Source organism: Lactuca virosa, chromosome 7, assembly GCF_052849685.1.
Source record: "Lactuca virosa cultivar CGN04683 chromosome 7, Lactuca_virosa_CGN04683_v6, whole genome shotgun sequence".
NCBI lineage: Eukaryota > Viridiplantae > Streptophyta > Magnoliopsida > Asterales > Asteraceae > Lactuca > Lactuca virosa.
Window position 1 is genome coordinate 150,937,112 of NC_136432.1, and position 63,653 is coordinate 151,000,764.

Here is a 63,653-nt window from a genome sequence, read left to right on the forward strand (position 1 = left end):
GTATTTCATTGTGGTAATGTTGGTAAGTTTTTAGACTTGTTGCCATATCACAACCATTCTTGGGCATGTGCAAATCACTCCTCGGACCAGCATAGTTGATCAGGCTATGCCACTCCCAGGACTGACCATACATCCCCGAGCTTACTTGTGATATACAACAATCGTAATACTTTTGTTCTTGTCATTATGACACTGATTTTAGTATGAATGCAGGCATGTATACTTAGTTAAATATTTTATTATTTAAAAGTATAAACTCTTGGTCAGAGTATTTTAATCCCAATGTATTTATAGTCTGTATATCTTTTATGGGTTGATATACTCAATTCACTATAAACAAAGCTCTGATACCAATCTGTCACACCCCAAAACCAGAACGGCGGAAACGTTCAGGGGTGGAGGACGTCATGTAAAGTATCATAACAGTGCAAAGTAGTAAACAAGCAACAACATCATCCATTGCATTAAAAGTAAAGTTTTAATACATGAGTGTTCTTTCATAGTAATAAGACACCAAAATATGTAATCAAAATAAAAGACGAGTCTTGTCTGTGCTCCGTCTTCTCAAAACCTGGTCATCGTACCTGTCTACTGGTGACCTGAGAATACAAGTTATTTTGAAAGTGCAGATTAGCATAAAGCTGGTGAATTCATAAGTATTATGGTGCCATTGGTTTGAAAAGCTGTTATGAAAGACTTGTAAATATTTGATGAAACATTTAGTATAAGTGTGAAAACCCTAGAAAATCCCATATTTCCTACTAGTATGAAAGGTAGTCTTCTACCAAGACCTGAATGCTTTGAAAGTTGCATTTCTGTATCAATGAAAGTTTTTCCCATGTGCGACTATTATTATAAATATATAGCCTACCTCATCATTTATGTGAATGTGTCTCAAAATAAAAGTAAAAGGGAAATTATATAATCATTTAAGTATTATCCTTTGGTACTAGGATAAACACGGCATAGTAATTGCCGAATAGTATTAACCGTAGACATCCGTCGATGTGCATTTTCCCTCTGTAGCTAACAGCTGGGTGTAGAATGGTTAGTCCCGTACATATATAATAGTATCTACACATATAATATGTAATAGTATCTCATCATATAGTATCTATGTAACAGAATCCATGTAAAAGTATCCATGTAATGATATCCATGTAATAGTATCTCTTCATATTGCATGTAATGTATTAGTATAGACTCATGAATGAACTGACTCTTGTGTAATTCCTTGTAATAGGAATAGTAGTTTGTATCCCCTAAACTATACCTATAATAGTTTACTGGAATGTAAATTGAATGTCCAAGTAGGTTTATACACCCTTGCTACACAAGAGTGTTGGAACTGAAGAAAGAATGAAAGCTCTCATATCAATACATATGTATATGAAACATAAGTGTATAGATATGGTTTTTAACAATAAGTTGAAAGAGGTTTTGTAAAACATTTAAGAGTTTTGAACAATAAATAATGATGACTTGATGTCAGTTTATAAAAAGATTCAAAAGTAAATCATTTGATAACAAAATATAAAAGAGTCGAAAACTATTGTATTTATCTCATTTTGAAGTATGTGAACTCAGTTGGTTGAAAACACAGTTATAAATCACATGTGATTGATTCTATAACTTCCTGTTTTCTACTTGTATTCCCTTCCCGGTCCATGATCTCTACTAGTTCTTCCACGAAGTTGAGGCTCTCGTTGATATCGATCTCGTCAAGTGGGATTACAAGAGTCTCGTCGGACAGACACTTTTTCAAGTTCGAGACGTGGAAAGTAGAATGTACGTTACTGAGTTCGCGCGGTAAGTTAAGTTTGTAAGCTACAGGGCCGATTCTTGCGAGAATCTCGAAAGGCCCTATGTACCTTGGATTTAGCCTTCCACGCTTTCCGAAGCGTATCAAGCCCTTCCAGGGTGAGACCTTAAATAGAACACGGTCTCCCACCTAGAATTCCAACGGTTTCCTTCGTTTATCAGCGTAGCTTTTCTGTCGGTCTCTAGAGGCTTTCAATCGTTCACGAATCTGAACGATCTTCTCTGTCGTTTCCCGAATGATCTCCGGACCTGTGAGAGTGCTTTCAGGAACTCGTCCTTTAGCTAACTGGGTATCACCCACCTCAGCCCAACACAGAGGGGATCTGCACTTCCGGCCATAGAGTGCCTCGAATGGAGCAGCCTTTATGCTCGTGTGATAACTGTTGTTGTAGGAAAATTCGACAAGGGGTAAATGAGTATCCCATGCTTTCCCAAAGTCGATCACACAGGCTCGCAACATATCTTCCAAGGTATGGATAGTCCTCTCACTTTGTCCGTCGGTCTGTGGATGGTAGGCTGTACTCATGTCCAGCCTAGTTCCTAGGGAACTTTGTAGCGACTGTCAGAACCTCGACGTGAATCTACTATCTCTGTCGGAGATAATGGATATGGGAACACCGTGCAGTCGTACAATCTCCCGAATGTAGGTCCTTGTAAGCTTCTCCATCTTGTCTGTTTCTTTAATAGGCAGGAAGTGTGCGGACTTGGTCAATCTGTCGACGATGACCCATATGGTATCAAGTCCACCCGTTGTCTTGGGCAACTTGGTTATGAAGTCCATAGTGATCCGCTCCCACTTCCATTTAGGAATTTCAGGCTGTTGCAGTAGATCGTGGGTGGTGTAGTTGACTTCGTGTGTCTTCAGCTGTCTCGAGGCATAGGCGATGACCTTACCTCGTTGCATCAGAACACAGTCGAGCCCTTGATTTGAAGCATCGCAATAGACAACGAAGTCTTCTATCCCTTCGGGGAGGGATAGTATTGGTGCGGTGCACAAGGCTCGTTTGAGCGTTTGGAACGCTCTCTCTTGCTTCTCTTCCCAGTCAAAGGCCACGCCCTTCTGGGTCAGTGTGGTAAGAGGTTTCGCAATGCGGGAGAAGTTCTGAATGAACCTGCGATAGTAGCCAACGAGACCTAGAAATTGACGAATTTCTGTAGGTGTCTTCGGTGCTGACCAGTTCTCAATGGCCTTGATTTTGGAAGGGTCCACGTGAATTCCCTCTTCACTGACTACGTGGCCCAAGAATTCGACTCTTCGAATCCAAAATTCACACTTAGAGAACTTCGCATAGAGCTTCTCCGATCGTAATGTTTCTAAGACTCTTCGCAGGTGTTGACTATGTTCTTCCTTACTTCGAGAGTAGATGAGTATGTCATCGATGAAGACAATGACGAACTGATCCAAGTAAGGACGACACACCCTATTCATTAAATCCATGAATACAGCGGGCGCGTTTGTTAATCCGAATGGCATCACTACGAATTCGTAGTGCCCATAACGAGTTCGGAAGGCTGTCTTGGGAACATCCTCCTCTAACACTCGTAGTTGGTGGTATCCGGATCGTAGATCTATCTTCGAGAAGTAGTTGGCTCCTTGAAGTTGATCAAATAAATCGTCAATGCGGGGTAAGGGATAACGATTTTTAATGGTAAGCTTGTTGAGTTCCCTGTAGTCGATGCACATACGAAACGATCCGTCTTTCTTCTTGACGAACAAGACCGGTGCCCCCCATGGTGAGAAGCTTGGCCTAATGAATCCCTTCTTGAGAAGTTCGTTAAGCTGACTGGAAAGTTCCTGCATCTCCGCCGGTGCCAGACGATATGGAGATTTGGCTACTGGAGTAGCCCCTAGCACTAAGTCGATTTTGAACTCGACTTGGCGTTGTGGTGGTAATCCTGGGAGTTCTTCTGGAAAGATGTCGAGAAAGTCGCGTACTTCTGGGATGTTCTGAATGTCTTTCACTTCTTGACTCGTATCAACGATGTGAGCGAGAAATGTATGACATTCCTTCGTAAGCATTTATGAGCCTGGATGCACGAAATGATGCGAAAACTCATACTAGGTTTGTCACCGTAGATAATTAGAGTTTCACTGTTAGGAAGGTTAAGACGAACTGCTTTTTCAAAGCACAAGATGTCGGCGAGATGAAGACTTAACCAATCCATGCCGATAATGACGTCGAAACTTTTAATTGGGACCGACATGAGGTCTATCTTGAAAGTATGGCCATCTAAAGTTAGAGTACAACCTACGTATGTGCAGTTAGTACTTTCCGTTTTCCCGTTTGCCATTTCTACAGTGAATGATTTATCTAGTGCACGTGGTTTTTGTTTAAGCAGGTGTGCAAATTCCTGGTTTACGAAGCTTTTCTCCTCTCCACTGTCGAAAAGTATGCAAGCATATGAGTTATCGAGGAGAAACGTACCAGTAACTATCGTAGGATCAGCTACGACTTCCTCGTGGCCTATGGCAAGAACTCTTCCTACTCCGCCAGCTATCCCTGCCTTAGGGCAGTTCCTCTTGTAGTGGCCCACTTCGCCACAACCGTAGCAAGCTTGGCCTACCCCGACGTTAGGAACTTGAGCGGTCGGCCTTGCTGGAGTCTTGCAGAAACGGGCAGTATGCCCCCTTCTATTGCAGTTAGTGCACTGCATTTTCCGGCAAGGTCCATTGTGATGGAAGGTGCATTTGTTGCACCTCGGAAGATTACCGGCATAAGGCTTCGCTGGTAAGGGATTAGCAGGGACAACAGGAATTACTGTGGCAGCATTGATGGTAACTAGTTGTTGTCTCTTTGAGGATTCTTGCGAAGCCCCGCTTTTCCTCTTGTTCCACCCCTTTTTCTTGTTGTTGTTGTTTCCCTTTTGTTGTTCAGGTGTAGAAATCGATGGGTTCTGGTGGTTTCCGTGATCTATAAGAGATTGTGCCAGCTCTTTGGCGCTGTCAAAAGTAACAGGCCTGGATACTAATACACTTGACTGGATCTGGGGCGACAGTCCCCAAATATATCTCTCTATTTTCTTGCTCTCAAGAGCAACCATATCAGGGCAAAGAATTGCCAGACTCTGTCAGCTGAACCTCCCTCAGTGAGGTTGTAGAAGCTTCTGTCTCCATTGTAGGGGATGGGTTGACCCTGTTCCTGACTCCATCTATTCAAGTTCGTGGCCCACAGAGGTGTGGGTCCTTGAAATGCTGGACGAGGGTTTGGGTCATGAGCAGCTGGGGGTAGATTGTTGACTTCTGGTTCTGAGTCGGAACTATCAGAAAAGCCTTCAGCTTCGTGATCATCCAAGGGAATTGGGTGATCATTCTCTGGCTCTTCTCCGAGCCATCCAGCATTGCCGTGGTTAGGGTAGTACGGGTCGCCATGGGGATGGAATCCAGCCATGATATCTACGTAAGAAAAGGGATATAAGAAGAAATTAATAGACGTACTAACTAAGATAATTATAAGATGATCTTTATCAGTTACTTCAATACATGTTTAGCGCATACCAGTTATATGTACTCAGGACAGGATAGACCTTCGAATAAGTGACCCTAACTCTAAGCCTACAACCAAACAAGGAGAAGAAGTAAAGCAAAAGATTCACAGATTCTAAGTCTATGACGTCCTAGATACATATAATCTTAGTGTATCCACTCAGCAACTATTGACCTACTGATAAAGACCTTTTAGTTCTCAAATAAGTAATTATAGTAACACCAAATACCCCTATGGTATTTCATTGTGGTAATGTTGGTAAGTTTTTAGACTTGTTGCCATATCACAACCATTCTTGGGCATGTGCTAATCACTCCTCGGACCAGCATAGTTGATCAGGCTATGCCACTCCCAGGACTGACCATACATCCCCGAGCTTACTTGTGATATTCAACAATCGTAATACTTTTGTTCTTGTCATTGTGACACTGATTTTAGTATGAATGCAGGCATGTATACTTAGTTAAATATTTTATTATTTAAAAGTATAAACTCTTGGTCAGAGTATTTTAATCCCAATGTATTTATAGTCTGTATATCTTTTATGGGTTGATATACTCAATTCATTATAAACAAAGCTCTGATACCAATCTGTCACACCCCAAAACCGGAACGACGGAAACGTTCAGGGGTGGAGGACGTCATGTAAAGCATCATAACAGTGCAAAGTAGTAAACAAGCAACAACATCATCCATTGTATTAAAAGTAAAGTTTTAATACATGAGTGTTCTTTCATAGTAATAAGACACCAAAATATGTAATCAAAATAAAATACGAGTCTTGTCTGTGCTCCGTCTTCTCAAAACCTGGTCATCGTACCTGTCTACTGGTGACCTGAGAATACAAGTTATTTTGAAAGTGCAGATCAGCATAAAGCTGGTGAATTCATAAGTATTATGGTGCCATTGGTTTGAAAAGCTGTTATGAAAGACTTGTAAATATTTGATGAAACATTTAGTATAAGTGTGAAAACCCTAGAAAATCCCATATTTCCTACTAGTATGAAAGGTAGTCTTCTACCAAGACCTGAATGCTTTGAAAGTTGCATTTCTGTATCAATGAAAGTTTTTCCCATGTGCGACTATTATTATAAATATATAGTCTACCTCATCATTTATGTGAATGTGTCACAAAATAAAAGTAAAAGGGAAATTATATAATCATTTAAGTATTATCCTTTGGTACTAGGATAAACACGGCATAGTAATTGCCGAATAGTATTAACCGTAGACATCCGTCGATGTGCATTTTCCCTCTGTAGCTAACAGCTGGGTGTAGAATGGTTAGTCCCGTACATATATAATAGTATCTACACATATAATATGTAATAGTATCTCATCATATAGTATCTATGTAACAGAATCCATGTAAAAGTATCCATGTAATGATATCCATGTAATAGTATCTCTTCATATTGCATGTAATGTATTAGTATAGACTCATGAATGAACTGACTCTTGTGTAATTCCTTGTAATATGAATAGTAGTTTGTATCCCCTAAACTATACCTATAATAGTTTACTGGAATGTAAATTGAATGTCCAAGTAGGTTTATACACCCTTGCTACACAAGAGTGTTGGAACTGAAGAAAGAATGAAAGCTCTCATATCAATACATATGTATATGAAACATAAGTGTATAGATATGGTTTTTAACAATAAGTTGAAAGAGGTTTTGTAAAACATTTAAGAGTTTTGAACAATAAATAATGATGACTTGATGTCAGTTTATAAAAAGATTCAAAAGTAAATCATTTGATAACAAAGTATAAAACAGTCGAAAACTATTGTATTTATTTCATTTTGAAGTATGTGAACTCAGTTGGTTGAAAACACAGTTATAAATCACATGTGATTGATTCTATAACTTCCTGTTTTCTACTTGTATTCCCCCCCCCCCCCCATGAAAGCATTTAAAATCATTTAAAAGATTGATTAAGGGGTATGAACTCACCTGTAGTGGGTGGTTGTGGATGAACTGAATGATGTAGGATCCTAAGTGTCAAGTGAAGACTTGTACACACACAATGATCCTAGTTAACATATAATCCCATATATGTATCCAATTAGTCATAAAACAACTAATTAACCAAGTTTAAGACATCCTAAGACATATAAAACACTTGATTTAAGTGCTATAAGTCATAAGGATTGCATCTAAGGATGGTAGGACCTTGCTATTGAGTTTGGGGTTCAAGGGTAAACTCCCTTGGAGTTTACGGTTTTGTGACCATAACTCCTTGAGTTTACGGTCGTAAACCCATGAGTTTACGACCGTAAACTCATGTTTCTTGACCATTTTGTGTTCTGAAGCCTTAAAGATCACAAGAAACATTCCTACTTCATGTTTAAGCCTTAGGAAGAGGTTAGGGCACCATTTCACTCCTTTTTAGGAGTTTACGGTCCTTGGACCATTTCCCTTTGGGTTTACGGCCGTAAACCCAAATGGTTTGTGGTCTTTTGATGTTTTCAAGTCCTAAACACATTAAGGAAGGGATCTAGGCTAGTTTCCAAGGCTTAGAAGGGACTATGGCACACTTTGGCACCCTTTTTAAGGTTTACGGTCCAAGGTGTTCTTGGACCGTAAACACCTTTTATCCTTGGTTTCCTTGGTGTTTTCTTGATGTATAGAAGTGTAACAAGCCTTATTATACTCTAAGATAGAAGTACTTACAAGATAGAGGCTTGAAAAGGTGCTAAAAGAACAAGAACAATAGTGTGTGTTCTTGGTGTTCTTGGTGAAACTTGAAGATCTAACCTTTTGGAATGATTTCACGGATGAAAGTGTGTTAAATCACTAGATTAAGTAATATATCAACTTATTAGGGCTAGAAACACTTACAAGTTGAAGATCTTGAAGAATTGTTGGATGATACTGGAAAGAGAATTGAGTTTGGATCTTGAATTTGTGAAAAATGGTAAATAATGACTAAGTGTCATATATATACCCCCAATTTAGGGTTTACGGCCGTAAACACCTTTGTTTAGGCCGTAAACTCCAAACTCTTGGAGCTTTGGGACTTTATTGTTGCACAATAAACCCTAGAGCGTCCTCTCTCCTGGTATCTCCTGAAGTACTAACCTTAAAATACTCAAACTTATTCCAAAAAGCTTGAAAATTAGCAGAAACAGTTTTGACTCCTATTGAAGTGACTGGTTGTACAGAATAGAAATTTCGGGTTGTCACATCATCCCCCCGTTAGAAGGAACTTCATCCCGAAATTAGAGTTTAAGCAAATAAGTAGTTACAAATAACTAAGTAAAAAGAAGAGGATATTTCAGTTTCATCTGATCCTCTCGCTCCCAAGTGAATTCAGGTCCTCGCTTGGCGTTCCAGCGAACCTTCACTATCGGGATACGGCTTTGTTTCGTTTGCTTGACCTCCCGGTCCATGATCTCTACTAGTTCTTCCACGAAGTTGAGGCTCTCGTTGATCTCGATCTCGTCGAGTGGGATTACAAGAGTCTCGTCGGACAGACACTTTTTCAAGTTCGAGACGTGGAAAGTATAATGTACGTTACTGAGTTCGCGCGGTAAGTTAAGTTTGTAAGCTACAAGGCCGATTCTTGCGAGAATCTCGAAAGGCCCTATGTACCTTGGATTTAGCTTTCCACGCTTTCCGAAGCGTATCAAGCCCTTCCAGGGTGAGACCTTAAATAGAACACTGTCTCCCACCTAGAATTCCAACGGTTTCCTTCGTTTATCAGCGTAGCTTTTCTGTCGGTCTCTAGAGGCTTTCAATCGTTCACGAATCTGAACGATCTTCTCTGTCGTTTCCCGAATGATCTCCGGACCTGTGAGAGTGCTTTCAGGAACTCGTCCTTTAGCTAACTGGGTATCACCCACCTCAGCCCAACACAGAGGGGATCTGCACTTCCGGCCATAGAGTGCCTCAAATGGAGCAGCCTTTATGCTCGTGTGATAACTGTTGTTGTAGGAAAATTCGACAAGGGGTAAATGAGTATCCCATGCTTTCCCAAAGTCGATCACACAGGCTCGCAACATATCTTCCAAGGTATGGATAGTCCTCTCACTTTGTCCGTCGGTCTGTGGATGGTAGGCTGTACTCATGTCCAGCCTAGTTCCTAGGGAACTTTGTAGCGACTGTCAGAACCTCGAAGTGAATCTACTATCTCTGTCGGAGATAATGGATATGGGAACACCGTGCAGTCGTACAATCTCCCGAATGTAGGTCCTTGTAAGCTTCTCCATCTTGTCTGTTTCTTTAATAGGCAGGAAGTGTGCGGACTTGGTCAATCTGTCGACGATGACCCATATGGTATCAAGTCCACCCGTTGTCTTGGGCAACTTGGTTATGAAGTCCATAGTGATCCGCTCCCACTTCCATTCAGGAATTTCAGGTTGTTGCAGTAGACCTGAGGGTTTCTGGTATTCGACCTTAACCTTTGCGCAAGTAAGGCATTTACTTACGAAGGTAGCAATCTCTGCTTTCATGTTAGGCCACCAGTATAGCTTTTTAAGATCCAGATACATCTTATCTGAACCTGGGTGGACGGAATAACGAGTGTTGTGTGCCTCGGTCATGACCAAGTCTCTGAAGCCACCGCGTTTCGGTGTCCTAATCTGCTCCATGAGGTATAAGGCTCTGCCACCCTTGACTTCCAAGTTCTTATCCATCCCTCTTAGGGATTCACTCGCCACATTTTCAGGTTTCAAAGCGTCGAGCTGAGCCTCCTTAATCTGCGTGGACAAGTGTGAATGGATAGTTAGAGTCAAAGATTTGACTCTACGACCAGAGTATTCTTTCCGACTTAGGGCATCAGCTACTACGTTGGCTTTACCCGGATGATAACGAATTTCGCATTCGTAATCACTGAGTAGCTCGACCCACCGTCGTTGTCTCATGTTGAGCTCCTTCTGGTCGAATATATGTTGTAGGCTTTTGTGGTCTGTAAAGATCGTGCTTTTTGTACCATACACGTAGTGTCTCCAGATCTTCAGAGCAAACACAACTGCTCCTAGTTCAAGATCGTGGGTGGTGTAGTTGACTTCGTGTGTCTTCAGCTGTCTCGAGGCATAGGCGATGACCTTACCTCGTTGCATCAGAACACAGTCGAGCCCTTGATTTGAAGCATCGCAATAGACAACGAAGTCTTCTATCCCTTCGGGGAGGGATAGTATTGGTGCGGTGCACAAGGCTCGTTTGAGCGTTTGGAGCGCTCTCTCTTGCTTCTCTTCCCAGTCAAAGGCCACGCCCTTCTGGGTCAGTGTGGTAAGAGGTTTCGCAATGCGGGAGAAGTTCTGAATGAACCTGCGATAGTAGCCAGCGAGACCTAGAAATTGACGAATTTCTGTAGGTGTCTTCGGTGCTGACCAGTTCTCATTGGCCTTGATTTTGGAAGGGTCCACGTGAATTCCCTCTTCACTGACTACGTGGCCCAAGAATTCGACTCTTCGAATCCAAAATTCGCACTTAGAGAACTTCGCATAGAGCTTCTCCGATCGTAATGTTTCTAAGACTCTTCGTAGGTGTTGACTATGTTCCTCCTTACTTCGAGAGTAGATGAGTATGTCATCGATGAAGACAATGACGAACTGATCCAAGTAAGGACGACACACCCTATTCATTAAATCCATGAATACAGCGGGCGCGTTTGTTAATCCGAATGGCATCACTACGAATTCGTAGTGCCCATAACGAGTTCGGAAGGCTGTCTTGGGAACATCCTCCTCTAACACTCGTAGTTGGTGGTATCCGGATCGTAGATCTATCTTCGAGAAGTAGTTGGCTCCTTGAAGTTGATCAAATAAATCGTCAATGCGGGGTAAGGGATAACGATTTTTAATGGTAAGCTTGTTGAGTTCCCTGTAGTCGATGCACATACGAAACGATCCGTCTTTCTTCTTGACGAACAAGACCGGTGCCCCCCATGGTGAGAAGCTTGGCCTAATGAATCCCTTCTTGAGAAGTTCGTTAAGCTGACTGGAAAGTTCCTGCATCTCCGCCGGTGCCAGACGATATGGAGATTTGGCTACTGGAGTAGCCCCTAGCACTAAGTCGATTCTGAACTCGACTTGGCGTTGTGGTGGTAATCCTGGGAGTTCTTCTGGAAAGATGTCGAGAAAGTCGCGTACTTCTGGGATGTTCTGAATGTCTTTCACTTCTTGACTCGTATCAACGATGTGAGCGAGAAATATATGACATTCCTTCGTAAGCATTTCTGAGCCTGGATGCACGAAATGATGCGAAAACTCATACTAGGTTTGTCACCGTAGATAATTAGAGTTTCGCTGTTAGGAAGGTTAAGACGAACTGCTTTTTCAAAGCACAAGATGTCGGCGAGATGAAGACTTAACCAATCCATGCCGATAATGACGTCGAAACTTTTAATTGGGACCGGCATGAGGTCTATCTTGAAAGTATGGCCATCTAAAGTTAGAGTACAACCTACGTATGTGCAGTTAGTACTTTCCGTTTTCCCGTTTGCCATTTCTACAGTGAATGATTTATCTAGTGCACGTGGTTTTTGTTTAAGCAGGTGTGCAAATTCCTGGTTTACGAAGCTTTTCTCCGCTCCACTGTCGAAAAGTATGCAAGCATATGAGTTATCGAGGAGAAACGTACTAGTAACTATCGTAGGATCAACAACGACTTCCTCGTGGCCTATGGCAAGAACTCTTCCTACTCCGCCAGCTATCCCTGCCTTAGGGCAGTTCCTCTTGTAGTGGCCCACTTCGCCACAACCGTAGCAAGCTTGGCCTACCCCGGCGTTAGGAACTTGAGCGGTCGGCTTTGCTGGAGTCTTGCAGAAACGGACAGTATGCCCCCTTCTATTGCAGTTAGTGCACTGCATTTCCCGGCAAGGTCCGTTGTGATGGAAGGTGCATTTGTTGCACCTCGGAAGATTACCGGCATAAGGCTTCGCTGGTAAGGGATTAGCAGGGACAACAGGAATTAATGTGGCAGCATTGATGGTAACTAGTTGTTGCCTCTTTGAGGATTCTTGCGAACCCCGCTTTTCCTCTTGTTCCACCCCTTTTTCTTGTTGTTGTTGTTTCCCTTTTGTTGTTCAGGTGTAGAAATCGATGGGTTCTGGTGGTTTCCGTGATCTATAAGAGATTGTGCCAGCTCTTTGGCACTGTCAAAAGTAACAGGCCTGGATGCTAATACACTTGACTGGATCTGGGGCGACAGTCCCCAAATATATCTCTCTATTTTCTTGCTCTCAAGAGCAACCATATCAGGGCAAAGAATTGCCAGATCACAGAATCTATTAGTATAAGTTGATACGTCAGAACCAACCATTTCAAGACCCCAGAGTTCCTGTTCGAGTTTTTGAATTTCCCCTCGTGGACAGTACTCTCTCATCAGCATGGCTTTCAAGTTTTCCCAACTTATCGAATTTGCCACTATTAGAGTCAGTGACTTAACGTGGCCATTCCACCAAGTTAAAGCCCTGTCAGAAAAGGTACAAGTAGCAAACTTGACCTTATTGTTCTCTGGGCAGGCGCAGATTTCAAAGACTGCTTCTGTCTTTTCGATCCACTGCCTTAAGATCATAACCCCTCCAGTTCCATTGAAATTTCTGGGTTTGGCATTCGTAAAATCCTTGTAGGTGCATTCCCGGGAGCGCCCATGGCTCTCGCCATGGTTGGAATGAGGTGCACCTGTTCCCGATCCACTAGGGACATGAGTATTGATGTGGGACTTGGCAGCCGCTACGGCCGCCGTGACAGCTGCTTGGAACATAGCAGCGTCGAACTGAGGAGGTGGTGGTGGTATCGGTGTTTCGTTATTATTGTTACGCCTCGGATTTCTGCGAGGAGGCATCTTTTAACTATAAGTTTAGAAAGATGAAGAAATTGATAAGAATTCAATAGGAAAGTTGATGAAAATGACTCATGGACTAACTCTTCATAGTCCAACAGCATGATTAAATGTAGCTCTAGAACTAACAGATGATAGCATTTGGATAATAATTTCCATGAGATTAGGTACCTGTCAATATTATTGAAATTATAGATGTAACAAGTTCGGGAAAAATGGCCTAGTAGGAGGCCTTACATCAACCAAGATGGGAAAATTTTGACAGGACTACGACCAAATCAAGACCTAACAGGTCTAAGATTTACAGAGATAGGAAATTAGACCAGAGTTTTACATAACTAGGTTATATCCAAAAGAGAAGTCGATAAGATTCTATCGGCGACGAGAACTACTAGAGTGAGTTCTTGATTCCGACAGAAGGCGTTCTATGTCCCTCACACGCCTGTCAGATCTTAATTGCTGAGCTCGAAGTTCCCTGACTTCAGCTTGGGTTCCAGCAAGTTCTCTCTGCAGAGCTGCATTGTGGACCAGAGTCCTTTCATGAGCAAACTCTAGTTGGCGAATGCGTACTGTGTTAACGCCAGAGTTGGCGTCAATCTCCATGACTCGGTCGATAGCAGCTCGACCCTATTCGGTGTTCCGGGAAATCCTACGAACCATGATGGGTAGGACCCTGTCAGCTGAACCTCCCTCAGTGAGGTTGTAGAAGCTTCTGTCTCCATTGTAGGGGATGGGTTGACCCTGTTCCTGACTCCATCTATTCAAGTTCGTGGCCCACAGAGGTGTGGGTCCTTGAAATGCTGGACGAGGGTTTGGGTCATGAGCAGCTTGGGGTAGATTGTTGACTTCTGGTTCTGAGTCAGAACTATCAGAAAAGCCTTCAGCTTCGTGATCATCCAAGGGAATTGGGTGATCATTCTCTAGCTCTTCTCCGAGCCATCCAGCATTGCCGTGGTTAGGGTAGTACGGGTCGCCATGGGGATGGAATCCAGCCATGATATCTACGTGAGAAAAGGGATATAAGAAGAAATTAATAGACGTACTAACTAAGATAATTATAAGATGATCTTTATCAGTTACTTCAATACATGTTTAGCGCATACCAGTTATATGTACTCAGGACAGGATAGACCTTCGAATAAGTGACCCTAACTCTAAGCCTACAACCAAACAAGGAGAAGAAGTAAAGCAAAAGATTCACAGATTCTAAGTCTATGACGTCCTATATACATATAATCTTAGTGTATCCACTCAGAAACTATTGACCTACTGATAAAGACCTTTTAATTCTCAAATAAGTAATTATAGTAACACCAAATACCCCTATGGTATTTCATTGTGGTAATGTTGGTAAGTTTTTAGACTTGTTGCCATATCACAACCATTCTTGGGCATGTGCAAATCACTCCTCGGACCAGCATAGTTGATCAGGCTATGCCACTCCCAGGACTGACCATACATCCCCGAGCTTACTTGTGATATACAACAATCGTAATACTTTTGTTCTTGTCATTGTGACACTGATTTTAGTATGAATGCAGGCATGTATACTTAGTTAAATATTTTATTATTTAAAAGTATAAACTCTTGGTCAGAGTATTTTAATCCCAATGTATTTATAGTCTGTATATCTTTTATGGGTTGATATACTCAATTCACTATAAACAAAGCTCTGATACCAATCTGTCACACCCCAAAACCAGAACGGCGGAAACGTTCAGGGGTGGAGGACGTCATGTAAAGTATCATAACAGTGCAAAGTAGTAAACAAGCAACAACATCATCCATTGCATTAAAAGTAAAGTTTTAATACATGAGTGTTCTTTCATAGTAATAAGACACCAAAATATGTAATCAAAATAAAAGACGAGTCTTGTCTGTGCTCCGTCTTCTCAAAACCTGGTCATCGTACCTGTCTACTGGTGACCTGAGAATACAAGTTATTTTGAAAGTGCAGATTAGCATAAAGCTGGTGAATTCATAAGTATTATGGTGCCATTGGTTTGAAAAGCTGTTATGAAAGACTTGTAAATATTTGATGAAACATTTAGTATAAGTGTGAAAACCCTAGAAAATCCCATATTTCCTACTAGTATGAAAGGTAGTCTTCTACCAAGACCTGAATGCTTTGAAAGTTGCATTTCTGTATCAATGAAAGTTTTTCCCATGTGCGACTATTATTATAAATATATAGCCTACCTCATCATTTATGTGAATGTGTCTCAAAATAAAAGTAAAAGGGAAATTATATAATCATTTAAGTATTATCCTTTGGTACTAGGATAAACACGGCATAGTAATTGCCGAATAGTATTAACCGTAGACATCCGTCGATGTGCATTTTCCCTCTGTAGCTAACAGCTGGGTGTAGAATGGTTAGTCCCGTACATATATAATAGTATCTACACATATAATATGTAATAGTATCTCATCATATAGTATCTATGTAACAGAATCCATGTAAAAGTATCCATGTAATGATATCCATGTAATAGTATCTCTTCATATTGCATGTAATGTATTAGTATAGACTCATGAATGAACTGACTCTTGTGTAATTCCTTGTAATATGAATAGTAGTTTGTATCCCCTAAACTATACCTATAATAGTTTACTGGAATGTAAATTGAATGTCCAAGTAGGTTTATACACCCTTGCTACACAAGAGTGTTGGAACTGAAGAAAGAATGAAAGCTCTCATATCAATACATATGTATATGAAACATAAGTGTATAGATATGGTTTTTAACAATAAGTTGAAAGAGGTTTTGTAAAACATTTAAGAGTTTTGAACAATAAATAATGATGACTTGATGTCAGTTTATAAAAAGATTCAAAAGTAAATCATTTGATAACAAAGTATAAAACAGTCGAAAACTATTGTATTTATCTCATTTTGAAGTATGTGAACTCAGTTGGTTGAAAACACAGTTATAAATCACATGTGATTGATTCTATAACTTCCTGTTTTCTACTTGTATCCCCCCCCCATGAAAGCATTTAAAATCATTTAAAAGATTGATTAAGGGGTATGAACTCACCTGTAGTGGGTGGTTGTGGATGAACTGAATGATGTAGGATCCTAAGTGTCAAGTGAAGACTTGTACACACACAATGATCCTAGTTAACATATAATCCCATATATGTATCCAATTAGTCATAAAACAACTAATTAACCAAGTTTAAGACATCCTAAGACATATAAAACACTTGATTTAAGTGCTATAAGTCATAAGGATTGCATCTAAGGGTGGTAGGACCTTGCTATTGAGTTTGGGGTTCAAGGGTAAACTTCCTTGGAGTTTACGGTTTTGTGACCATAACTCCTTGAGTTTACGGTCGTAAACCCATGAGTTTACGGCCGTAAACTCATGTTTCTTGACCATTTTGTGTTCTGAAGCCTTAAAGATCACAAGAAACATTCCTACTTCATGTTTAAGCCTTAGGAAGAGGTTAGGGCACCATTTCACTCCTTTTTAGGAGTTTACGGTCCTTGGACCATTTCCCTTTGGGTTTACGGCCGTAAACCCAAATGGTTTGTGGTCTTTTGATGTTTTCAAGTCCTAAACACATTAAGGAAGGGATCTAGGCTAGTTTCCAAGGCTTAGAAGGGACTAGGGCACACTTTGGCACCCTTTTTAGGGTTTACGGTCCAAGGTGTTCTTGGACCGTAAACACCTTTGATCCTTGGTTTCCTTGGTGTTTTCTTGATGTATAGAAGTGTAACAAGCCTTATTATACTCTAGGATAGAAGTACTTACAAGATAGAGGCTTGAAAAGGTGCTAAAAGTCCAAGAACACTAGTGTGTGTTCTTGGTGAAACTTGAAGATCTAACCTTTTGGAATGATTTCACGGATGAAAGTGTGTTAAATCACTAGATTAAGTAATATATCAACTTATTAGGGCTAGAAACACTTACAAGTTGAAGATCTTGAAGAATTGTTGGATGATACTTGAGAGAGAATTGAGTTTGGATCTTGAATTTGTGAAAAATGGTAAATAATGACTAAGTGTCATATATATACCCCCAATTTAGGGTTTACGGCCGTAAACACCTTTGTTTAGGCCGTAAACTCCAAACTCTTGGAGCTTTGGGACTTTATTGTTGCACAATAAACCCTAGAGCGTCCTCTCTCCTGGTATCTCCTGAAGTACTAACCTTAAAATACTCAAACTTATTCCAAAAAGCTTGAAAATTAGCAGAAACAGTTTTGACTCCTATTGAAGTGACTGGTTGTACAGAATAGAAATTTCGTGTTGTCACACTATGATGTTTTATGATACATGACTTATGATTTTACTTATGACTTTTGATGGTTTATGATTTTAATAATGATTTGAAAACAAAAATTTTGGGTCGCATTTTTGGGATGTTACAAATATTAGTGTAATGAAAAAAATAGATTATATATTTATTAAAAGCAAATTAGTATGAGTGTATTTGATAATTTATGTAAGTTACATAATGAAATATATTATAAAATATTCTTTTTGAGATAAAAAATAAATAAAAAATAAAATATGATTAGAAATGAAACATTATTTACTCTATTTTTTTTAGTTCATATTTGAAGGAAAAAATGGAGATAGTCTTATATAAAAAGCTATATTGAGAATAATTTTTTTTGTTGTGTGGATGTAGTAGGTCTAAACCTTTTTAGATAGGTCCTAAAATAATTACTATAAATTATATATATATATTTTTTCAGAATTTAGATGGTTTATGTAATCACCTTGATACCATCGCCCTTGATTTTTGATAAACGATAAAAAAAAAAAAAATGACCCTGGTTGATATCTTTAGTTGTGAAAGTAGATATAATAAAAAAAAATATTTAATGAAAAAGTAGGTTACAATTGTTTGCTCATAAACATAGTCTAAATAAGATATCATACTTGAGTTTCGATATACCAAAAGGCCTTTTGGCCTAGCGGTAAGAGTGATCATTTCAAATGAGAGGCCATGCGTTCAAGTCTCGTAGGAGACATAGATGATATTTAGGAATAAGTTTAGATAGTTTTCCGTTTCGATATCATTTTTCTTACACTCGAAGCATTATGATATACCTCTACTAATGGCGAGCCTACATTCATCTAGGGTGTCATGGACGCCCACGATTTTGGAAAATTTTCTATAAATTATGCTGTAAAATTTTAATGAAAATATAAATTTAAAATGGTGACAATACAAATAATAATAATAAAAATAAGTAGTTTTGGAATTTTTATACATTAATATTCAACGGTAGAAAAGTTTTAAAATAAGTATATTAGCAAAGTTGTATTTATCTGTTTCCAAAAATATATCATATTGATAGGTAATTTATTTAATTTTTAGTTATATTTTCTTTGAAATAGTCTTTATTGTTTATTTGTCTATAAATCAATATGTCATTATAGTGTTTATATTATTTATAAAATAAGATTGGTGACTAATTTATGATTGATTGTCTATTATAAATTGAGAAATATATGTTAAATAATATTAACAATGATAAACCTATATATTGTTTTCAAAATAATAACACTCATTCATGGACGTTATTTCGCAGATTGTTTATATTGTTTATAGAATAGATTAAAATGAATTTTGTGTATAGTATAATAGTCGTATTTTCATATGTTTAAATTTTAACCAATATCACATAATGCTCGTAGAATCAAAAATTAAAACTTCATTATGTACTTATGAATTAATAAAGCTCCTTTCAATTTTTTTCATATCAAAATTCTAATTATTTCTCTTCTTGGAAAGGAATATTTACAGAATCTCCTTTTAGATACCATACTACATTTTGCATATTTATTTTAATTGAAATAAATTTAAAATACTCATTTAATAATAAATAAATTTATATTAAATCTTTTTTATTTCTCGAAAAAATGGGCGACGTTTACAAGGGTGAAAGTAGGAGCATGTTAAGGCGATGCTCCATAAGACGACAATTTTGACATCAGAAACAAAGGCCACGTCACTCCGGCAAACTCCCAATAAGCCGGGGAAACGACAAAAGCGAGATCTTTCCTCCACCACCGCTGCCACCGCCACCGCCGCCGCATCGACCACCACCACCACCATTGCACCCTTATTAGTCTTCCTCGACGGTGGGTTTATGCATAAACAGCTGTAAAGACCAACAGACAGAAACCAAGAGTCTTGCCTAGTATGCTGCTTACCTTCCCTTAACATCTCCGTCAACCTTCGCCATTTAAATACTCCATAAAAAGCCACCTCTTTGCCTCTCTTTCTATAGCCAAAAAAAATAAATTCTCTCTCTCTCTCTCTCTCTCTCTCTCTCTCTCTCTCTCTCTTCTTTCTCTCTCTAGGGTTTTGGTCTTGACGCAAAGATCTACCAAACCCACATTCATATTCATGGCTTTCTCCTCTCTTCTCCGATCGACCAACCCACCACCTGTTCTTGAAGCATCCCGTCAATCACTCTCTGCCCCTTCATTTTCTAGCCGATCACAGGTCCCTGTTGTTTGTTTGAATTTTTTTTTTCGTGATGATTTATGCTCCAGTTTTCACTTTCTTCTTTTGCATCGTCTTTAATCCTTTATCTTTCTTCAGGTGTCATCGGTGAAGCTTCAGTCCAACTTATTTGGTGCTGCCGTTTCCGGAGAATCTTCGTCTTTACAGTTGAGTTTTGTTTCTGTTCTCTGCTTTTCATTTATTACGATGATCATATGATCAATTGTTCCCCTTTTTCTATTCAAAAATTGGTTCCATTGTTTATCTAATCACACAGGATATCTCACGCACGATGCATCAATCCAATCAAAGCCACAGCCACCGAGACGCCTCCAACTGTTCCAAGTAAGAACATGTATAAACGTTAATTGCATGCCTTCTATCTGTTCGATGTAATGTTTTTCTGACAAATTCCATGTAATTGAATTTTCTATAGAGTCCAGTACCAGTGGCAAGACCAAGGTCGGAATTAATGGTATGATTTCTGAATTTATTGCTGTTTGTTTATATCATCTGCCAATCTGTATGCTAATTTTACCCATATGGTAGTACAAATTTTAAACTGTTTTGTTAACTTGAAACTTGATCAAAAAAAATTGCAGGTTTTGGAAGAATTGGAAGGTTGGTATTGAGAATAGCAACGTTTAGAGATGACATTGAGGTTGTTGCAGTCAACGACCCTTTTATTGATGCCAAATACATGGTAAGGATGAGCTTCATTGTAACTATGAGTCATGATTAGTCTAACATTTTGGCCTTTTTAAGTCCATGATCATCCACAATGCATAGTTTAATGGAAGAGTTGAAAGAGGTCATTTGAGTCCTTGATAATTCATAAATATTGATTCTTAATTGCCATTTTCAGGCTTACATGTTGAAGTATGATTCTACTCATGGTCTTTTTCAAGGAACCATCAATGTTGTTGATGAATCCACTTTGGAAATCAATGGGAAGCAAATAAAAGTAACCAGCCAAAGGTATTTATTTATTTATTTATTCCTTTTGTTTCATGTGAAATGACCTTTTGATCCTTAAGTCCTTAAACATCAATTATATATGCTCAGAGACCCTGCAACGATTCCATGGGGTGATTTTGGAGCTGACTATGTTGTAGAATCTTCTGGTGTTTTTACAACACTTGATACTGCTTCAGCACACAAGAAGGTAAACCATCGGGTTTGGTTCACTCTTCTAAAAGGCGTTTATACCCCTGGTCTGATTTGATTTTTTTGGTGACAATGACTCAATATGCAGGGTGGTGCCAAGAAGGTGGTGATCTCAGCTCCATCAGCTGATGCCCCTATGTTTGTTGTAGGGGTAAATGAGTCCACATACAAGCCAAATATGGATATTGTATCTAATGCAAGCTGCACCACTAACTGCTTGGCTCCTTTGGCTAAGGTACTGGACTACTATTCTTTTGAGTTCTTCTCATTCGTCTTTTTTTTTTTTTTTGTCAATTTATAAATCAAATTTATTATTTATTATTAATCAACATTCTTTGCTAAAAGGCTACTCTTTTTTATTTTTATATATAGGTAGTTCATGAGGAGTTTGGTATTGTTGAAGGTTTGATGACAACTGTACATGCAACTACAGGTCTTGACATTTATTTAAACCCTCATTTTTATTCTCTTTATATATATATATATATATATATATATATATATATATATATATATATATATAATTTTCATTTAAATTTATTAAATTGTTGTTATATTATTTTGTTTTCAGCTACACAAAAAACCGTTGATGGACCTTCAATGAAGGATTGGCGTGGAGGACGTGGTGCTGCACAAAACATCATCCCCAGTTCCACTGGTGCTGCCAAGGTATATATATTATTTTTATATAAAAATGAAATGTAAATTTTTATATTCTTTTTTATAAATCTTTTTATATTTTATAAAAAAAAAAAAAAGGCTGTGGGGAAGGTGTTGCCAGAGCTAAATGGAAAGCTTACCGGAATGGCTTTTAGGGTTCCAACAGCAAATGTTTCTGTTGTGGATTTAACTTGTCGACTTGAGAAGAAAGCTTCTTATGAAGATGTGAAAGCTGCTATAAAGTATGGTGTTTTTTTTTTTTTTTTTGAGACGTGAAATGTCTTTTTTACCCTTGTAAGTTGATTGCTGTTATTTGTAAATGATGTTTGTTGGTGATTGGAAAATTGAAGGTATGCCTCTGAGGGTCCCATGCAAGGAATTCTTGGGTACACTGATGAAGACGTTGTGTCCAATGATTTCGTTGGTGATTCCAGGTCTTTATTTTTTTTTTTAAATATTTAATTTTCATATTTGAAATTGTTAGCAATCTCTCATTTTTACTTTAAAAAAAATATATTTTGTAGGTCAAGTATTTTTGATGCGAAAGCTGGGATAGGGCTAAGCACGTCATTTGTGAAGTTGGTGTCATGGTATGACAACGAATGGGGTTACAGGTAACATAAAACACATCCCGTCTCTTTTTCACTATTTGTTTGTTACATAACAGGATATGACATGATAGAACATGTTGTACTGTGTTTGACTTTGACTGATTAGGGTTCATCTGATTGTGTGCAGTAACCGGGTCTTGGACCTGATAGAGCATATGGCGTTGGTGGCAGCCGTTTCCACCTGAGTTTGTTTCAAGGGCAAATATGTCCTTTCCTTGCATTTTTTTTCCCGTGAAAAAGCTAGTGTAGAATTGAACGGATGACTTGATGTTTGAAATAAAGAAATTTATCTACTTCATACTTGCCATCATATGACATGATTCGTTTTGCATGGTGTGCTTTTTGATGTTATTTTACTTAATTTGCACAAAATAATGATTAGAACGATTTTAAGTTTAGTGTTTGGGTAAAAATGATTTGTCATTTTGATTGTCTGGTTGTTTGGGGGTCTAGGGCCAAATGCAAGAATAGAAGACTGAATATACAATGAAAGGAAAAATGCAATATTAACCCTCCTTTTAACCTTAAATTTAGGATTTTATAAAGGACTTATATATTTATATTCTTATTACTAAGAATAATGATTGTTGGAATTATAGATGGTTATCTTTTAAAAAGCATATTGTCAAATCGATAAAACCATATACTTTTGTTGTATATTTAAAAAAACTATTAAAAATAAGAAATATATTAAATTATGATTATGTGTTCTTTTGTTGTATACTTAAAAAAACTATTAAAAATAAGAAATATATTAAATTATGATTATGTGTTGATTATGAATTTGAAATTGTTTATTTGAAGTGTTTATTGATTTAGTGCGGTTTAATATCGGTAATAATATGCAAGAAAATATTGTTTTAAGAGTCTTGTTAAGATTGAGACCATGATTGTATGATCTTACAACTAAAAAACAATCTAATAAGATCAGTTTTGGAGTAAGATAGAACTTAAGAACTTAAGATCATATAATCTTACAGGTAAAAAAAAATCTAATAAAATTAGTTTTGGAGTATGATAGAACTTAAGATTGTATATAGATCCGATCTCATTAGTTCTTTTAATTTTGGTGTTTGGTGTCTAAAACACTAAAACCGTAAAATCTAAAGTGTATTTAACCTTAGAAAATGATCTCACATGAGGGGATGGAATATCTTAGTTGATAATTTTGCCATGAGACTTTGAGGTTGACATGTTCCTAATCATGGATGTGAAAGGAATTGGAGTGTTTTTGAGTTGACAACTTATAAGTTACAACACTTCCATTTCAATCATAATTTAAATATATTGTTACCCAATTTCTCAATTATTTCTTTATTATGTTGTTTAGGTAGAGGTTATAAGAGAAAATCGATTACAATTACAAAAATTAACGATTTTGTGTATATGATATACTATAACTTGAAGATAACTGGAACCTAAGGAAAAAAAAAAAGCTTGGTAATGATGTAACTAGACTTAAAATTGAATTTTGATGATGTTAATTCCGATAATGAATGACTTTACGACGATAAATTTTCTCATGAAATGTTGATTAACTTTTTTAATGGGTCTTCAAGTCGGTCTCAAGCACACGATACTGATTGAGATGATGACTTCTTTGAAAAAGCCACAAGAGAAGTCAAAGCTGAAATAAGTATCAAGGTTGACAAGGAGGGAGGCTCGGACGTAGTGATTGGGCAAAAGAGGGAAGAATGAGGATGAGTATTCTGATGGAGGTGGAGAGTTGAAGAGAGAGAAGGGAAAAAGACCTTGATATAGGGAAAAAATAGGAACACTGCCTCACCCACTTCGGTACCCACAATACCTATTCTTCAATCGGAACAATTATGTGCATCCTAAGGTATCAATCGCATGACTCATTATTCTATTACTTTATGATTTTACGGTTTTTGACAAAAATAGTTTTTTGTTTATGTGTCATGTTTTGTTTTCTTTGCAGATAATAGAAGAGATTTTGGAAAAAATGATTTGAATTTAGAATATGAAAATGATGTCCACGTACCAATTCCAATATTAAGTTAAATTAGGTAATTAAATCTCGACTTTATGTATTATCTTCTAAGCTTTTTACTAGTGTTTTAAACATTTTATCATTTTTCAACAACACAACAAATATGCCGTTTCATGTTTTAAACTCATAACTATTTTATTTTGGTTGGATCTTTACCATCCCAATCATATCATACTTCATTTTGACAAATTTGGTTATAACTCATATATTAGTATTTCAATTTTAAATAATTCAACATTATTTAGAAATGTTTTTTTTATTAAGGGGTTTTTACATGAAAGTCCTTGACTGTGTCAAAATTTATCGTTTTGAGTCTATGACGATTTCTTATGCATTAATGCCCAAAGTTTGCTAAGTTTTTTCTTTATTTTTCCCTTGTTACATGTAATAATGAGTTTCCAGGTTACCATGAAATCGAATTTTCATAAAAAAAAAAAAACATTTATATTTTTACCTTAAGTTTGTTTGTTTTTTTTTGTTATATATATATATATATATATATATATATATATATATATATATATATATATATATATATATATATATAGACACACATTTCATAGAAGTTTAAATATGTATTTATGTTTCTAGAAATATAAATATACTTCTAAAAACATAAAAATATGTATTTAGAAGCATAAATATATATTTTTACATTTTTAAGAAGTATAATTTTTTTAGAAGTATAAATATGTATTAATATTTCTTTAGAAATATAAATTGTATTTTTATGTTTTTAGAGGTATTGAGATATAAATATGTATTTTTGTCTTTTTAGAAGTATAAAATATAAATATGTATCTATACTTAAAAATACGTATTTATATTTTATAAAAGCATATTTATACGATATTTTATTAAACTTTGTTTCGTGTATAAAATATGTTTTTCTACATTAATACGTATAATATAAAAAAACATGCCTAGGATAAAAAAACATTAAAGATTTGTAAACTTAAGGTTCTTTTTTTTATAAATTTGGTTTGATAATAACTTGAAAAACCTGATATTATAAGTAAAAAAAAAAACTTTACACATTAACAAACAAAAATTGTAAAATAAACCTACAAAATTTTACACATATAAAAACTTTTATGTCAAAACCATTTTATTAATTTGTTAAATGACCAATGTTTTCCAAGTCACAAAAATCGTTTATCTGATTATAAAAATTTATAACAACAAAAACACATTCTAGAATTGTCGGACTTATTTTGTTAAAATTAATTGTATTACCAAATATTTTATAATAAACACTGCAAAATGCAAACACCCATTTTCTTGTTGGACATGGAGTGTTCGTCTTAAACAGTGAGGTCTTCCATCGCCAGCCGCCTGCCCTTTCCACCATTTAAATACTCCCAAAAGGGCTGCTCTTTCAACCCAAAAGCCACATTTTTTTTATTTCTCTCGCTAGGGTTTTTCTCCTTTTAAGCATACCCCTTTGAAGAACACAACAGAGAGATCTTCTTCTACCAACCCACATTCATGGCTTTCTCATCTCTTCTCAGATCTACAACCCCATCTCCAGTTCTTCAAGCCTCCAATCATCAATCGCTTTCCACCCCTACAAGATCGCAGGTTGCATTTCTTTCCTAAACTTTCTTCTCACCACCTTTCAAATTCTTGTCTCGTGGGATTTTTCCTTTTTCCCTTCTTCTTCTTTATCATCATTTCTCCTTCTGCAGGTATCATCTTTAAAATTTCAATCCACTGTTTTTGGTGCTGCCGTTTCTGGGAACTCTTCGTCGTCTTCACAGTTGAGTTTTGTTTTCGTTTTAAGGTTTTTTCGTCATCTGTTTCCCTTTCTTTTTCCATGAAATTAATCCCTTTCCACATTAATCACGCAGGAAACCACATGCATGCCGTATCCAGCCAATCAAAGCCACTGCCACTCAGGCACCTCCTGCTGTTTCGAGTAAGAAGTTGTATAAGCGTTCATAGCATGCCTTCTATCTGTTCGATGTTATGTTGAAGCTATTTTTAAAAAATTTCCTTTAACAAATTCTACCTGCTTTGATTTTCCATAGAGACCAGTACCGGAGGGAAGACCAGGGTTGGAATCAATGGTATGCTTTCTTAAAATTCTTAAGTTTTTCACGCTATGTTTCCAGATTTACTTTTGTACAGATACTTCATCAGATAAGATAATGAAAATAATGGTCTTAATGTTTCTGCGTATGTTTATCCATGGGTAGAATTTAAAGAACATCAATCTTGCAGGTTTTGGACGAATTGGAAGGTTAGTTTTGAGAATAGCAACATTTAGAGATGATATTGAGGTTGTCGCAGTCAACGACCCTTTTATTGATTCCAAGTACATGGTAAGGGTTTAAGCATATGATGATTTTGTAAAAATTACATCAGTTTATTTAAAAGACAATTGTGTGAGATGATTTATGATTCCCCTTTTCAGGCTTACATGTTGAAGTATGATTCTACTCATGGCTTATTCAAAGGAACCATCAAGGTTATTGATGAGTCCACTTTAGAAATCAATGGGAAGCAAATCAAAGTAACCAGCCAAAGGTATATATATTTATTTATCCTTTTTGTTACTTGTCAAGTTATCTTTTTTTTTTAAAAAAAAAATCCTAATAATCAATTTGTGTTCAGAGATCCAGCCACAATTCCATGGGGTGATTTTGGAGCTGACTATGTTGTAGAATCTTCAGGGGTTTTCACAACACTTGATAAGGCTTCAGCACATAAGAAGGTAAACCATTAAATGTTCTTGGTTTTAAGGTACAAAAGACGTTTATACCCCTGGTCTGATTTTGTTGGTGTGAATGACTCAATATGCAGGGTGGTGCCAAGAAGGTGGTGATTTCAGCTCCATCAGCTGATGCCCCTATGTTTGTTGTAGGGGTAAATGAGACAACATACAAACCAAACATGGATATTGTATCCAATGCCAGCTGTACTACTAACTGCTTAGCCCCTTTAGCCAAGGTACTTGTCTTTTCCTGTATGTACGGATAAAATGGCTGAATGGTTAAGTGCTTAATTGAAAAAGAAATAGCTCTTAATGTTTTTTATATAATGCCAATCCCTTTATATATATAGGTGGTTCATGAGGAGTTTGGTATCATTGAAGGTTTGATGACAACTGTACATGCAACTACAGGTCTTTACATTTATTTAAACCTTCATTTTCATTCTCTTTATATATATAATTTTCATTTAAATTTATTAAATTGTTGTTATATTATTTGTTTTCAGCTACACAAAAAACCGTTGATGGACCTTCAATGAAGGATTGGCGTGGAGGACGTGGTGCTGCACAAAACATCATCCCCAGTTCCACTGGTGCTGCCAAGGTATATATATTATTTTTATATAAAAATGAAATGTAAATTTTTATATTCTTTTTTATAAATCTTTTTATATTTTATAAAAAAAAAAAAAGGCTGTGGGGAAGGTGTTGCCAGAGCTAAATGGAAAGCTTACCGGAATGGCTTTTAGGGTTCCAACAGCAAATGTTTCTGTTGTGGATTTAACTTGTCGACTTGAGAAGAAAGCTTCTTATGAAGATGTGAAAGCTGCTATAAAGTATGGTGTTTTTTTTTTTTTTTTTGAGACGTGAAATGTCTTTTTTACCCTTGTAAGTTGATTGCTGTTATTTGTAAATGATGTTTGTTGGTGATTGGAAAATTGAAGGTATGCCTCTGAGGGTCCCATGCAAGGAATTCTTGGGTACACTGATGAAGACGTTGTGTCCAATGATTTCGTTGGTGATTCCAGGTCTTTATTTTTTTTTTTAAATATTTAATTTTCATATTTGAAATTGTTAGCAATCTTTCTCATTTTTACTTTAAAAAAAATATATTTTGTAGGTCAAGTATTTTTGATGCGAAAGCTGGGATAGGGCTAAGCACGTCATTTGTGAAGTTGGTGTCATGGTATGACAATGAGTGGGGTTACAGGTACATAAAAAAAATACATCCCTGTCTCTTTCTCATTATTTGTTTGTTACACAACACATGAAACAAGACATGATAACATGTTGTACTTTGTGTTTGACTTAACAGTGATTGATTGATGTGAGTGAGTTATGTGTTGTGTTTGTGTGCAGCAACCGGGTGTTGGACCTGATAGAGCATATGGCGTTGGTGGCAGCAGTTTCCAAGTAGTTAAATTAAGGAAGGAGTTTTCTTGATTTTTTGTATTAGACAGTAGACACACCATCTCTTATAGAGTGTTCTTGTTTTGTTTTGGGCAGTTTCAGTTTAGTTAATTTGGGATGAAATGGATTCAAAGTTTTGAGGAAATAAAAGATATATAATAATAGTATATGGTTGGCTTTTGCCACCTGGTGTTATTATTTTGGCATTGTTTGTAATTTTTTGGTTTTGGCAAAACAAGATTTGGCTAGTAGATGTGGTCGTTTGGCTAGTTATTAGTATTAGGAAATAAAATATACTATAAATTACATGCTTGGATAATCCCTAATCCAAACAGCCGTAAGAACGAACCCTCTGGCCTCATGTGGCTTGCATTCATTTAGCCATAGATTTGGTATTTTGGTCCCTCTCCCTCATCTCCCACAATGGTATACTTACTTACAGGAAGGATCCTTGGGACTTGGGTAGTGCATCAAGTTTTGAAAATGCTTACCAAAAGGAAAACATCAAGATTTATACAACACTGTAATAACACATCCTATGTGCCCACATGATCGAGTGTTGGTGCCACGACTTGATTCTTGTTAGGGAAGACGGAGTCACAAGCGGTTTGGCCGGTGGGATGTGGCGAGAGAGAGAAAAGTTGTGGGTTGAGTGAGTTTGGAGAGAATGACTCTCTCCATCCTTATGACAACAAGTTAATGAACTGAACCATTTTTAGAGCATTACGGGTGTTTGGTTCACCTCCTGGCTAGATCTAGGCTCATTACGCATTAGTGAGGCACTAGATGTCTTTTTCAACATGCTAATTAAACCTAATCTGGTGATTTGGAGGAGTATTCTTGATGCTTTTTCCAAGAAAAGTGTGGGAACTAAAGTAGGTGGAGAAATTGCAAGAAAAATTATTGGGTGTGAAGAAAGGGGTTAGTTTAGTGATGTTTATATGATTTTATCAAGAGTTTATGCACTGACTTGTAAGTGGGATGAGGTTGGTTCGGTGTGGAAGATATTGGTTGATAAGGGTGTAGCCATAGAGTCTGGTTGCAACACTGTTGAAGTAGAGGCAGTGGCGGAGAGCCAGAGACAAGTCATTTAAGTGGGGTGTATGGACCCCACTTGAAAGTGTGTCCACTTTATTTTAGTATATACAAAAAAACTCCATTTTTTACTAAGACCCCTTTCCTGGGCACCCACTTATACATAAAATATCTCTCATTGACATTTTTTTTGCTAAAAAAACCCAAAAATACTTTACATTTTCATAATTTTCCACTTATACATTTTTTATGTGTAATGGACCCCGATTAATTTTCGTTTTGGATCCGTCACTGGGTCACTGGGTAGATGGTGTGAGTCATGAGTTCTTTGCTGGTGACATGTCATTTTTAGATTCTATATGTTTTAGTGATTAATATTTTTATTGCAGACAAGATCCTTAACATGTCACCTACAAATAACTCTTTATTCATTAGTTGTCATTGATCTCAACTTTGTTCAATAAAATTTTGATCCTAGTAGCTTCTTGCTACTTCTGCATCCATTTAACAACTAGATTTATTGGTGTCATGTCGATCCCTTAAATTGATGATGCTTTCATTTAAAACATGTTTTGACATAATGTTACTGTTTTCATATGGGCAACGTTTTAATTTGTGAATTCTTTTAGTTGCTAAAGAATGGAGCTTGATTGTTCTTGATGCTTAATGGTTATTAATTAGCGTGATGTTATACTTAATGCCTATAATGGATGATCTCGTTCACAAAATACCATTATGACCAATTAAGTGTATATCATAATAGTATTTTATGAACAAGTGTTTAAACAAATTTAATAGTCATATATATACAAAAAATGTAAGTGAGTACATGTATATGCACACGAGATGTAAAGTTTATTAAAGAAAACAATGTCAGTTGATTCATTGCTTTGGAGGAACATGTATATGTAAGAAAATAAATTGATGTTATTTATGTAAAGTGTATGTTCAAAATATTATTGCAAGCAATTTTAGCCAAAATATACAAGTATGTCTTTTCTTTTTTATCATTTTACATATATAATCAAGGTTGTAAAAATCGTTCGGCGGTCGACCAGCGATAAGCGATTAATCGAACTAGGCGGGGATAAATCGGGGATCCTTAGTTGTTAATAAAATTATTTAAAAAATTAATATTCCCTAAAAAACTAAGTATTTGAAAATTTTAAATTTTGAAAACTTTAGTTTAATATTTTAAAATTTGAAAGCTTAAAATTTTGAAAATTTAATATTTTGGTGTAATATTTGAAAATTAAATTTTTTTGAATTTTTAAAAAATTCCCGCATATGACCGCCGAGACCGCCAAACCCGACTTTGACCAATTTCCGCCAAACACCCTAATCGTAATCGGTTTAAGGCCGCCAATCGATTAATCGGCCGCCAAGGCCGATTTCTGCAACACTGTATATAATTAGTTTTAGGCGAACATTCTAAAAAATGTTTATCAACTTAAAGTTTTTTTGGCAGCACATAAGTTTCCAAACATTTTTATTAAAATTCTGTTTTTCTACCTAATAAACTATGTTTTTTGTTCTGAAACTGAAATCTAAACACCCCCATAATGTTCTAGTTGTGGCTTAATCTAGTATTTTATTCTCATTATATCAAAATACTCACGACCTTGTTGAGTCAACCTACAATGGCTACACACAGTCGAGATTCCCAAAAAAAAAAAAGTGATTTCATCAGGTGAAATATTGTCGGATTCCATCTTTGAGAAACTTGAAATCACATTCATAGCATTATAAATAGAAACATCATCATCTCTCACACATGGGAGAAAAGACTGAAATGCCCTCATGTTCATAGTATAAGAGTATTGTTAACGGTTGTGGGGAGAGGATAAACAGTGAAACATATAAAGTGCAAGAAAGAGAAAATAAGAAACTGCAAGAAACAATCCAAAATCCAAATAAATTAAGGTGATTTATATGCTGTTAACATATAATTTAATATAACACAAGGTTCAATCATGAATGTCAATAAACCACCCTATTTTCTTTCTGTTTTATACATACGCCAATATGTTTTCCTTTCTTAATTCATAACATCATAAATCATAAATAAATGACAAAAACATGAGACTTACTTCACAATCACAGGACTCGACCCTTTTCAATTATCCCATTCTCTATCAAATACTCTACAAATTCATCAATTAGATATGGCCAAGCACCTTCAGCATCATAATTCGCCAGTGTGGGGTCCACACTCTGCACAAAAAACAAATTAATACATAAAATTGATTCTTTTTTTTTTTAATCACTACATAAAATAAGTTAAATGGCTATAGAATATAGATAGATCTTACTCTTGCAAATTCCAGTAGTTGAGACCATGTGTCACGAGAAATAGCTTTATTATGGCGTGCCTGAAAAGTAAAAAAACAAAAATGCATTTATTTTTATAATAATTTAATATTTTAATTTATATCAAGAGATAAATAATCTTTTTTTTTATTACCTGTAAAAATTGGCACCAATGATCAACCAATGGCCACTCCTTTTCTTCAAACAACAATTGCCACATTCCTATTGCTGTATCCAATGCCAGAGACTTTTGACCCTGAAATAATCAAATAAAAATAGTCAACTCAACTATACAATACATTTATATGTGCATACACATACAATAATTAAATACACATACATATAATATATCTATGTAAATGTGTGTGTTTATGGATATTCATATACCTTCTCCTTTGCCCATCCGAATGCAAAAATATAAATCTCCTTGAATTTGTCTGATTTAACAATACATAAAATATTAGATCAAGAAAATAAGCATAATATGCAACATTTCCAGTAATCTTAGGGGCTGTTTTTTTTCTTCTCATTAAGTGTTGTATAGGTAGTGATGTACTGATGTCTGTCTGAAAAGAGTGTTTTTATACATGAGTTATGTTTCTGTTATAGACTGAATAAACCGTTTGCATGAGAACAAATGACCATTTTACCCTTTCATTCCAAAAAAAAAAAACAAATTTCATGAATTTTATGATACATACGATCATCTTTGAGCTCGGAACGCATAAATGGTATCCGTTCACGGAACTTCTCAAGTGAATCTATCCTGTAATGAGAATGTGTATAAATTAATATTCATTTAAATTAATAATATATGAATTTCAATGTAGAAAAAGACAGTGTAAATCAAAGTGTATAAGTACCCAAGGGATTGCAATCCACCAACAAATTCTTGCTTTGTGAATTCACACATGGTAGCAGCCTTCATGTGCCACGAAACAACCAACTGAAGTAGCATCACAAAAATGACTTTGTTTAATAATATTTTAATAAACTTTTCTTTAAAGGTCTTTCTTTACAAAATGAAAAAATATCTTTATATATATGCATAGTGATGATGCATTAATGCGCCTTTATTTATTTATCGGGTCCACACTTATAGTAAGTTGGTGCTTGTAAATTAATAAACTTATGCTTTAAATATAAATTTTCACATACCATAACAATATCTTGAGGATCCACCTGTCAGAAAGATAACAAGCTATCAGTTTAATATTGTAAAGAATCCATCATCAATTAAACAATTTCAACCTATTTAAGCAAACATGAGTTACCTGAAGATCATTGCAGAGGGTGCTAATACCATCAGCCATAATCATATCAGCATAAGGATCTATAAAGCAACATAAGAGAACAAATTTTAAAAAAAAAATAATGAAGTATATTATAAAGAAAAGAAAAACGACAATTAAAACGGTTAACAGTTAACTTGCCTTTGTATCTATTGTACATTTCCTCTAAGTGTTTTGTATCTGTGAACGATTTGGGGTGAGGCTGACTGTAGAATACATCAAATGCTCCATCAAGATGCCAATCACTGGCCTTCAAGGATTGAAGAGCAACTTTTTCACTGCATTTAGAAACATGGAAAGGAAACAAGCAATATATAATAATCAATATAAAAAGTTTCCATATAACATGTTAAAAAATGCTGACTTTGTAGAACTGATGACAATATGAATATAAAAAGTTAACCAATTAACACAAGTGTGTCACCTTGCCCCAGTAATTGTCATGAACTGTTGAACCTTGTCGCGATGTCCTCTGCCCAATTTGTTCTTTTGGTAATAATGAAAACACAGTTAACAACAAGATCGATAAACAAGGTAACTTTTGATATAAATATATAGTTGAACATGCAAAATTGCAAATAACTAGTTTGGATGTCCACCTATAGAAAAGGGGCGTTTGTTGTGTGGAACTAAGTATATGTATTAAGAGCTAGGTATTGGATTATGAAAGATCAAAACTGTAAAAGGATGGAGACTCGGACTGATTTTAAGTGCTTTTACACATTGATTATGATGCTACTAGAGATTAGGAATATATGTAAGATGATTTCAAGTGAATAAGATATCAATCGCTTTAACTTTAGAATCAGTAGCAAAGGATTGATGACCACATTAATGTCCAGTAAAAGGGGTATTAATAAAGATTTAAAACCAATAATAAGATATTCAATACCAATGGTATATTAGATTCAAAATCACTCTGATTACGGGAAGGAATACGAAGAACTAACTGAGCTAAACCCATATCCAGAAACTTCAATTACGATCAAAGTGTCGGTGATCTACGACCCCGAGGAACTAATTTACGACATCGAAATAATCAGAAGAATTTTTTATTGAGAAATGAAGAGAAAAGAGGCAACCAACAACAGAAGTGCAGCGTTGTAAGCTATGCATGAAAGATGATGTTTTTGAACAATGACTAACCATCTTGAGATTGCTGGCGAAACCCTAACCCAATAGCTATCCCGATGATCTGTAGAAGTAATGACACCAAAATTAGGGTTTCGTATGCTAGGGTTTATGACTCTCTCTCCGCCACGAAACGCAATAATCTATCTCGCTGATAGAAGCCCCACTGTGTGAGTCTATCTTCCCCGATTCTCAATTATGAGTGTTTTCTCGTCTACCAGAAGCATCCACGGCTTTAATTCATCCCAAGCACGCACAGTAGCAACATCGTAGGTGTGTTTCGTTTTTTACTTTTTTTTTTTTTTTTTATTTACATAAATAGATAACTTTAGGGTTAATGATGCTCGAGGAGTGTAGGGTTATTAATTTAAGTTAATTACAAAACATATTAGGATTAATAGGGGGGTTTGCTAGTCATAATTTTTATAAGAAAAATTATATATATATATATATATATATATATATATATATATATATATATATATTTTATTTTTTCATACATATTCTCTTACCACTCTTTTAGATGAATATAATATAAGAATTATTTCTTTAATTTCTCTCTTATACCCAAATATTACTGAACAAGATTATTTTTGTAATTTCGTTATTTAACAAAAACTAATTTTGATCGTTATATAATTTCTGTAATTTTATCGAACACCGGAAACATTAAATAAAACATATTTTTATGTATAGATAATTTATGTAATTTTTTCAAACATAAATATCATTAGATAATGGAGTATCGACGGAATAACTTTTAAACTTTTCAAAAAAAATATGGTTTTATACTAAATCACTTTTTGGTGTGTTTTTTCTTTATTTTTGTCTCATCAACTGCTATCATAACTTTTCAGGTTATCATAAAATAAAATTCAACAAATCTTTTATTTTTTATCCTAACTATGTTTTTTTAATGTTATATTTATTAATGCAGAAAAAACGTATGTATACATGAAATAATATTTAATTAAACATTGTATTTAGAAGCATAAATATATTTTTTAGAAGTATATATGTGAATTTTGTATTTAGAAGAATTTACACATTTTTTTAATGTTTTCTTGAAGTATACAAATATTTTTAGAAATATTAATATGTTTTTAGAAGTATAAATACATATTTTTTTATGTTTTTAGAAATATAGATATATATTTTTCGAATGATAAATATGTAATTTTTTTAAAAATATAAATACATATTTTTATGTTTTTAGAAGTATAGATATTTTTTTCATAATCATAAATGACTGTTTGTATATTTTTTTAGAAGTGTAATTAGATTTTTAGAAGTATAAATCCGTGTTTTTATGTTTTTAGAGTATACATACATATTTGTTCTATTTTTAAGAAGTATAATTTTTTTATACAAACATGCTTTTGATTGATATACCTCTAAATACATAAAATACATATTTATACTTCTAAAAACATATTAATATTTTTAAAAATATATATATTTATACTTATTAACAAAACATAAAAATATATATATTTATATTTCTAATAATGTAACGCCCGGGTTTCGGGGCTAAGCATTAATAGATGACGTAATAGTCTAGGTCAACTATTGTAACTCTTTTTGAAGTAATAAAAATGAATTATTTGAGTATTATGTGAATTAAGTGAATTTATGTGCTTTATACTTAATTATAAATGTATAATTAATAAAGAATAAAAATAAGTGTCAAAAATTAAAGTGTGAGATAAACCCGATATCTTTACATAAAGTGGTGGTGGTCGAAACAAGGATTCCGGGGATATAAAGAACGCCCAAATCTGACTTCGTATGAGGAAGTTATGATTTTTCTAAGATTTGACATAGCAGTGCACGGCCTGAAACTCGAATTTTAGTTCGAGTGGTTTTTGGCTTACGCGACCTAAATGAGAGTTGAAGATCTCATTAATAGGAACTCAACGACAAAAAGACAGACGAAAACGGAGTCCGTATGTAAAAGTTATGAATTTTACGCAGACATTTAACAGTGTAATCACCTCCTACTGTTAAATTTAAGATCAGTCGAGAATTAGCCGACGGAGTAAAAAGGAAAGTTGTAGATTTTATTTCTACCAACGCGTGGATATAAATAACGTCAAAAACGGAGCTTGTATGCGAAAGTTATGGACGAAGCTTAGTCTATACTTTTCGAGCGCGACGAATTCGATACAGTTTTGTAAATCCGAGATAGAATGAGAATTAGCCAACGGGGTCTAAATGAAAGTTGTAGTACTCGTAAATAACAACGCGTGGATATAAATAACGTCGGAAACGGATCTCGTATGCGAAAGATATGGACGAAGCTTAGTCGCTACTCTTCGTGCGCGATAAATACGATACAGTTTTTGTAAATCTGAGATAGAAGGAGAATTAGCCGACGGGGTCTAAATGAAAGTTGTAGTACTCGTAAATACCAACGCGTGGATATAAAGAACGTAGAAAACGGAGCTCATACGCGGAAGATACGGACGAAACTTAGGGGCTACTTTACTATAAAATCCCTATAAATAAAGGGTGAACTCTTCATATTTTCTTCACACCATAAGCCTTTCTTTCTCTCTCTAACTTCTCTCTAGCCTCCCTAAACCCCTCCCAAGTATAGGGAACCTCCCTAGCACGAGAAGGAAGCCCTGGAGCGCCCGACGGCTCCGAGAAGAAAAGCTTTCGGCTCGGAAACGCTGCTCCAGCGAAGCCCGGTTTTTAATACAAACCCGCTGTTTTGTCGAGGAAAATTGTTTTAAGAGTAACGAAGCGTTGTCCGAGTGCAGAGTCACCACCTTTTCAGGTGACTGCATAGTCACTTTCATCTTACACATAGATATGAAGTATTTAATATAAATTACGTGCTATGTGTGCATATTGTCTGAATACTTGTTGTCTATGCTGATGAAAGATTTTTATACATGTTTTAAATGATTTAAACTGTATATGTATTTTATATCTACAAAATGTTGGGGTAAAACATGGGTAGATGTAATAGACGATGTGTGATAAAATGATGAGAGACCTCGATGTTGTTGTTGTTGATTCTGTCATCTAGCGGAGTATGGATGACAACCACGGACTCTTCTAGACAGTCCAGTGGAACGCTAGCAGGCTCGCAACTTGTAGGTGTTTGTGAACAATGTGTTCACCGGTGTACTCCATCCCCCTCGTGGTTGCCTTTAGGACATTTATTGCTGAGGAACAAGGAACAACAAAGATATACAATCAACGAGATTTGATTCAAAGATATACAATCAACGAGACATAAAAATTTGATTCAAAGATATACAATCAACGAGACTTTCCATATCAATCGATGATTTGATTCAAAGATATACAATCAACGAGACATAACAATTTCAATACTTGATATACATCAATAACACTTCTGTAACAACCCAAAAATACGACCCAAAAATTTTTGTTTTAATATTACTAAAAATCACATCATCCAATGTCATATATAATAAGAACCATGGAATGAGTACTCAAAAGTCATAGTAACTGTATCAATCATAACAAGATATCTGAATAAAACCCCCAGGATAAAACTGAAGCTGTGGTGGGTGCGATGCCATCAACCCGAGCTCTTCCCTTTGCTAGCGGAAGTACCTGAAAACCAAAACTGAAACTGTAAGCACGAAGCTTAGTGAGCTCCCCCAAACTACCACATACCACACAACATCATATAAACACATATTAGGCCTTGCCCACTGCATCAGACCGAAGTCCGGAAACTGCATCGGACAGGAGTCCGGAACTAACTAGGGCCTTGCCCTCTGCATCAGACCGAAGTCCGGAAACTGCATCGGACCGAAGTCCGGAACTAACTAGGGCCTTGCCCTCTGCATCGGATCGAAGTCCGGAACTAACCAGGGCCTTGCCCTCTGCATCGGACCGAAGTCCGGAGTCTGACTGAACATAGCATAGCATAATCATAACTACTAACATAAACACATATACTGCATACTGCATCAGACCCAAGCCCGGAACACATAACACAAAGACAGGCTTGAATCACAAAGACATCAAGCATACTGAACTACTGCCTCGGACCGAAGTCCGGAACTACTGCTAACTAGACGGGTCGGCATTGTGGCCGTAGACCCGTTCCTACTAGAAGGAAACTCACCTCGTAACGCTGGCTGCCGAGATGCTAAATCTGAAACTGCCTGACTGCTGCTCCGGAACTCCCCGGCTACAAATCTCATAAACACTAAATCAAATACTGATAACTAATCTCAGGGTAAAATGACTATTTACCCCTGGTCAAGTCAACTTCATGGTCAAAGTCAACTTCCAGTTGACCGGACGCGCCGAGTTGGGCCGTCAACTCGCCGAGTCCCTATCATCCATTCTAGTCCTCTACCGCTTCTACTCGTCGAGTTTGGCAAAGACTCGACGAGTTCTTCTTCGATGCTATCATCAAGTCTAACTTCATCCGACTCGTCGAGTTGTATGAACAACTCGTCGAGTTCTCCTTAAACATATGAACACGTCCAGTCTGCGACTCGCCGAGTCGTATGAACATCTCGTCGAGTCTGAAGAACAACTCGTCGAGTTGAAGAACAACTCGTCGAGTCCCAAGCATGCTATTACTATACAGTCGACTCTAATCGACTTCAGTGCTTCCAGATCATAAACCTGAGCTTCTAGGACTGGTTTTACACGTAAAGTTTCCAACTTTACGTGCATGCACAAGAGTATGAGGCTAAAATGCCCAAAATCAACAAATACTAAGCACTTAGGGTTTGGAACAAGGCCAAGATTGCATAAAGGTGGCTATAATAAGCTCCTGGAGTTCAATAACGTCCAAATCTAAGGTTTCCAACCAAAGGAGAGTCCATATCTCAAGTTTTAAATCATAAAAGGCTCCAAAGAAGACATAACAAGCATAAAAGAGGGATTAATGGAGGAATACACAAGGTAATAACTTCATTACCTGAATGAGAAACAGATGGAAGCTAACTCCTGGATCTCCTTTCTCTTCTATGGACCTTCTTTCCTTCCTTCTCTTCCAAAGCTTCCAAACTAGCACAAACACACGCAAACTCAACAATGGGGGCTAGGGTTTACAGGGGAAATGATCTAAAGGTTATGGAGGCTGGGGTGGGAGGCTATAATGACGTTTAAATAGGGTACAAACCCTAGAAATTAGGGCTTCATTCAGACAAGCAGACTCGCCGAGTCCCAACATATGGACTCGCCGAGTAGCCAACTTAAATCGCGAGCTCATCCCGCTTCTACTCGACGAGTCGGGCTACAGACTCGTCAAGTACCCCTTAAGAAATGGAGATACTTTAATTAAATTTACATACCAGAAATGGAGCGTTACAACTCTCCCCCGCTTATCTTAGACTTCGTCCTCGAAGTCTGCTGCCGCTGAATCCGAAAATAACTGAGGATAATGCTCCCTCATCTCCCCCTCGATCTCCCACGTCCAATCTGAACCCTTTCGGTGCTGCCACCGCACCTTCACTAACTGAACCACCTTGTTCCTCAAGGTCTTCGTCTTCCGATCCAAGATCGCAACTGGTCTCTCGATATAATTCAGGCTGCTATCAACCTGAATATCCTCCAAGGGTACAACTGCTGACTCGTCCACCAAACACTTCCTCAACTGAGAAACATGGAAAGTGTTGTGGATCTGGCTAAGCTCTGCTGGAAGGTCCAACCGATAAGCAACCCGTCCCACCCGGGCCAAAACCCTAAAAGGACCAATAAACCTGGGGCCCAGCTTGCCCCTCTTCCGGAACCTGATAACACCCTTCCAGGGTGATACCTTCAGGAGGACCATATCGCCCACCTGAAACTCCAAGTCTGAACGCCTCCTGTCGGCGTAACTCTTCTGCCGACTCTGCGCAATCTGCAATCTGCCACGGACCTACTGGATCAACTCTGTGGTCTTGAGCACCACCTCGGTACTCTCGATGACTCGATGACCGACATCGCCCCAACAAATCGGGGTCCTACACTTTCTCCCGTAGAGCATCTCGAAAGGAGGGCGGTCAATACTAGCGTGGTAACTGTTGTTATACGAAAATTCCGCTAATGGAAGATACGTATCCCAACTGCCACCAAAATCTAGAACACATGCCCGTAGCATGTCCTCGAGAGTCTGAATCGTCCTCTCGCTCTGCCCGTCCGTCTGGGGGTGGAAAGCGGTGCTAAAATGAAGACGAGTCCCCATCTCGTCATGAAACTGCTTCCAAAACCTGGAAGTAAAATGGACGTCTCGGTCTGATACTACTGATACAGGCACCCCATGTCGTGCCACTACCTCGCGCACATAAATATCGGCTAGCTTCTCGGCCGATATGCTCTCCTGAATCGGTATGAAATGTGCGCTCTTGGTCAGCCGATCCACTATGACCCAAATCGAGTCAACTCCACATGCGGTCCTGGGAAGCTTAGTGATGAAATCCATAGTGATATCCTCCTATTTCCACACCGGTATGTCTAACGGCTGCATCTTGCCGTGGGGTCTCTGATGTTCTGCCTTGACCTTCCTGCAGGTCAGGCATCTCTCTACGTACCAGGCTACGTCCCGCTTCATGCAGGGCCAACAATAATCGGGTCGAAGATCTCTATACATCTTCGTCGCCCCTGGATGGATGGAGAACCGGGACTTGTGGGCCTCATCTATCAACACCTTCCGTACTCCTCCCCAATATGGCACCCAGACTCTCCCATGAAGGGTCAACAATCCTCGATTGTCATAATCGAAAGAAGCTACTCGGCCCACAATCCTCTCACACTTTTGCCTCTCCTCCTTCAGGCCCTCGACCTGAGCCTCTCTAATCTGCTCCAATAACGGAGTAATCACTGTCATCCTCAGACATACATCCCTGATCGGGGCTGCTACCGCCTTGCGGCTCAAGGCGTCGGCCACTACGTTGACCTTACCCGGATGATAAAGGATCTCACAATCATAGTCCTTTACCACATCTAACCATCGACGCTGCCTCATGTTTAGATTCGGTTGGTCCATGAGGTACCTCAGACTCTTGTGATCCGTGTAAATGGTACAACGGACCCCATAGAGGTAATGTCTCCAAATCTTGAGGGCAAACACCACTGCCCCAGCTCTAAATCGTATGTCGGATAGTTAGCCTCGTGAGGCTTCAACTGTCTAGAGGCATAAGCTATCACATGCCCTCGCTGCATCAACACTGCTCCCATCCCTGTGATCGAAGCATCACAATAGACTACAAAGTTATCCACTCCCTCTAGCAGGGTAAGAATCGGCGCCTCACACAGACGCTGTCTGAGGGTCTCAAATGCTGCCTGCTGCTCAGGCCCCCAGCAAAACACCACCCACTTCCTAGTCAGTCGGGTGAGTGGAACTGCTATCTTGGAGAAGTCCTGGATGAATCTCCTGTAGTACCCTGCCAAACCTAGGAAGCTCCGAATCTCAGATGGAGACCTCGGGACCTCCCACTGCATCACGACCTCTATCTTGGTCGGATCCACCAATATCCCCTTCTGGTTGACGAGGTGTCCAAGGAACTGCACCTCGCGCAACCAGAACTCGCACTTGGAGAACTTTGCGAAAAGTCTCTCCCTCCTCAAAGTCTCTAGCACCTCCCTCAGGTGCTCCTCATGCTGCTCCTGAGTCTTGGAATAAACCAAGATGTCGTCGATGAACACTATCACAGACCGATCCAACATCGGCCTGCATACGTGGTTCATGAGATCCATGAACGCGGTTGGAGCGTTGGTGAGCCCAAACGGCATCACCACAAACTCATAATGACCATAGCGGGTCCTAAAAGCGGTCTTCTGCACATCTTCACCTCTGACCCGCATCTGATGATACCGGAGCGCAAATCAATCTTGGAGAACCAAGATGCTCCCTGAAGCTGATCAAACAAGTCATCTATCATCGGGAGTGGGTAACGGTTCTTCACCGTTACCTTGTTCAGCTCCCGGTAATCTATACACATATGGTGCGACCCATCCTTCTTCCTTACGAACAGGATCGGGGCTCCCCATGGTGAACTACTCGGTCTGATGAAACCCTTGTCTAGCAGCTCCTGCAGCTGTGTAGACAACTCCTGCATCTCCGGAGGAGCCAGCCGATACGGTGCCTTGGCTATCGGAGCCGCACCCGGAACCAGGTCAATCCGAAACTCAACCTGTCTCTCGGGAGGTATCCCAGGCAGATCCTCTGGAAATACTTCCGGGTACTCACGTACCACCGGTACATCGTCAACAGTCGCCTTGCCCTTCTCCCGGGCATCTAAAACATAGGCGACGTACCCTGCGCAACCCCGCTGGAAGTAGCGCCTCGCTCTCGCTGCTGAACAAAGAATCGGTCCGCGCTGCGGCTTTTCACCCTGAATCACTAACTCTCCCCCACTAGGAGTGCGAACCCTCACTAACTGCAACTCGCAATCAATCACTGCCCCATTGGGGCTCAGCCAATCCATACCCACTATAACCTTGTTCCCTTGCAGGGGAATAGGGACCAGGTCTACCGAAAACTGCTCATCGAACAACCGAAGCGAACACCCCTTATGTACTCTCGCGACCCTGACGGTCCTATCATCAGTTATCTCAACCTCAAGTGGACAATCCAGTTCCCCGGGAGCTCTGCTAAACCTCTTGCTAAGCGCAAGTGAAACAAATGATCGGGTAGCCCCCAAATCAAACAATACTGTAGCTGATATGTCGTTCACTAAGAACGACCCTATATAAAAACATATAACCATAAGAAACAATCAAAATTAATAAAGAGATGAAGGGAAGATACATACCCGTCACCACATCAGGAGTCGCTCGCGCCTCCTCTGCTGTCATCTGAAAAGCTCTACTCTTCGCCACTGGCGCCTCACTTCGGCCCTGCCGGCCGTCTGTAATCCTCAATGTTGCAGGGGCAGGTGCCACCACCTTCCCTGCTGCTACTAAACTCGGACACTGGGACTTTTTATGTCCCCTCTGATTGCAATGGAAGCAAATTAGATCAGATGTTGAGGTAACGGTGGGAGTAGCTGTACAATATCTGCTCATATGCCCGGTCCGGCCACACTTGTAGCAACCGGGACTCCCTGCCTTGCACGCCCCATCGTGCAATCTCCCACACTTGCCACACCGACTGTGGCCCTGCTGTCCTCTAGATCTGTGATCTGATACCTTGGGCTTTTTGCCCAAACTCCCTGTTCCAGATGCCGCCTCTGGCTTCCTCTTCTTCTCCATCTCTAAATCAATCTCTCTCTCACGAGCCCTGGCAATCATGTCATCCAGCGTTTTACAGTTGGACTGGCTCACAAACTGGCGGATATCACTCCGCAACATCTCATGATAACAGGCATTCTTCATTTCCTCGTCAGCTTCATACTGAGGAACGAGAAGAGGCCTCTCCCTGAACTTGGCGGTAATCTCCGCCATTGTCTCTGTAGTCTGGGTGAGATCCTGAAACTCCCTGGATAACTGCTGTACCTCGATAACCGGGGCAAACTCGGCTCTGAACCTGGTAGAAAAATCAGCCCAAGTCATCGCATCAAGTGTTGTGTCATCCCCGATGACATGCCCGATCTCCTCCCACCAATCTCGTGCCCTGTCCTTTAGAAGACATGATGCTAGTCTGACCTTGTCCCCCTCGGGACATTTGCTGGTGCGGAAAGCATTGGCGACATCCGCCAACCACCTGGTACTCGCTATGGGGTCCCGCGCCCCATGATAGTCAGGAGCTCCACATGCTCTGAACTCCCTGAAAGTGAGCGTGCGCGACCCCATCATGGTCGCCACCTCAGCACGAAAGGTGCTCAACCTCTCATCCATCAGCTCCAAAATACCCTCCTTGATCGAACCAAAGATCACATGAGTCTGCTCGAGTATGATGCGAGTAATCTCTGAAGAGAGAAAATCCCTGGTCTGATCATCCAAATGCTCGGCTCCCGAGCCTGGTCCTGATCCCTCACCGACACCTGAACTGCCGACTGCTGGTCTAGGGCGTAAAACCACCATTCTGAAACACATAACGACAATGTCAGAAATACTAATATATCTCGAGGGATCACTATTACTACAAGTTTCCTGGTTTCCCTTGGCCTTCCTTGATTCAAGTACAGATCCTCTGCTTTCAGTAGTATGGGCCCCTACTACCTTCCACATCTATCCGTACTTTCCTCAAGAATTGCCTCAACTCCACCAAGTCACTACTACTGCTACTGATCTCTGCTACTCTCATCCTAGGCTTGCCCTAGGGAAATCCCTGACTCAATCAAATCCAGTCCTCAGCTGCTGAAGGCCTCCTTATAATGCCAATTAATCATCACCTGAATACCATCACATATGACGAGGCTCAGATAATCCTTCGAGTAAAAGACTCGTCCCTACAACGGTTGTACTCAAACAAGAGCTGCGCAATAAGGCCAAATCCAACACTCTGAGATTATTCAACTCTGATCCCATGTGATGTGACGTATTCACCTAATGGCTAACTCCCATCACTCAGAGTCCCACAGAGCACAAAGCAAGCAGCATTCGAATCCGAGAACTACTCAAAAATTTCCATCATCATAACTAGAAACTGTACTAGCATACAATGCTAAGCTCACACTATAAGGCATAACCTAAACAGGCTATCCTACTGCTGTCTACTCAATACTAGCATGCAATTCTTATAAAGCTGAAACACATATAACAGGCACATAAGGCATCCTCCTAGATCCTTAGTCTTATTCTAGCATGTTGTTCTAATGAAACTGAAACTGATAATCATAACATAAGCTTGTATGGGTAATTTGGGAGTACTTACTTGAGCTCGGCTGATCGCAGGCACCACACCCCTTTTTAAGAAGACTCTTTTTCTTTCTAAGTTCTTTTCAAAATTTCTTTTCGAAAACGTTTCTCTTTTAAAAATCTTTCACCATTTCCTTAGTTTGAGTTCAGACACACTCGAAAGTATGCCTGAATCCCTCAAACCAAGGCTCTGATACCATCTTGTAACAACCCAAAAATACGAACCAAAAATTTTTGTTTTAATATTACTAAAAATCACATCATCCAATGTCATATATAATAAGAACCATGGAATGAGTACTCAAAAGTCATAGTAACTGTGTCAAAACAAAATTGTATCAATCATAACAAGATATCTGAATAAAACCCCCAAGATAAAACTGAAGCTGTGGTGGGTGCGATGCCATCAACCCGAGCTCTTCCCTTTGCTAGCGGAAGTACCTGAAAACCAAAACTGAAACTGTAAGCACGAAGCTTAGTGAGCTCCCCAAACTACCACATACCACACAACATCATATAAACACATATTGGGCCTTGCCCACTGCATCGGACCGAAGTCCGGAAACTGCATCGGACCGGAGTCCGAAACTAACTAGGGCCTTGCCCTCTGCATCGGACCGAAGTCCGGAAACTGCATCGAACCGTAGTCCGGAACTAACTAGGGCCTTGCCCTCTGCATTGGACCGAAGTCCGGAAACTGCATCGGACCGAAGTCCGGAACTAACCAGGGCCTTGCCCTCTGCATCAGACCGAAGTCCGGAGTCTGACTGAACATAGCATAGCATAATCATAACTACTAGCATAAACACATATACTGCATACTGCATCAGTCCCAAGCCCAGAACACATAACACAAAGACAGACTTCAATCACAAAGACATCAAGCATACTGAACTACTGCCTCGGACCGAAGTCCGGAACTACTGCTAACTAGACGGGTCGGCATTATGGCCGTAGACCCGTTCCTACTAGAAGGAAACTCACCTCATAACGCTGTCTGCCGAGATGCTAAATCTGAAACTGCCTGACTGCTGCTTCGGAACTCCCCGACTACAAATCCCATAAACACTAAATCAAATACTGATAACTAATCTCAGGGTAAAATGACTATTTACCCCTGGTCAAGTCAACTTCCTGGTCAAAGTCAACTTCCAGTTGACCGGACTCGCCGAGTTGGGCCATCAACTCGCCGAGTCCCTATCATCCATTCTAGTCCTCTACCCGCTTCTACTCGTCGAGTTTGGAAAAGACTCGACGAGTTCTTCTTCGATGCTATCATCGAGTCTAACTTCATCCGACTCGCCGAGTTGTATGAACAACTCGTCGAGTTCTCCTTCAACATATGAACACGTCCAGTCTGCGACTCGCCGAGTCGTATGAACAACTCGTCGAGTCTGAAAAACAACTCGCCGAGTTGAAGAACAACTCGTCGAGTCCCAAGCATGCTATTACTATACAGTCGACTCTAATCGACTTCAGTGCTTCCAGATCATAGACCTGAGCTTCTAGGACTGGTTTTACACGTAAAGTTTCCAACTTTACGTGCATGCACACGAGTATGAGGCTAAAATGCCCAAAATCAACAAATACTAAGCACTTAGGGTTTGGAACAAGGCCAAGATTGCATAAAGGTGGCTATAATGAGCTCCTGGAGTTCAATAACGTCCAGATCTAAGGTTTCCATCCAAAGGAAAGTCCATATCTCAAGTTTTAAATCATAAAAGGCTCCAAAGAAGACATAACAAGCATAAAAGAGGGTTTAATGGAGGAATACACAAGGTAATAACTTCATTACCTGAATGAGAAACAGATGGAAGCTAACTCTTGGATCTCCTTTCTCTTCTATGGACCTTCTTTCCTTCCTTCTATTCCAAAGCTTCCAAACTAGCACAAACACACTCAAACTCAACAATGGGGGCTAGGGTTTACAGGGGAAATGCTCTAAAGGTTCCGGAGGCTGGGGTGGGAGGCTATAATGACGTTTAAATAGGGTACAAACCCTAGAAATTAGGGCTTCATTCAGACAAGCAGACTCGCCGAGTCCCAACATATGGACTCGCCGAGTAGCCAACTTAAATCGCGAGCTCATCCCGCTTCTACTCGACGAGTCGGGCTACAGACTCGTCGAGTACCCCTTAAGAAATGGAGATACTTTAATTAAATTTACATACCAGAAATGGAGCGTTACAACTTCAGCCTAAATGACACAGAAAATATACAATTTCTGATTATCATTTTGCTAGAATATACAGGCTTTCAGCCCTACATAGCCCTATGTCAATACCAGAAGTTATACGAGTCATGCTCTACATGGCCAAAGGCACAAAGCCAATACCAGAAGTGATACGAGACATGCTCTACATGGCAAAAGGCATAAATCCGATACCAGAATAATACGAGACATGCTCTACATGGCCAGAGGCTCAAAGCCAATACCAGAAGTGATACGAGACATGCTCTACATGATCAACCGTATAAAACCAAAATAACTCAGGAAAGCATATAGCACATATAACACATAACATACAATTGTTCCTATATATTAAACTCGCCGTGAATTAATTGGGGGTTAAAATAGTAATTTGTGCAGCACTTCGTTACTATAATTAGCTTTCTTCGATGAAAACCAGGAGCTTTCTTGAAAACCGGGCCCTGCGAGGGTTGAGCTTCAAACCGAAAAGATAAATTTATCGGGCTCTTCGGGCACTTCGGAACGTATTTTAAGTGTTTGGTATGATCCCGGGGCTTCGGGGGATTAAAAGTTGCTTGAAATCGGGTTTAGAGGTGAAAAGTATAAGAATTTCTAACCAAAACCGGGAGATCTCGCACCTCCCTTTATATAGGGGAGGCTTCAGACCGAGGGGGAGGAGAAGCGAGCACGTGGCTCGCATGCGAGGGGGACACGAGGCGGGTTCGGAAGGCGCCAGCGCAAAGCCACGCGTCGCATCAGGAGAGGACCGCGTCTCGGATGCGAGGAGAGGGTGACGCGCGTTAGACACCGGGCATCTCGCGTGTGAGGTGACGTGGTCGGATAAGGTCCATGCGATTTTTCTCGGTTTTCGAGATTTTCTCGAATTTTGTGTCCTAAACTTCTAAAATCCATAACTTTCACATACGGACTCCGTTTTTTGACGTTCTTTATATGCACGCATAGGTAAAATTATGCTCTACAACTTTCGTTTAGACTCCGTTGGCTAATTTTGAGTTTATTTTTAATACTATTATTTTTAACAGACCGGGACAGGAAAATCCGTTAAAAATTCATAACTTCTTCATCTGACGTCCATTTTCGTCAGCCTTTTTACCGTTGTACTACTATTGACGAGACATTCGATTCTCGTTTAGGTTGTGTCGGCTAAAAATCACTCGATCTTTATTTCGAGTTTTTAGCTGTCTACTGCTATTCCGAAACTTTAGAAAAATCATAACTTCCTCATACGAAGTCAGATTTGGAAGTTCTTTTTATGGAAATTCTCGGTTTAACGAATACTACGACTTTCGTTTAGATCACCATGGCTAAAAAATAGTTTATCAAAAACTCACTTTTTACGTCATTCGGCGACGTGCCGATTTTGTCACGGATCTTCGATTGGTCATAACTTCTTCGTTATAACTCGGATTTCGATGAGGTTTTAGCCTAAATGTTTCTAACGAAATTATCTACAACTTTCAATAATAAAATTTCACTTATATCAAATTTTATATTTTCGTTAAATTTCAATATCTGACTTTTGATTGGAATCTCATAAGACTTCCAATATTTCCGAGCGATTCTAAACATAGTTTTACTTCATTTCTAGTAAAAACTATCTGTTAGAACTCAACGCTCAAATTACATAATATTTCTTTATATTATTCATTTTTAAAATTACATAACACAATAACTGAACGTGTATGTTACAAATACCTCCTCCTTTGAGGATTTTGTCCCTGAAATCACAACGATTTAAACAATTGGGGATATTTCGTTCTTATCTCATTCTTATTTTCCCAATTATAATTTAGGCCTCGATGGTGTTTCCACTTGACGTGTACCGACTCCAATACATATGCACAAAGCATATCTTCTACTGTTCGGATTGTTCTCTCCGTCTGACCATCTGTCTGGGGAGGATAAGCTGTGCTACGAGCAACACGAGATTCTAATTCATGTTGCATACTCGCCCAAAAATGAGGAGTGAAGCGAGTATCACGATCGGAAATAATCTTCAGTGGTACACATCATTTACAGTTTTCTTCTCCTCTTTTGAGATATCAATTGTATAGGTCAGATAGATAGAACACCCTTCGATATAATTTTACGAGTTTTTAAGAAATAGATTATTTTTAATATTTTAAGTTTTCGTTTACTATAGACATAAATACGATCCTTCCCTTCGATAGGGATGCAAACCATCTTTTTGTAATACCAGAATTCTATGTGGTTCTTAAACAACCAATCAATGCCAAGAATAATATCAGAGTTGGTCAAGAAGATGGGAATCAGGTTAGCAAGAAAACTATAACCTTCAGTTTCCATGACAAAATCTCTATGGACTTTACCAGCAAGTAATGATACACTTCCTATGGTATCTACGTGAAATGGTTGCACGAGTGCATAGCAAGCAATTTGAAAAGAATGCGCAAATTCATGAGACACAAAAGAATTTGAGGCATCAGAATCAAATAAGATGTGGGCAGGTCTAACATTTGACAAGAAATGTACCCGTCACAACATTCGGGTCCTCGCGTGCCTCTTCTGCGGTAATCTGGAATGCACGGCCTTTAGCTATTGGCACCTCCTCCTTTGGAGTATTCCTTGGTTGTTGAACGGAAGCTTGACTTCCCGTCATTTGACTAGTAAGAGTAGGACAGAAACACTTCCTGTGGTCGGTAACACCACAAGCAAAGCATGTAACACTCTTCATTGGACAAACGGGCTTTAGGTAACCCATTTCTCCACATCTATAACATGTCACCGCTTTTTCTGTTCTGCATTGGCCTTGGTGATTCTTTCCATATTTTATACACGATGGCGACTGAAGAGAAAAAAAATTGTGATCTACCGCGACCACGAAAAGCACTTTGAGAATGCAATTGTTGGCTAGGTTCAGATTGAACGGATTGAGTTGGTGGAATAGAGGAAACAGGAACAGTTCGATCGGTACGTGGGTGCTTTGGAACAGAAAGAGTGGCACCACGTATTTCTAAGTCATGCTCACGTTTCCGAGCATACTCAACAGCTTTGTCAAAGGACAGAACATCTCGATTGGCTACGAAATCGTGGATTTCATGTCGTAGTCCCTACATGAATAACTGAATTTTCTCGTCTTCAGTTGGAATATACTTTGTAGCAAACCGTGCTTTTTGATTGAATTGAGTTTCATACTCATTCACGGTCATTCCTTCTTGTTTAAGCTCAATAAATTCTTTCTCCAATCTCCTCCTCATGTCTAGAGGACAATACTTCCCTAGCAAACGAGTTTTGAACATTTCCCAAGATATATTCTCTTGGTCATACTCATTGAGAGCTTCATATGTTGCTTCCCACCAGACCAAGGCTTCTCCGACGAGCATAGCAGAAGCATAATTAGCCTTGTCTTCATTATTCACATGAGAGATACGAAATAATTTCTCTGTGTTCTGAATCCAAGTTAGAACAACTATGGGATTAAGGACACCAGAAAACTCTGTAGCACCACTACTCTTGAAATCTTTGAACGAGGGACGCTTCACCTCCCCTTTTGAAGATTCTCCAACGGCTTTCTCTTTGCCTTTATCATTATCCTTCTTGTGTTCTTCGAGAGTCTGCCGAATAATACCAGTAAGTTTACCCAACGGCTTTCTCTTTCCTCTCGAGGGGATTCTGGAGTATTTACTTCACCAGGTTTAGGATCTCCACCCACTTCTGGTGTATGGCTACCTTCCTGTTCAGCCATTCCTCTGAAAATTTGGAGCAACATAGTATTTAGAATATTAGGATTTATTATTACCTAATAATTTACTTAAATCTTTCCTATGGTTTGTATCCATATACTCCTAATGAATCCGTTCATATATTGAACTTTCAACGGTTTAAGTCTAAATACCAATCCGTGGAATTTAGTTCACTTAAACCACCACTCTGATACCATGATTGAAAGACCCCAAACTTTCATACTAAAAACATTATTACTCCAAAACATGTTACATGCATATTCATAAATAATATCTTACATTGATAGTGTGATTACAGAAGACTGGATACAAACCAACTAAGTTTTAGTATATTACATAACTACCCATGATATTAAAGTTTTATACAAACGTAAACCCAAGCACAAAAGTAATAGTATAAACTATTCTAAATCTTCCAACAGTATAAGACTATACTGGATTCTCATTACCTGCAATTGTTAAACACTGAGAGGGGTAAGCGGTGACGCTTAGTGAATTCAATAATAGATACAATATAACGTTATGCCATATATATACTTCAATATGGCAGAAGCAAAGGGAACAAGGAACAACAAAGGCATATGTGAATCATGCGACAAACTTTCCATATCAATCGATGAATTGATTCAAAGATATACAATCAACGAGACATAACAATTTCAATACTTGATATACATCAATAACACTTCAGCCTAAATGGCACAGAAAATATACAATTTCTGATTATCATTTTGCTAGAATATACAGGCTTTCAGCCCTATATCAATACCAGAATTTATACGAGTCATGCTCTACATGGCCAAAGGCACAAAGCCAATACCAGAAGTGATACGAGACATGCTCTACATGGCCAAAGGCATAAATCCGATACCAGAATAATACGAGACATGGTCTACATGGCCAGAGGCTCAAAGCCAATACCATAAGTGATACGAGACATGCTCTACATGATCAACCATATAAAACAAAAATAACTCAGGAAAGCATATAGTACATATAACACATAACATACAATTGTTCCTATATATTGAACTCATCGTGAATTAATCGGGGGTTAAAATAGTAATTTGTGCAGCACTTCGTTACTATAATTAGCTTTCTTGAAAACCGGGCCCTGCGAGGGTTGAGCTTCAAACCGAAAAGATAAATTTCTCGGGCTCTCCGGGCACTTCGGAACGTATTTTAGGTGTTTGGTATGATCCCGGGGCTTCAGGGATTAAAAGTTGCTTGAAATCGGGTTTAGAGGTGAAAAGTATAAGAATTTCTAACCAAAACCGGGAGATCTCGCACCTCCCTTTATATAAGGGAGGCTTCGGACCGAGGGGGAGGAGAAGCAAGCACGTGGCTCGCATGCGAGGGGGACACGAGGCGGTCTCGGAAGACGCCAGCGCAAAGCCACGCGTCGAATCAGGAGAGTACCGCGTCTCGGATGCGAGGAGAGGGTGACGTGCGTCGGACATCGAGCATCTTCGCGTGCGAGGTGACGTGGTCGGATAAGGTCCATGCGATTTTTCTCGGTTTTCGGGATTTTCTCGAATTTTGTGTCCCAAACTTCTAAAATCCATAACTTTTACATACGGGCTCCGTTTTTGACGTTCTTTATATGCACGCGTAGGTAAAATTATGCTCTACAACTTTCGTTTAGACTCTGTCGGCTAATTTTGAGTTTATTTTTAATATTATTATTTTTAACAGACCGGGACAGGAAAATCCGTTAAAAATTCATAACTTCTTCATCCGACGTCCATTTTCGTCAGTCTTTCTACCGTTGTACTACTATTGGCGAGACCTTCGATTCTCGTTTAGATTGCGTCGGCTAAAAATCACTTGATCTTTATTTCGAGTTTTTAGCTGTCTACTGCTATTCCGAAACTTTAGAAAAATCATAACTTCCTCATACGAAGTCAGATTTGGAAGTTCTTTTTATGGAAATTCTCGGTTTAACGAATACTACGACTTTTGTTTAGATCACCAAGGCTAAAAAGTAGTTTATCAAAAGTTCACTTTTTACGTCATTCGGCGTCGTGCCGGTTTTGTCGCGGATCTTTGATTGGTCATAACTTCTTCGTTATAACTCGGATTTCGATGAGGTTTTCGCCTAAATGTTTCTAACGAAATTATCTACAACTTTCAATAATAAAATTTCACTTATTTCAAATTTTATATTTTCGTTAAATTTCAATATCTGACTTTTGATTGGAATCTCATAAGACTTCCAATATTTCCGAGCGATTCTAAACATAGTCTTACTTCATTTCTAGTAAAAACTATCTGTTAGAACTCAACGCTCAAATTACATAATATTTCTTTATATTATTCACTTTTAAATTTACATAATACGATAACTAAACGTGTATGTTACACTTTTCAAAAAGGTTTTATATAATAAAAGAGGGTGTGATGAATGCAATCAACGGAGCTCAAGTAAGTGATTCTCAAAATACTCATACATGAATGTTATGCTTTAGTATGTCATTATTGGAGTTACATGTATGTTAGTGGATAGACTAAGGATCCCTTCAGGAATTACATGATAGAACTGCCTAACATTATGATGCCTTGTAGCTTAAGAAATTGTTTATTATGTGCTACTAGAATTCTAGGATGATAACGTTAACTAGTGTTACACCCGTCCGGTGGACGGTTAACCGGGGTAATAAAAAATATTGATTTTTACTTTCTTCTATATCATCATTCTATATTTTTTTTCCATATTAGCATTGTACAATGATAAATCTACCCAATTAAACAACATGTGAATGAAAAAACGTTAAAAGACAATGGAATATAAAGAATAGCAATTGATTAACACACAATAAAATAAAAACGTACGCTTGACGTGGATTAGTTATATTATTCTGACAAGTGACACAAAAGTAGTGATTATCATGCAAGGTAGCTTCCTTATGACATATTGTATATTGAACGAACTTCCACTCGTTTGGAACCGGCAAATATATTATAAAAAACACCAACCCTAGCAAGGCGCTAGAGGAAGGAGAAAAAAAAAACAAAAGACAAAGTTCACATTACAAACAGTTTAACGGGGAGCTAATCCAATCACCCCAATTAAAACAACACCTGCCATATCTATGTTTAACCCACAGAAATGTCATAGACTTAATCGAATCGATAACCTTAACCGGATCAGCAATAACTCCATTGAAAATTCTATCATTCCTGGCATGCCAAATCGCCCACAAAGCACCATAGAGGATCGAGAACAGAGCCTTCTTCTTGCGATTGGAACCCATCTTCAATCTGACAGCCTCATCAATAATTCCTCTAACCGAGTTGGCGATTATCTTCCCAATGCCGCACCACATCGCCAGACTCCTCCACACATGATCCGCAAACGGGCAGTCCAGTCCACTAGGAGATGGTCGGAAGTTTCTAACCTCGAGATACATGCACTGCACCATTGGGAGTCTACCTTAACATTCCTGCGGCTAAGAGCCAACAAAGTTGGGATTCGACCCAATCTAGCTCGCCAAGCGAAACATAGAACTTTCATTGGCACCCACTTAAACCATGGAAATTCATCGTCACAGATTAGGTGGGGGGATCTATCTATTCTCGTTCTCATCATAGCTACACAGTAATTCTCCTTGCAAAAATCCGATTCCCAAGTATCGTCGGTTGGTGATCTTCTAATAACATCATGAACTAGAATGTTTACTTTTCTAAGTTCATTTTTGCATCTAACAATATTATTCCAAACTCCAGGGATATTTTTTGAAGCAGCAATATTATCATTCGGACTCCCCCTGTAGTGAATACCATTTATAACGCAAGACCATAATGAATTAGGAGAAGTTTTGAGCTTCCACCACCATTTAGATAATAAAGAAATGTTAAGAGCTTTTATGGATCCAATACCGAGACCGCCAACTTCAAGTGGTGCTATTAATCTCTCCCATGCCACCCAATTGATCTTTTAGGACTCACCTTCTCCCTCCCCCCCCCCCCCCAAATAAAGTTCCTCCGAATCCTTTCCAAGATTTCAAGTATACCTGTTGGGGCAGCGAAGATCGATAAATAATAGTTGGGAAGATTACCCAAGACGGCTTTAGCAAGCGTTATTCTACCACCAAAGCTTAAATTTTTTTCTTTCCATAACGATAATTTTGATTTGAACTTATCCACAATTGGCTTCCAATTTTTAATTAAGTTCATATTAGCCCCAACCGGAACCCTAAGATACGTAAAGGGGAGGGAGGCCGGCTCACACCCCAGCGGGGCATCCCCTCTCTCAACTTCTCGATCGATCACACCAATGCCAACAACTTTTGATTTGTTAAAATTCACTTGAAGCCCTGATGAACCATAAAAACATCTAAGAATACGGCCAAGGTTATCGATATTATGCTTTGACCATTCACCCAAGAAAATCGCATCATCCGCATAGAATAGATGCGACAACGGAGGCCCGACGTTTGGAATAGAAATACCCTTGAAAACGCCCTTTTCCACAGCTTCTTTCATAGCAATATTTAAACCCTCCATTGCAATGATGAAGAGAAATGGCGAGAGCGGGTCTCCTTGACGAACACCTTTTTGAAGTGGGAATTCACATGTCGGACTACCATTTACAATCACCGACGCCTTTGTTGATGCCAAACACCCTCTTATCCACATTCTCCATTTACCTCCAAAATTCATTTGCGACATCATAGAATCCAAGTAACCCCAATTTAATGAGTCAAAGGCCTTATTAAAGTCTGCTTTGAAGATAAGTATTTTTTTTCTTTTTCGCCTTCCCCCAAGAGCAAACTTCATTGACTATGAGTAGACCCTCCAGGATGTATTTATTAGCCACAAACGCCGTTTGGACCTCATCAATGCATTCACTGATCACTGATTTTAATCTGGAGGCAAGTAACTTGGAAATGATCTTATAAATAGACTCAATGAGGCTAATGGGTCTATAATCATTAAGAACAAGAGGGTCCTTTGTTTTTGCAACTAGTGTGATGAAAGAGGAATTGCAGCCCGTTGATAAAGAACCGAATGCCTCAAAATATCTAACACAACCAACAATATCATCCTTTAGTTTCGACCAAAAGCATTTGAAGAATTTAAATGTGAAGCCATCAGGCCCCGGGGCTTTCTCGCTACCACAACTCCAAATAACATTTTTAATCTCTTCACAAGAAAAAGTCTCCTCCAAAAATCCTCGGCTAGCATCAGAAATCATTTTGAATTTACTGCTGTGAAATTTTGGTCTATCTGCCCATCTTTCGCTGAATTTGTCAGCAAAAAATTGTACCGACTCTGCTTTCATGGCCACCGGATCACTCGCCCATTCACCATTAATTAGAATGCCATGTATGTGATTCCTCCTCGTTCGGTTGGATACATAGCCATGGAAAAAGCGAGAATTTTCATCCCCGTCTATCGTGCATTTAATCCGGGCTTTTTGCTTCAAATCAGTGATTGCAAGCCTTTCACGCTCCTCTATTCTTCCTGAAATTCTGGTTCTTTCAACCAAATCGACATCATTAAAACAGCCACAGTCAAGCCTTTTATCAATATCGGTACGGGCCTCCTTGAGTTTTATAAGTTCTGCCGATTCCTTAGAAAACTCCAAAGATCGCCATTCACGAATCGCCTTTTTGATTGCTTTCAACTTATTCAATAGCCTCGAGTCGGGGGGACCAAAACCGATGAATTCACGACAGGCCTTGCTAACCACTTCATCGAACCCTTGACTGGTCAGCCAGGAATTGAATAGCTTGAATGGAAGGGGATCAAAGTATGCTCTGGATTGAGAAAGTAGAATGGGACAATGATCTGATTTATCTCTTGGTAGAGCCGTGACTGATACATGAGGGAACAACTTGGAGAACTCCGAACAAACAAGAAAACGATCTAGTTTGCTAAGTTTCGCTCCAGACTGTTGAAAATAAGTAAATCGAAAACCCCCCATTTTTGGTTCATGAAATCCCGCTAATTCGATGAAGTTGTTGAAATAATTAGCACTAGATTGACAAAACATGGAATTAATACGTTCCTTCTGTCTCCTCACCACATTAAAATCACCAAAGACAATCCAGCATGTTGAGCGAGAATTTTTAATGAGAAGCAACTCCTCCCATAACTTGCGCTTCTCAGAAGGGGATTGGGGTCCATAGACATTCACAAACGCCACCGGGCAGGAGTAGGATGAACAGATACCAATAACAATAAAAAAAAGGAACGAGATTTAATGACCTCAGAAGAAGTGAAGTAATTCTTGTCCCAAATAGATACCAGCCCACCTGATCTACCGGGTGCATTTTCATACACAAATTCAAAATTGTAATCACCCCAACATTCTCTAATCATCTCACGATTAAGAGACCCGTCTAGATGGGTTTCCTGTAAACCAAAAAAAGAGGCTTTATGTAGACGACGAAGCGATTGCACCCAATCTCTCTTGCGAGTTTCACCAAGACCACTGATATTTAAAGAAACTATATTCATCGAGTATGATTGCATGCACCTGTCTCACCCATAGCTTCAATGAGGATCTCATTATCCCCATCGATATCAAACCCAATCGAACGCCCAATCCTTGCTGTGCGCACAATCTCAGGGGTAGAAATTATTGCCGGGTCAAAATGAGCGTTATTAGAAACTGGATTTGAAGGGGATTTGTTTAAATTAATTACTTGGGTAGCCATCAGAGGATCTTCAGACTCGAAATTTGGGGGAGGGGGGATATTTCCGACGTTTTTTTAATGGGATCCAGATCATATAGATGGTTTGGTCAACTTCAAGACCAACATTTATGGTTTTAATGTCAATGGTATGAATGGATAGCCATTGTGAATGGTATGAAATGATAGACATGACGTACTTGAATGATGGACTTAAAATTAAACTTTGATTAAATAGCTTGTATTATGTAAAATTTAAGTGTTTTTAAGTTTAAAAGATAATATAAACTGGATTGTTATCAACTATTTAATCAACATTTAATTTTCCAAATATTATTTACCAAATTATGTGATTATTGATTAGTAAAATATATGGTTCGTACATAAGTTTATATTCATGTATGAAATTGAAACATGAATACATAAAGTGTTACTAATCTTTGTTCCATTTTCACACTTTCACTATGAAAAAAAGATACTCTTCAAGCTTTCACAGTAAACAAAGAAGTCCCTTTTTACTACAAAATACAAATTGAAACTATCTCTATGAAACAAAATTATAGTAAAAACACTAACAGATGATTACATAAGCAGATACAACTCTTAGAGCCTTTTGAGTTGTCTACTGAGTCATTTATGCTAGCTAGTTCCAGTGAAGTAATTTTCTCAAAGATCCCACGATTTAGGATTTTTAAAAAGGCGGAAGAGGAAAATGGTACAATTAAGAAAAAAGTCCAAGTCTCCAAAGAAACATCAACGATTGCATATTATTTGTGATCACCCATTACCTCTAGGCCTTAATCACCTTAATATCATGATCAAGGGTTATAACGATACCTTAAGGTAATTACATAATATACATCTCGATGTTAATGTCTTCAAGAATACACCAGTAGGAATGGTGACAAAAAAACGTAATTGCATTAAATAGAAACGTACTTTCACTTATTTGTGTATTATAACAACCCCCTTTCATGTTTTTGCTGTAAAAAAACTATATCTTAAACACTTTATCTAATTATATAATTGTCATGAAAATATAAAGTAATTTGGATGACATTACTATAATTGACAGATTTTTCGAAATACTAATTTGTGAACCTTTTAAGTCTGAAAATGGAAGGGTAAATTAAGTTGATGCTACCTTCTTATCATATCCCCCCAGACTTGTCAATGTGTATAGCAATGAGATATAGGATAAAAAAATAATAACAAGTAATTATAGTTATAAGCATGGAAAGTATTAACGAAAAAACTATACTTGTGCTTAAGCAATTTTATTCACACCTTTCAACTAGAGATCCAAATGAAGTTATCTGTGTAATAGATTAAGTAACATTTAATCAATTACCATAGAAAATGGTTTTTTTCTTACCACAACATAACTATATCTAAGATATTCCTCTTCCAACTATCAAAAATAATATATTTTATGACATAGAACCAAGTGCAACAAAACACATAAAACTGGATTGATACAAATTTCATGGAGTACCTCATTTTGGAGGTGAATGGTGAAAGAACCTCTCGGCTTCTCTCTTAGGCATTTTTACAAACACTTTATGTGCAATTTTCATCAGCATCTAAATAACTTCTAAAACCCAATATTCAACACCATTTCCGTCAATTCCTGGCATTCTCATGAATTCCTTCCTTAACAAGCTCTCTAATTCCATCCAAACACACCATTTTAGGAAAAAATTATGAAGAAAACACGAAGAAGGGTAAAGAAAGAATACAAACCATTTTATGAATCTGATTCTAAGAAGATATATATGACGAAGATCAATCTGAGAGGGAGGGAGACGGAACCTGGAATTAGAAATCAATGACTTTACACATACACGAATCACTAAAACAAATTAACAACGATCAAATAAAAATGAAACAAAAAGAACCAAATAACTCACTCTTTGTGAATGCCTCTAGGCTATTCGTCCTTCCTTTCATCTTCCAAATTAACATTAGAAATTACCTATAAATTATGAAAATTAAATCAATATAGGGGGAATGTTGATATTCAAATATGTGAAGTGAGAAATCAATTGGAAGTATATGAACTACAAAAGTAAATTCACACAAAAAAAAGAGCAAACTTCGAGTAAATTGAGATTTGATGAACTGCTTCTTTGACGTAATCATCAAGATTGTCGATGATCGTAACCTTGAATCTTTGATTGAGAAGTTGCACAACAATGTGAGTGTCTATAATCCGAGCACCGATTTAGTTTGATTTTCGGAGTCGGCGATGATGAAGGCACCAAAGGCCGACTTCAAGTGAGAATGAATCAGTAAATGTTGTTATATAGGCATGACAATTACCTAAATCCGGTTAATGTTTCAGAATTATGGAGAAGCGGGGGTTGAGGAGACAACCTCCGATCGTGGAGAATGTGGGTTGGACGACGAACTGCCATGGAAAACGGTAAATACCGAGTTTATACGGTTAGATAGGCATCCGAAGAAAGATCGAACGGCTGAAATCTAAAGAGCGTTTTTTCACGACTCGCTGTCAGTAATACTAATAATGGCTAAGTGTATATTTTATAGTTGTATATGATTAATATTATATACCCTATTGATTTAATCTTATTTCCTGTTTCTTGTTTGGTTGTGGGCTTAGGGTAGAATCATTTATTCGACAGTCTATTTGATCATATATTGTGTATAATTTGCATGCACAAACAACTAGCGGTGTTGTTAGAAATTCCTAGCAATGCGGGAACAAGTGAGAGGAGGAACCCTAAGAGAGTCTAGGAATTTTTGTAGCATATTATGTATGTTGTTTAGCATAAGATTTGATAGTTTATTTTATTTCCTTCTTTTTTATAGTTTATTTTGGAATTTTTAGCCCTTTTTATTAGTATTGCATTGTATATTCTTTATTTTATTTATCATGGATCGTGTTGGGCACTTTCTATTTTGCATGAGGTATTTTTTAGGTTTTGGAGCTCGTTACGGTTGTGGATTATCTTGGAGACGGGCTTTGTGGGCTTTAGAGGTGTCATTGGGCTTTACGGATCCATCAAAAGAGATTATCAGATTAGGCCTTAAAATGTTGAAGACTTGGATGAAGTGGGATTATGAAGATGGGTCTTGTATTCTTATTTTGGGCTTGGACTATCCACATTTGAAGTTTGAAGATGATTGGCCAAATTTGAATCATGTGAGGTGATATGTGTGTGTGTGTGTATATATATATATATATATATATATATATTTATATATATATTTATATATCATATCTTAATACTTTAGCCTTAATTATTGTTATTTAGAACTAAAATGTACTTATAGTGTTTAAATTTATATTTTATAGGTATATTGTTGCTAGAGCGGAAAAGAAGCAAAAAGAGACGGAAGTTGGGCTTAGAAGCAAAAAGAAAGAAGTTGGCTGAAGGCAGCCCACTACGCCCAGCGTAGTGGGACTTACGCTCAGCGTAGTGGGACTTACGCTCAACGTAATGTGGATCCGTGGACTACGCCCACGTAGATACTGGTACGCCCAACATACTGGGCTTGGTGTCCGAATCCTGATCGCGATAGGTTTCTTAATACGCCCAACGTACGTAAGTCGGTTTCAACTATTATAAAAAGTGATTTTAGGCCAACCAGAAGGGAGAACTCGATTAACATTGATCCTTAGTCGACAAGTAACTTATATTCTGCCGTTTTGAGAGTCTAGAAGGCGGACGGAAGGTCGTTAAGCTGACAGGAGCGAAGATCTAAGGGATTGGAGAGCGGATTCATGTCAGTAATCATGTGGTTTGTTATCGTGACCATGTTAGCATTCCATTATGATGTCATTATGTGTTTACTTTCTGATTTAGGTGCTAAAATCTTTTACTTTGTATTTATGATTTAATGGATCTTTGAATTTATGGTTTAATTGCTATGTGGATTGATTATTCTTATTTAATTTATTTTGTCAAGTTTGATTGAAGATTCATATGTGTTAAAGATTGTTGTTTTGTTTCCTATTGTTGAATTAATAGAGTTTAGATGACCCTCTAGCTATGTTAATTTGAATCATAGTTGTCCAACGACCATTGGTGATTATGATTAGAGTTTTGACCAAAACCTATGGTTAGGAAATAAAGTAATGAACTTTAATGTGTGTGCATGAGTAGAATGACCATTCAATGCATGATTTAACTCCTGAGATCATTAAGGTTAAATAAGATCAAATCTTTCTTAATACGAACCAAATACTGATTTGCATAATTGTTTGTTCACCTGATCAATGATGTAACGTCCGTCACTTGAGGTATTATTTATCTTTTTAAAAGTATTTGTAATCAATTTGTTGGGCTTGTAATGAGTAATGGATTATTGAGTGGACTTAGCAAGCAGGCCGATAAGTTGGGCTACCCGAAGACGTACGCTGGGCGTAAGCCTGGTGTACGCGGAGCGTAGTGCAACATTGGATGCGGGGGGCGGAGGTGCGTACGCGTAGCGTAACAAGGTGTACGCGTAGCGTACGCATGCAGACTCAAAACCTTAATTTTTAGGGTTTAATCCATATAAATAGAACATTATGACCCAAACTCTAGCCTCCTTACCAGCATCTCTTTCCTCATCCTTGTGTATGTTTGGCCTTGTGAGGCTTGTTTTGGAGATTTGGGAAGGAGAAAGAAGAAGAAGAACTTGAGTATCTTGAGCTCAAGGATCCGAGTTTACATCACCATTTGGCACTCATTGGAGGTATAAAGCTTTCAACTTGCCTCATGAATTCTTAGATCTATGTTTATGGGGTTTTGGACCTTTTTAGGTCCAAAGAATGGATTTTTATGGTTCAACTTCGTATCCAGGCTTAGGGTTGCCACCCTTAGTGCTAAATGTGTCCCATTAACAGTAAAGTCTCGATCTTTAAGGTCATTTTGTGACCATGCATGAGTTCTAGCCATTTCCATGGAAGTTAGTTGTTATATTCCAAGTTTGGGTCCATTTGGTGGGTTGCAAGCCACCAAGTAATCGACTTTATGAGTTAAGACATGTTAATGGACTCAAATCTGTAATTTGAACTTAATGTCTTAAGGGATTAAGCAGCTTTGAAGAATATGGCTTAACAGGGTAGTACGTTGGGCGTACAAGCCAGTACGCGCATCGTACAAGCCACGCAAGTTGTACGCTTAGCGTACAGAGGAGTACGCTCAGCGTACTCTTAGGATTTGGACTTTACATCTTTTGGGCCTCGGTTTGGGCCAATCTTTGGACTTATCAGCTATTGGGCCTTAGTGGGCCATCAGAAGTCAATTAATGGGCCAAGGAAATGTTTGGGCTTAAGGGAAGGCACAATTAAGGAGTTGGGCCCAATTTAGAAAATTGGGCCATTAGTGGGCCTTTAGTGGGCCATTACAGGGCTTGAAAAGATTAGATGGAATTGGGCCTAGGAAATGGTCCAAGTTAGACCAGGGGGTAAAATGGTCATTTTACCCTAAGAAGGATTATGGATTTTGACTAAGTGTTGTTATGATAATGATAGTCGGGGAGTCGTTGGAGAAACCACTAGAGATTCCTCACTGTGAGATTTAGCATTCAGCTTTACGAGGTGAGTTTCATCCTAGGAACGGGTCTAAGGCACCAATGTCGGCCCGTTTATGTATGTTAGCATGTGCCGGACTTCGGTCCGGTGCCGGGCAGTGCCCGATGTAGGTTTATGTGTTTATATGCTTCCGGACTTCGGTCCGATTTCGGGGAAAGCCCGAGGAATGTTTGTATGCTTGATGTCTTCGTGATTCTTGCATGTGCTTGTTTATATGTTCCAGACTACGGTCCGATGCCGGGGACAACCCGAGGAATGATTATATGTTATGTTATATGTTTCCGGATTTCGGTCTGATGTCGGGCGGGGCCTGAGGAATGTTTATATGTTTATTTTACATGCTTATTATGTGTATTGTTGATATGTTGATATGTATATCGAGCTTTGCTCGATGCCGGGCGGGACCCGATGCCGGACTTCGGTCCGATGTCGGGCGGGGCCCGATGTAGCGAGCAAGGCCCAATGTTATGTTATGTGATTATGTGATTATGTGTATGGTATGTGGTAGTTTGGGGAGACTCACTAAGCTTCATGCTTACAATTTCAGTTTTGGTTTTAGCAAGGGGAAGAGCTCGGGATGATTGAAGTGCGAACGGATTGTAGGCCGGGTGGCCTCATTTGATTATGACAGTCGAGGGTTGTTGACCCTACATGGGATGGTCTGGGTTCCGTACTGGGGCGGAGTACGACAGGTTCTGATGGATAAGACCCACAAGTCGAGGTTCTCCATCCATCCCGGGGTGACAAAGATGTATCGGGATCTTCGCCCTGACTACTGGTGGCCCTGCATGAAGCGGGACGTAGCATGGTATGTAGAGTGGCGCTTGACCTGCAGGAAGGTCAAGGCCGAGCACCAAAATCCACACGACAAGAAGCATCCGCTAGACATTCCCGTGTGGAAATGGGAA

The 63,653-nt window shown here is 38.4% G+C and overlaps 4 protein-coding genes and 1 long non-coding RNA gene across 7 annotated transcripts; 2 read left to right on the top strand and 3 right to left on the bottom strand.

Moving 5' to 3' along the window:
• Positions 1 to 19,057: 19,057 nt before the first annotated feature.
• Positions 19,058 to 22,338, top strand: LOC145124373 (glyceraldehyde-3-phosphate dehydrogenase GAPCP1, chloroplastic-like). The gene is made up of 14 exons (XM_079059694.1): positions 19,058 to 19,569; positions 19,669 to 19,736; positions 19,847 to 19,914; positions 20,006 to 20,044; positions 20,172 to 20,272; positions 20,435 to 20,547; positions 20,635 to 20,734; positions 20,825 to 20,971; positions 21,109 to 21,169; positions 21,308 to 21,405; positions 21,496 to 21,638; positions 21,747 to 21,830; positions 21,921 to 22,010; positions 22,135 to 22,338. Exons 1-14 carry the CDS (start codon positions 19,471 to 19,473, stop codon positions 22,190 to 22,192), a joined length of 1,269 nt encoding a protein of 422 aa, XP_078915820.1. The 5' UTR covers positions 19,058 to 19,470; the 3' UTR covers positions 22,193 to 22,338.
• Positions 22,339 to 25,340: 3,002 nt separating this feature from the next.
• LOC145124374 (glyceraldehyde-3-phosphate dehydrogenase GAPCP2, chloroplastic-like) lies at positions 25,341 to 28,353 on the top strand. Its single transcript, XM_079059695.1, has 14 exons — positions 25,341 to 25,602; positions 25,710 to 25,780; positions 25,872 to 25,939; positions 26,052 to 26,090; positions 26,245 to 26,345; positions 26,438 to 26,550; positions 26,638 to 26,737; positions 26,827 to 26,973; positions 27,088 to 27,148; positions 27,244 to 27,341; positions 27,431 to 27,573; positions 27,682 to 27,765; positions 27,858 to 27,947; positions 28,097 to 28,353. Exons 1-14 carry the CDS (start codon positions 25,510 to 25,512, stop codon positions 28,152 to 28,154), a joined length of 1,266 nt encoding a protein of 421 aa, XP_078915821.1. The 5' UTR covers positions 25,341 to 25,509; the 3' UTR covers positions 28,155 to 28,353.
• A 2,718-nt stretch (positions 28,354 to 31,071) lies between these two features.
• LOC145125788 (defective in cullin neddylation protein) lies at positions 31,072 to 34,115 on the bottom strand. The gene is made up of 11 exons (XM_079061201.1): positions 33,931 to 34,115; positions 33,209 to 33,270; positions 32,926 to 33,062; positions 32,767 to 32,825; positions 32,651 to 32,674; positions 32,356 to 32,438; positions 32,194 to 32,258; positions 31,880 to 31,929; positions 31,647 to 31,748; positions 31,495 to 31,554; positions 31,072 to 31,396 (listed from the first exon to the last, which is right to left on the bottom strand). The coding sequence occupies exons 1-11, from the start codon at positions 33,931 to 33,933 to the stop codon at positions 31,280 to 31,282; spliced, it is 762 nt and encodes a 253-aa protein (XP_078917327.1). The 5' UTR covers positions 33,934 to 34,115; the 3' UTR covers positions 31,072 to 31,279.
• A 19,473-nt stretch (positions 34,116 to 53,588) lies between these two features.
• On the bottom strand, positions 53,589 to 53,981 carry LOC145127225 (uncharacterized). Its single transcript, XM_079062452.1, has one exon. The coding sequence runs from the start codon at positions 53,979 to 53,981 to the stop codon at positions 53,589 to 53,591; it is 393 nt and encodes a 130-aa protein (XP_078918578.1).
• A 4,624-nt stretch (positions 53,982 to 58,605) lies between these two features.
• LOC145125255 (uncharacterized) lies at positions 58,606 to 59,707 on the bottom strand. 3 transcript variants are annotated; one of them, XR_013715897.1, is made up of 4 exons: positions 59,279 to 59,707; positions 59,111 to 59,175; positions 58,944 to 59,012; positions 58,606 to 58,866 (listed from the first exon to the last, which is right to left on the bottom strand). It is a non-coding gene; the product is annotated as an uncharacterized LOC145125255 (long non-coding RNA). The 3 variants fall into 3 exon arrangements; XR_013715898.1 differs by having other exon boundaries at positions 59,365 to 59,706; XR_013715896.1 differs by having other exon boundaries at positions 59,297 to 59,704.
• Between the last annotated feature and the right edge of the window lie 3,946 nt (positions 59,708 to 63,653).

Bases quoted from the DNA above. Each gene is read 5' to 3' on its own strand.
- LOC145127225 (XM_079062452.1), bottom strand. From the start codon at position 53,981: ATGGTGCAGTGCATGTATCTCGAGGTTAGAAACTTCCGACCATCTCCT.
- LOC145124373 (XM_079059694.1), top strand. From the start codon at position 19,471: ATGGCTTTCTCCTCTCTTCTCCGATCGACCAACCCACCACCTGTTCTT. The intron at 19,737-19,846 runs GTTGAGTTTTGT...CTAATCACACAG, and splicing joins GGAGAATCTTCGTCTTTACA to GATATCTCACGCACGATGCA. The intron at 21,170-21,307 runs GTCTTGACATTT...TTTTGTTTTCAG, and splicing joins AACTGTACATGCAACTACAG to CTACACAAAAAACCGTTGAT.
- LOC145125788 (XM_079061201.1), bottom strand. The intron at 33,063-33,208 runs GTGACACACTTG...TTCTAAATGCAG, and splicing joins ATGACAATTACTGGGGCAAG to TGAAAAAGTTGCTCTTCAAT. The intron at 31,749-31,879 runs GTATATGAATAT...TGATTATTTCAG, and splicing joins TCGGATGGGCAAAGGAGAAG to GGTCAAAAGTCTCTGGCATT.
- LOC145124374 (XM_079059695.1), top strand. From the start codon at position 25,510: ATGGCTTTCTCATCTCTTCTCAGATCTACAACCCCATCTCCAGTTCTT. The intron at 26,974-27,087 runs GTACTTGTCTTT...TTATATATATAG, and splicing joins GCTTAGCCCCTTTAGCCAAG to GTGGTTCATGAGGAGTTTGG. The intron at 27,948-28,096 runs GTACATAAAAAA...GTTTGTGTGCAG, and splicing joins GACAATGAGTGGGGTTACAG to CAACCGGGTGTTGGACCTGA.